The sequence below is a fragment of the Pituophis catenifer genome, unplaced genomic scaffold (assembly GCF_029215685.1).
Source record: "Pituophis catenifer annectens isolate HBS135680 unplaced genomic scaffold, rPitCat1.0.hap2 SCAF_12, whole genome shotgun sequence".
NCBI lineage: Eukaryota > Metazoa > Chordata > Lepidosauria > Squamata > Colubridae > Pituophis > Pituophis catenifer.
Window position 1 is genome coordinate 3,513,069 of NW_027256892.1, and position 72,089 is coordinate 3,585,157.

General features: G+C 40.1%; 2 protein-coding genes across 2 annotated transcripts; one reads left to right on the top strand and one right to left on the bottom strand.

Annotated features, from left to right (window-relative positions):
- Positions 1–5,664: 5,664 nt before the first annotated feature.
- KCTD9 (potassium channel tetramerization domain containing 9) lies at positions 5,665–39,868 on the bottom strand. The gene is made up of 12 exons (XM_070952471.1): positions 39,798–39,868; positions 26,185–26,306; positions 24,109–24,152; positions 23,928–24,024; positions 22,205–22,263; positions 20,006–20,134; positions 17,358–17,425; positions 15,600–15,695; positions 14,037–14,186; positions 12,104–12,209; positions 10,052–10,185; positions 5,665–9,896 (listed from the first exon to the last, which is right to left on the bottom strand). Exons 1-12 carry the CDS (start codon positions 39,843–39,845, stop codon positions 9,780–9,782), a joined length of 1,170 nt encoding a protein of 389 aa, XP_070808572.1. The 5' UTR covers positions 39,846–39,868; the 3' UTR covers positions 5,665–9,779.
- A 3,370-nt stretch (positions 39,869–43,238) lies between these two features.
- CDCA2 (cell division cycle associated 2) lies at positions 43,239–56,357 on the top strand. The gene is made up of 11 exons (XM_070952509.1): positions 43,239–43,521; positions 44,623–44,756; positions 46,242–46,359; positions 46,626–46,816; positions 47,574–47,664; positions 49,055–49,254; positions 49,387–49,450; positions 50,592–50,662; positions 51,347–51,454; positions 53,580–53,769; positions 55,433–56,357. The coding sequence occupies exons 1-11, from the start codon at positions 43,239–43,241 to the stop codon at positions 56,338–56,340; spliced, it is 2,358 nt and encodes a 785-aa protein (XP_070808610.1). The 3' UTR covers positions 56,341–56,357.
- Positions 56,358–72,089: the final 15,732 nt, after the last annotated feature.

The following is a 72,089-nucleotide window of genomic DNA, read 5'->3' on the forward strand; positions in this document are numbered from 1 at the left end:
TTCCATTCTGCTTTATTTTTCATTTGGATTTGGGTAGTTTTAGATCTTCCTTGGCCCGTTTTCTCCTTCAGTTAGACTTGCCTGAAATACACATTGATGATAATTTAAGAGAGATACATTTTAAAATCTTTTAAACTTTTAAAATCTTTTTTCCCAATGCCCATTCAACATTTCAACATTATTTTAATTGAAGGACGTCGTTTTGAACTTTTAATACTTGTGTGAAGTACCAACGGTTTTCTCAGTATTGTAAAGCTATTACAGCTCGGTGTTGACAGACTCAAAACAGAAACAGATGCAAAAAAAGGAAGGAGAAAAAGTAACAGGGAAATAAAAAGCAAATCAGGCAATAGCATTTCCTTCTCTGTCTGATATAATGTCCAGATTGGTCTGTCTTTTTTCAGAATCCTTAGGAGGCAGGATCAAAAAAAGTAGATTTTCTGAGCTTTGAAAGAATCACCATTTTTCACAATAGCCTGTAGTTGTCCCATTATGCTAAGTGGCAGTGGTGAAATCTAAAATTTGTTACTATCGGTTCGGTGGGCGTGGCTTGGTGGTGAGGTAATGTGACGGGGTGGGCATGGCCAATTTTTTTTTTTTTTACTTTTAAAACCATTTTTTCCGCAAAGAGGTTGTAAAAAAAATGCTTTCAAAAGGCTCTGACGATCCCAGCTGAGTTGCCTGATTGGCAGAAGCTTTTTTCCTTTTAAATGCCTCTGACGATCAGGCAACTCAGCTTTGCTGGCTGAGGAATTCTGGGAGTTGAAATCCACAAGTCTTAAAAGTTGCCAAAGTTGGAGACCCCTGCTGTAGATCGCAAGGAAGGTAACCTTGATGGAGAGAAACTAGCTCCATAAGCAAAACAACAAAAGGGAAAAAAACCTGACAGCTTCTCTACAAACAGAAAATATTCAGAAGAGATTCAGACATGCATCTCACTATTTCACAAGAGTATAAGAAGGGGAGGGGATACAACACAATCAGATTTTGCAAGGATTCAGTTTCTACCGTCTATCTCAATAAAGGCAGTTTTAGCCTTCCTGTGGTAGTGATTTCCTGACGAGGCTGACAATTAAATTCCGCCGTGGTTAAATCACCGGAACAGGGAAATAACGCAAAGTTGAAAATAGCATTTAAAAGAGAGCTCACCTGTTAAGAACACCTTTCAGTCCTCTGAGAGTGAAACGCTGGCGTGGCACGCTGCATTCAAAGGGCTGCAGTTCCCCCGTTTTGTCCATCTCGTTTTCAATCTGCGTTGGAGAAAAAAAAAAAAAAAGACTCATGTGATGGTTTGAAATGATGGAAAGTCAGTTTTGGGTTGGAAACTTCATAGGCTGTGCAGTGGAATTGTTTAGTGTCTTCGGCACATTTGGAGAATAATCAGTGGGACCAGAGGTGGGCTTCAGCAGGTTCTGACCAGTTCTGGAGAACCGGTAGCGGAAATTTTGAGTAATTCGGAGAACCGGTAGTAAAAATTCTGACTGGCCCCACCCCCATCTATTGTCTGCCTCCCGAGTCCCAGTTGATCGGAAGAAAATGGGGATTTTACAGTATCCTTCCCCTGCCACACCCATCAAGCCATGCCCACCAAGCCATGCCCACCAAGCCATGCCACGCCCACCAAGCCACACCCACAGAACCGGTAGTAAAAAATTTTGAAACCCACCACTGAGTGGGACATATACTCTGGTGCTCCAAGTACCTTCCAACAGTAGCATGTAAGCAACATCTCCTGTCCTGATCAGTGGTAGGATTGAAAAATTTTTACTACCAGTTCTGTGGGCGTAGCTTAGTGGGCGTGGCATGGCTTGGTGGGCGTTGCAGGGAAGGATACTGTAAAATCTCCATTCCCACTCCAGGGGAAGGTTACTGCAAAATCCCCATTTCCTCCCAATCAGCTGGGACTCGGGAGGCAAGAGAATAGATGGGGACGGGGCCAGCCAGAGGTGGTATTTACCGGTTCTCCAAACTACTCAAAATGTCTGCTACCAGTTCTCCAGAACTGGTAGAACCTGCTGAAACCCACCTCTGGTCCTGACAGAATTTCCAAAGGAAAAAACTCATAGAAGAAAGTCGGTGTTTAGTCGCCCTATTCCAGAAACTGACCACAGAGATATTCCTAGGTGGGGGAAACTGGCTCGCATTGTTAGTTGCCCCCTCCAGCGATAGTTCTGATCCTTATAAATTAGTACCTGAAGCTCCCCTGAGCTTCAGGGAACAGAAACAATCCAATTTTATCATGCGATGGGTCCAACGTATCGCATAACGTGGTTCAAATATTTTTATTAGTTTATCAAAATATAAAGTATGGAAATACAAAGAAAAAGAAAAATAATGGGAAAATAGGGGAGGAAAAGGGGAAGAGGAAAAAGTGTAGGGAAAAGGGGAAGTGTAGGGAAAAGTGTAGAGCCTTGGTAGTATAGTGGTCTAAGGCACCCTGTTATTAAGCTGGTTATTAAGACCAGCTGCCTGCAATTACTGCAGGTTCGAATCTCGCCAAGGCTCAAGGTTGACTCAGCCTTCCATCCTTTCTAAGGTAGGTAAATTGAGGACCCAGTTTGTGGGGGCAATAAGCTGACTTTGTATAAAATATACAAAAGAATGAAGGCTATTGCTTAGCACATTGTAAGCCGCCCTGAGTCTCCGGAGGAGGGCGGCATATAAATCAAATTTAAAAAAAAAAAAAAAAAGTAAAAAAAAAAAGCATTGACTTCTGACTCCTTTTGACATACTGTAGTAGAATAAGGTAATAACATACAACCTTGACTTTTTACTTTTACATAATAATATATACTAGTCATTTCTATAACAACAAATCTATCTAACCGGCAAAACCCAAAATCAACGTTTCATTTTTTTTCCCACCTCAATCACAAAGTCCAAAAGGGGTTTCCAATTGGAAACAAAATGAATTGCATTAATTTCCTTTAACCAAAGCAGTCAATTAAGCCATCTGTGCTAACTCCATCAACTTTTGCAGCCCATTCATCCATTGTGGGAATCAAAATATCCTTCCATTTTTGTGCACAAAGTATTCCTGCTGCTGTCTGTATATATAACATCAAAATGCCAGGATTTTTTTCCTCAAGTTCTTTATCCATTAAGCCTAAAAGAAATGTCTCTGGATTTATCTTTATATTCACTTTAAGAATCTTCTGTATTAAGATGCAAATCCTACTCCAACATTTCTTTGCTTTGTCACAAGACCACCATAAATGGCAAAACGTCACATCATAATGTGATTGAAATGACCAAAAGCCAACTTACCTCTTGGAAGGAGTCTCTTAGGTTTTCCACATTTCTCTTCCCACCAGGTTGGAAGCCATATGACCAATGTTGGGCAAAGCATGTTGATAAAGAGATGAGCAACAGAAAGAAGCTTATCTTCTGCATTTTGTCACAATCTGGAGACCAAGGAGGAACTCTGCTAATGGAGAAGAAATAAAGAAAAATCTTAACATGTTTCTCTGAACAGTTATTGTGGAAGATGCCAACATGCATTGTGCAGATCCTATAGATACGTTACCTGCTTGATGGTCAATGATGGAAGTGGCTCCTCTGAGACCTTCTTAGGTGTGGGATAATGTGCTTCCTTGCCTTATAAATATACCGCTTCCTCATCCTTGACGCATTTGCCTCAGGAAGCCCCATTCATAACTTGTCTCACGCTGACTGTAATTGTGGCCTTATTTAAGTCATAACGAGAAGAAAGGATTTGGATGTCCTTCCTGGCTAGCTGGTAAAACGACGTTGATCTTTTCTCTTTAAAAGCCTAACAACTTTTCTTGAGTCTGGAAAATGAGTCATGGCAACTGGACTTCTTTTCTCTTTCGGTTTGAAGCGTTTCACTGCTTATCCAAGTAACTTCTTCAGACTGGTTCAACTTCCAGACAACTCTACCTAGATGATGGAGAATCTTCACGGATAAGGTTTCCTGAGGGATGGCAGGCAAACTGAAAACGGGCTAAATCCAGGCGATTTTAGTAGTTTAATGGGGAAGCCATTTTAAGGAGCAACTGGTTGGTTTCAAAAGTCTTGGTCTTCTCCTCTATCTGTTAAGAAGATTGGGAAGGAACGATAGCTGCAGTGGTGCTTTCACTGTTGGGTATCAAAAATAGAACCTTTGAGTCCAGGGATGCAAGAGAAAAACTTTCTCAGAAGCATTCTCAAAGATCCTACCATCATCTTCTGTTCCTATCTTATAAATGTGTTGTATTTTTATATCTGTTGCATGATTTATACTCTACCTTTTCTCATTCCTATATTCAGAGGTGGGGTTTAGCTGGTTTGGATTGGTTCAGGCAAATCAGTAGTAGAAATAGCGGGTGGGCCAGCATATTTATTTATATGACTTCCCCAGACCTTACTTTGAGAATCACTGTGATAGCTGTGGTGGAATTCAAATTTTTTTACTACTGGTTCTGTGGGCATGGCTTGGTGGGCATGGCAGGAGAAGGATATTGCAAAATCTCTATTCCCACCCCACTCTGGGGCCAGCCAGAGGTGGTATTTGCTGGTTCGCCGAACTACTCAAAATTTCCGCTACCGGTTCTCCAGAACCTGTCAGAATCTGCTGAATAGCACCCCTGTGTGATAGGCAAAACCATACTGTAAATGAGAATGCATTTGTCATCAAAAGAGCAAAGTGCCATATTGAGGTTAAACTGCTTTGAAGTCAGGATAGTCTCAACCCTGACCACCTTCTAGAAGAAGCTAAAGATTTAAGTCTTCCAAAAGATATTTGGTCCGTCATGCCAGGTGTGAAATAACAAATAAATGAAAAAGTAATGGAGCTATAATCAACTACGGTAGAGTGTTCAAGAGAATTAGCTTTTAAAATATTGTCATCTGCGTCTTAGATGTGAACAAGGCTATTACACTCCACGCCTCCGAGATTTTATAAGGGTTTACTGTAATTTACTTCAGCGTTTCCCTCCTGTTTCCTCGGGGTGTTAACGGATAAGGGTAATTTGCAGAAAATATTTCATGAGGATTTGTTAAAGGTTAATGTATTTTTTCCTTCAATTTCACTGCGTTGGCAAGGACTCCTGTAGAACTCTTACAGGGACAGCGAAAATTCAAGCTGTGAAAGACGTTTATTTGCAATTAAAAGAGAAGTGGGGCTGTCATAAGCAAGTTGGATATTTGTTGCATAATGCTCTGTGTATTTTGGCTGAATGGGTTGGATGGCCAGGTGAATTATCCAATGATAACTCTGGCTACATTTGTTTGCTTCATTCCATTGCTGAAGGGGTCCTCGAGATGAGATCTCAATCATACAGATTTATAAGTTGTTTGCTTATATCCTGCCTTTATTTATTTATTTTTAACAAATAACTCAAGGCGGTGAACACATCCAACACACTTGGATAAACTTGAACAAAATATATTTAAAAATAACTAAAATTTGAATGAGATACTGGAAATGTTTGAGAAACTGGAGTAAAAAGAATACATGCATTTTGAATTTTTATATTGGAAGATTGGACTTATTTGCAAAATCAGAGGAAACTGTTGCCAGGTTTTGTAATTCCAGGACCCCCCCCCCCCAACACCCTTAATTGCAAAATATCCAATTACTTTTATATCCAAGGACTAATGGATTAAACTTCCCAACCTCAGCCTAAATAGCGTTACTTTCCAAATTCATAGACAAACACTTGCAAGTTTCTGATGTTCTTTATTTATACTGAGTGTATTCCATGGTTTGATCAAGGAAGTCGTGAAGGTCTCTTATGCATAGGTGAACATATTGTGATTATTTAAGACAAACAAGCTTCAACAAAACGGCTAGAACTTACACACAGAGAATTAAGAAAATAGAATTCTGCAATAGAAGATCTTATTCCTTTCTGAGATATATGTGTTTAATAGAAAGGCAGGGGAGGAGAAATATAGCTAAATCGGTTTCATCAATTTAGCATTGATCAATATCAAATCACCATAAATCTGCTTTCTTCAAACTTGAAAATCCTCATTATATATTCTTGCATAAATTAGTTCGGTATCCTTCAATGTCATTCTTTCTCTCCCCACGCTCCTTTTTTAAAACTTTGGTGAAATTATAAGCACCAGGGTTTTGTTGCTGTTGTTACAATATCCTATATCCAAGCAGCCAGACCAACCCAGTTCAAAAAAACCACTCATAATTGACTAAAACGAAGTTTCCACCATATGGAAGACTGAGAATTCGCAATAGACTCTTTGCTATTAGCTTTTCATTCAAGGGTCACAAAAGTACAGTTCGTCTAAATCAAGGGTGTCAAACTCGCGGCCCGTGGGCCAGATGCATCACTCTGGCCACGCCCACCCATTTTAGCGAAGGGGGAAAAAGTTGTGATACATCAAGTGACGACGCGAGTTTGACATCTCTGCTCTAAGCCCTACCAATTTAATCATCCCCCCTTTTTGGGGGGAAAATTGGATGAGAGGCATCATTCAGCATGGACCATCCAGTCAGCTTCCATTTGTGGCTTAGGATGAAAAAGAAAGGACTAAGAGCTTATTCACACTCCCATCGTCCGATAACACAAGCTTTTCCCATAATTTTTTAATGCATGCCTAAATAAGGCAAACACTCCCCTGCCCCCCCCCCCATGTAATGAAAAGTCCGTGTCTATTTCAACCTCTTGATTCTGTTTACCTAGAGTACTCCCATGCTCCCCAACACGGTTCCTTTTCCCATCCACAAGCTGAATGAAAAACTGTGTTAAGTACAATGGATTCTTCCTGCAGGCATGTATCAAATGAAGTCCAGACCAGATGACTACAGTGTCCATGAGCCTCACCCAGCCAGGAACTGATAGGTCAATCCCTCCAAATGCAACTACAGTGGAGAAGTATGTCAACTTGCAAAGCTTCCAAGTTGCCATGAGCAGGAGGGAGGGAGAACTGAAGTGAATTCCATACATTCTTCCTGACCACAATCAGGAGGAGGGTGTTAGGTTTCCAGCCAGCCAAAGTGGTTAATTGGAGAATGTGATTTATGACATGGCCAGAGAGGAGGGGAGAGACAGGGTCATAGGGGAATGTAAATCTACGTGGGATCAGTCCTAACTGCATCCGAGTATTGCCGGAATGTTGCTCCTAATAAATGACTGTATTTCCTTTGAAGTTTGGATCATGGCTCATGAATTAATTAGGGCATCTTTCGGAAACTTGACAAAGTATAGATTTTAGCCCCTTAGGATGTAATTCTGGAGCCCTTATCTCATTCATCGGAAATTCCCTTCAATCTCTACATTTTGATGTTGATTGTAGCTCTGAGTCTAAAGTAAGTGCTCACCCAGTTTCATTTATATCTGGGTGTGCATAATCTGGCTATAGGCCCACAGGCACAGTGTGTTGAAATGTGCTGCACTGACAAAATTTGTAAGCCACGATCTGGTGTGCGTTATACAAATTCTCCAATTCGAGCTGAATTACAAGCCCACAGCTTAACATGATTTGTGGCCCCAATCGCATTTTCTAAGCCCATTTAAATCATGTTTGCTCTGGTTACTTTTAAACAGGAAGATCCACTACTTCTGTTTCTGTAACTCAGCTAGAAATGTGCACAGGTTAAGGGTTTGCATACAGCCACATGCTGCTGTGGAGCTGATGAGAGTTACAGTCCAAGGTATCCAGAGAGATCAGATTCCCTAATTATATTCTAGCAGGAAAAAATATAGCTGGAATCTTATTTCTGTTGCAGCTGAAACTTGTTTATCTATGAGGCCAGATTTATATAGGTGGTATTAAATTACCTTTCCCAACAGACCCCCTGAATTGGCTAATGACAATGAATGATGAGAACGACAACCCGAGCATGTAACACCAGTTCCAGATTTATAGGCTGATGAAACATCAGCTTCCATTTGCAATTTTAAACAAGCCTTACTCCTCGATTTCCCCCCCACCCCTATAAAACTATGAAGGTGGTTCATATTTTTATTTGCCAAGGCACATAAAAAGGATTGGGAGTGAGGTAGGGAAGTACCTTTAAGATCAAATCTTAACATGGCGATATCTGGATTGGATTAAATAAAGCTAACCCCATTTTGTTTCTTGGCATGGAGGGCTGCTGAGGTGTTCCTTGTTTCGTATTGGCATAACTGGAATGACAAGAGCTGAAAGTTTCGACCGTTTTTGGAGACTTTGTAGAATTATTTTTCCATTAAAAAAGAAATGCAAGTGTGGTGTGCAACAATACAGTATGTGAATTATAGGGACTTTCCTTTTTTTCCATACCATTTCAAGGTTTTCTGGGCATCTTTTGGCTGTGTATGTTCCTAGCGCTTTATTTCCTAGCACTGACAGAAGAGAACACTAACTGTGTGGTCCTTTGGTGCTCTCTGAGCTTGGTTGTAATCTTACTGAGGTTTCATTGCCAAACTAGGTTTAAATCACTATGTAAAGTAACTTGAACTATTTCTGATTGCTCTCTATTTTTATCCAGGATCCCCAGGGTATATCGCTCAACTTTTGACCAAGAGAATTGGGGCAGTATTCATTGTCATGGAAGCCTGTAATACTACTATTAAAATGTTCAGGACGTACTTCCCCAAGAGCAATTGGCTCACTTCTAATGTTTCTAGTCCACAAGGCTTGTAGGTCCAGTGACAATAATAAAAAAAAAAGTACAATTTAGCAATTCAGGGCTCACAGGAGCCTCTGTATTACATTTGCACCTTCAATTCCTGATTATTAGTAAAATGGACCACTGAGTGTTCCCCTTTTGCAATTAATACTTACGACATTGTCCTAAGTCAAGGAACCCATGCATAGTATTCCCAGCCCAGCTATTTTAAATTAGTAGTACACAACAGGCTTAAAATAAGACCCCAAATTATCCTTGATGACTCTTTTTAAGAAATATAGCTACCGTATTTTTTGGAGTATAAGATGCACCTTTTCCCCCCCTAAAAGAGGGTGAAAATTTAGGTGCGTCTTATACACCAAATGTAGCCCTGCCTACCCACTGGCCCCCACCCTTTGGCCTCTGCCTCCCAGCAATTTACCTCCTTGCAGCAAGCAGCAAGAAGAAACAGCTCCTTTCAGCTTCAGCACAGCCTAATTAGCACAAGTTCATTGGATTGGACGCCTGACTCTCAGCTGTTTTGCTCTCAGCTGTTTTGCACAGGCCTCTGCTGCTTGCTGCAAGGAGGTAAATTGCTGGAGCAATTTTTTTTCCCCTTGTGCTAATCAAGCTATGCTGAAAACGAAACTGAAAGTAAAGCAGGCTGTTTGCTGTTTGCTACAACGAGGCAGAGGCAGATTTCTTTTTCTTGTTTTCCTCACCAAAAAAGATAGGTATGTCTTATAGTCTGGTGCGTCTTATACTCTGAAAAATACGGTATTTCTGTTTTGCCAAGGAGAGTCAAATCTGGATCCCTTCCGACTTTTCAATTCCTCCCCCTCCCACATTTCATAAGCCACTGCAAATAAAAGTTCACCAATCCGGGCTGAAGGCCTGAGAGTTTGCTACTGTGTATGAACTGGTCATGTTTTAAAAACCCTCATTGGAAGTTGAATAAATATAAATTGCATATATTGTGCTTTCATAAATATTTTTTCTAGAGGAGCGTTCTAAAGCAAGGTAGAGCCAAGATAGCAATGTCTTTGGGAGTGATGAGCAAGCTTCTTGTCCCAACTGGATTCAATAGCTATTCCTATACCTAAGACAAGAGAAGGTCCTTCTCTCCATCCAGCAGCAGCTTCTCAGATACCACTGAGAAAAATGTGCTGTGGAAGGAACGTCATTCCCTCATTGGAGCACCAAGAGTCTTCAGCAGGGCAACCTATCTGACGCTCTGAGACATGTGCAGTGGTGTCAGCATCTCTTCGAAGATGGCTCCTTTCACATTCGACCCCCTCAGGTTGGCCTCTTGTAGATCACAGCCTGACAGGTCACAGTTCTGAAACAACAGAGGAAGTTATTAGCAGAGGTCTAGATATTGGATGACTCGCCCTACAAAGCAGCGTGGCTTTTAAAGTTGAAGGAAACTCCCAATGGAACCCTTGCTTTTAACTCTCTGGGGTCCATCGAAAATCGGAAGATGGGAGATCTCACCTCCAAATCGGTTCCTGCCAAGGTTGCTCCTCTCAAATTGCAGTTTTTCAATTTTGCGTTCTTTAGAGTTGCAACTCGGAGATTGATGCCAGTCATCTGACTTCCTTCCATATCAACACCTTTCAAGTTAGCACCTGCAGCCACAAAGTCCAAGCCCATCAAAAAAAGAGGTAGAACTTCCATTCTCTCTCACTAGTCCCTTTAACATCCTATTACAAGATATAGCAAAAGATGCTGACTTTGATGTGGATTGAACCATTGGAAATATTATACACAAGCTAAATTCTGTCATGCTCTTCTTCCTTTTCCAGTAAACAACAATCATAAAAACCTTAGGACACCATTATTCATTAACAAAGGCCTCCAACTATAAAAGTTTGCCATATTTTATGTTTCTGTTTTATTTATTTTATTGTAATTTCTTTACTTAATGTTGTGAGCCATCCAGTCATTGAGAGCCAGATGGCATACAAATTTAGTCAATTATTATAGTTGGTCGGATAGTCAGCCAGATGTTTGGATTGGATTTGGCATTTTTATTCACCTATCAAGTCCTTCCCAAGAGCTGGGATAGGCTGATATTGTTAGTATTATTATTGTTCATTGCTTAGTCAGATCGATGCTCAAACTGGATTTACCGTATTTTTCGGAGTATAAGACGCACCGGATCATAAGACGCAGCTTAGTTTTTGGGGAGAAAAAAAAAATCTGCCTACCAGGGATTCATCTGGCTAGCATCCTTAGTCAGGTCAGCTTCAGCATATTAGTTTGCTGGTTTTTTATCCCTTGCTTGGGGATAAAAAACAGCTTCTAAGGTACAGCTGAGAGGAAGCAGCAATGAGAAAAACAGCAAAGCACGGGGAGATCACTGCACTCGGCTAGCGCCTAGTTAGGGCTGAAAAAAAGCTTCTAAAGAAGAGCTGAGAGTCAGAGCAAAGCATGGAGATCGTTCACTCACCAGCGCGTTAAAGCACAGCGGAGAGTTGCTTGCTAGTGCCTCGTGAAAAAAAGCTTCGAAAAAGCTACATTCGGAGTATATGACGCACCCAAATTTTCAGCCTCTTTTAGGGGGGAAAAAGGTGCATCTTATACTCCGAAAAATACGGTAGCATTTTTGCCTACCTATCAAGTCCTTCCCAAGGACCTGGGATGGCCTGTGTGGATGTTTGATGGCGTTACAGATATCGCCGCAGGATGTAAGCTGTTTTGAGTATAGCTGCCTTTTGCAATTGATTGATGGTGAATTTGTCAATGCCGATAGTGTTCAGGTTGTGCTCCAGTTGGTTTAGGATTGTACCCAAGGTGCCTATGACTATTAGTACTATCTTTGCTTTGCTTTTGCCATAGTCGTTCTATTTCTATTTGGAAGTCTTTATGTTTTATTATCTGCTCCAGTTCCTTCCCTTCTCTTCTGCAGTCTCCAGGTCCTGCCTTACTATTAATCAAAGTGCAAGTATATAAGTAATGGAAGCCATAGCCATTCAGAAATGGTTGAAGAGGCTGTGAATTGCAACAATACGTGTTATGCTGGCTGGATGTTTAATCAATATTTGTGAATTGGATTTTATCATATTTATTTTTATTTTTTTCAAATCTACTTATCCCTGGGGTCAGAAGTGGGGCAGAGCCACGAAAGCCGAGCAATTGTGGTAACCAAACCGTATACCATGCAACATGCTCAGTCATCATTTAATTGTTAAAGGTATGTAAGCTGTTTTGGATTTCAACTAGCATTGTTTTCCTTCTCTGCTTCCTGCTGATTTAAACCGGACCTTTTGTCTACCTAGGCAGATGCTGGGAGTTATTTCTCCTGAAAGCAACTTTTCTTCATCATGTTATCTGTTGATCTGATTAATATTTCCTTTCAATTTTAACCATCAACTTTGAATGATCAAAAAGACACATTCAGTCATTTCCTGAACGATACTGACTGCATTACATAAAAAGTGCTTAACGCACTGTAAGCTGCCCTGAGTCTCCGGAGAAGGGCGGCATATAAATCAAATTAAAAAAAAGAAAAGAAAAAGAAAAGGCTCGATGGGTGGAGTTTACCTTCCAAATTAGCTTTAAGGCCAGAAGGATCTTCAAAATTGCAGCTTTTCAGGGACGCTCCCTCTGCATTTGAGCATAACATCTTTACACCTTGGAGGTTGGCATACTGTCAAAGAAGGAGGGAGACAAAAATCTCAGATGAAAAAGAGGCCACGTTTCTTCTGATCTAGAAATCTGCAGGCTACGTTTGACAGATGCTGGGCTGATTATATTGGCTTAAAATGCTCCCATGCAGAAAATTCCACAGCCTTTCGTTAGTGGAATCTGCAGGTGTAAAACCACAGTGCTTTACCTAAAGGGCTTTGCCTTTATCTAAATTCTTCAGGTAAAGAACTTTAAAGAGCTTTATCTTTCCTTAAACCTAAAGGACTTCACCTTTACCTAAACCTGATTTGCATGACCTGATGTGTAAGATGTTATTGTGGCTTGCATGTGCCTATGGTTGTGTTGCATCAGTGGATTTAGATGAGGCTTGAACCACTTAGGTCAGGGGTCTACAACCTTAAACACTCCAAGAGCCATTTGGACCCATTTCCCACAGAAAACACCGGGAGCCACAAAATCCTTCCCGTGCCTGACTATTTCTTGAGCGGCCACAAAACTAGCATATGTAGTTGAATGAAATGTTTTATTTTCTTCTGAAACTTTTCTTTTCATGGATTTATCCATGATTGGCCTACTGGGGGTTGAAAAGCTGAATAAATCACGTGCCGGCGGGTGTCGCACACTGGCAGTTGCGACGCATATTTTGAGTGACGGGGAGCTGCAGCAGAGGGGTAAAAGAGCCACATGCGGCTTCAGAGCTGCAGGTTGCAGACCCTTGATCTAAACTCTGAAAACTCTGCCTCTTGCTTCATTTCATGGCTAATAATCTCTTTCATTTTTTCCAAGTCCATTGTACCAAGTCCTAATCAAATACAGCAGGGTGTCAAACTCGATTTCATTGAGGGCTGCATCAGGCTTGGGAGGGCCAGGGGAGCATGGCCAGGGTGGAGCCCTCTGCAGCCTCCTGCAGCTCTCTGCCAACAAAAACAGAGCAGCCCCCCACCCCCACCCTGGGCCCCATTTTTGGCCGGGACAGTCTCCTGCAGCCCTCTGTCAGCAAAAATGGAGCACGGCCTCCCTGAGCCCCGTTTTTACTGGCAGAGGGCTGCAGGCCATCCTGGCTGAAAACAGAGCCTGGAAGAGCTGTGTGCGGCCCTTCCCTAGCTCCATTTTCGCTGGCAGAGGCACCACGGGCCAGTCCTTCGCTGTTTCCAGGGTAGCCCCATGGGCCTTGAGTATGACACCCCCGAAGTACAGTATGTTCCATCTCTTTTGTTTCTTGGTACTTCTTTGCAAATAAATCCAAATTAGTAGAGACATGGAGCTAGAAGCTGTCACCAGGTAGATAACTAGAGCAGGGGTCTGCAGCCTTAAACACTCAAAGAGCCATTTGGACCCGTTTCCCACAGAAAAGAAAACACCGGGAGCCACAAAACCCTTCCCGTGCCTGACTATTTCTTGAGCGGCCACAAAACTAGCCTATGTAGTTGAATTCAACGTTCTGTTTTCTTCTGAAACTTTTCTTTTCTTGGATTTATCCATGCTTGGCCTATCAGGGGTTGAAAAGCTCAAGAAATCGCGTGTCGGTGGGTGTCACACATTGACGGTTGTGACACATATTTTGAGCGACAGCAGAGGGGTGAAAGAGCCACATGCGGCTCCAGAGCCGCCGGTTGCTGACCCCTGAACTAGACGTTGTTCTAGTTATGCGAGACATAGCATTGTTCACACGGATAGATAGGGCATTTGCTGTGATTGACAAGTGTCATTACTAGTCATATCTTAGTCTTTTTCAAAGAAGGTGCTAACTACTTTAGGCACACCGCTACGGGACAAAGCTAACCAGCCATCAGATGGAGTGGTTAATCCGTATCCAAATAACACCCACATCTAGAACAGATCCGGAAAGATCAGCCCGTTCAAGATTTGCGCAGCAGAGGTTCGCGTGGGCCAGGTTACACCGGCTCAAGTTGGCCATCTTGAAGTTGATATACCGGAGATCTAAACGAGAGAGGTCTGCTCCGCTAAAATTTAACCCCTGGAGAAGAAGAGAGCAGCGGTCAGGTTACCTAATCCACAAATAATCTTGAGTTCAAAACAACTGTTGCAATTCTGGCATGGTTAGATCAAGCTCAAAACAAGCCTTCTGAAAGGGAAACTTTGGGGTCACCCTTGTTATCTACATTTTGTAGCAACGATGGCAAAATCCAGCTCAGAAACCCAAATGCAATTGCTTAGGAGTCAAAGTGTTTAACCTAGCTCAAAGGAGGAGTGCATTCAACATTTATTTATTTGTTCAATTCCTAATGTCTCCCATCTCAGTGAATGACTCTGGGTGGTTTATACTTCGAAACGTTTCTAGCAATTAAAAATATGATTATAGATTAACAGAGTTGGAAGGGACCTTGTAGGTCATCTAGTCCAACCCCCCGCCCAAGCAGGATACCCTGCCTACATCATTTCTGACAGATGGCAGTCCAGTCTCTTCTTGAAAGCCTCCAGGGATGAAGCTCCCACAACTTCCAAAGACAACTTCTGTTCCATTGGCTGATTGCTCTCCCTGTCAGAAAATTTCTCCTTATTTCTAGGTTGAATCTCTCTTGGATCAGTTTCCATCCATTATTCCTTGTCTGGTCTTCAGGTGCTTTGGAAAATAGCTTGACCCCCTCCTCTCTGTGGCAGCCCCTCAAATATTGGAAGACTGCTATCATGTCTCCCCTGGTCCTTCCCTTCCCTTCACTAGACTAGCCATGCCCAGTTCCTGCAACTGTTTATCCTGCAATGTTTTAGCCTCCAGTCCCCTAATCATCCTGGTTGCTCTTCTCTGCATTCTTTCTAGTGTCTCAACATCTTATAAAAACATTTTAAAACAATAAAAACATCCCATTCAAGATACACAAGAACATGTGATCCAGGTTCCTCTAAAGCAGGGGACCATGGACCAACTCCGGTCCTTGGGATGCCATCAATCAGTTCACACAAACAAGGGAAGCCCCATCATTTTGCCCATCTAAGCAAGGCAAAATCGCATTGTAAGCTGCCCTGAGTCTCCGGAGAAGGGCGGCATATAATTTAAAGCAAAAAAAAAAAAATCATGCCTCCCTCCGGACCTCGGAAAAACCTCTCTCCACGGAAGTGGTCCCTGTTCCCCAAAAGGTTGGGGGCCGCTGCTCTAAAGCAGGTTGTCTAACTTTTTGTTCCCCTTGGTTGCATCGAATGAAGTGGAATGGGCTGCGTATAAAACATAAAGCGTAGTTAATGTATATAAGCAAACTGCCTTACTTTTTCAACATTTTTATTATCTTGTGGGGCCGCATTACTAGCTATCCAGGGCTGCAATGAGCCTGTGATGATTTTTAATAAATCGGAGGGACCTTTTCCCTTTACAAGTTGTGCAAAACGGCTCCAAAAAGACACCCTGATTTCTTATTTCAGTGACAAATCATGGTACCTGACAGCGTAGCTCAGACTTGGTTGAGGTTGCAAGGAGGAATCTGACAAATTCCTTTCGGGAAATCGGGGAGTGGTCCTCTGCAGGTTGGGAATTCTGTCAAGGAAGGGAAGAAGCGCTTAGGCCCAAACAATACAAGATGGAATACCTCACGTCGGGCGATATACAGCAGTGTGGGGGATTTTTGAGGCATTTTCAAGAAGGATATTTACTATCCACAGAAAAGCTGTTGGGAATGTTGACTTAGAGGCTTGTTACATCTAATTCTGTCTCTTTGCTCTAAACCTCACCTAGAAATCATTGGTTTTTGCTAATTTACGTCTTCTGGCTACACTGTATGGTTGAGCCCATTAGTGTCTAGGTCTGAAGAACAAAGCAATATAAATTGCCAAGTTAGGGTGGTGCAGCAATTTGAGAGTGCTCTTTATGATATACAAGAAAATTAAGTTGAAATTAAGTTAAGCCATATACGGTATAACCAACTTGAGTGGGATCCACTCAGAACATTGTCAATTAAATGTTACTGGCTGTCTTATCCTTCATTTCAAATGTTATGTTGTCCATTTCCGCACAGTTAGATTTTTTTGGATTATCAATTGATCTGTTGGCAGTTGATCAGTTTTCCAATATTGGGCGAGCGCCAATCTGGCTGCAGTGACTGTATGTAATATTAAATACTTTATTTCTTTCCTATAGTTTCCTTTAATCATCCCTAGTAGAAAAATCTCTGGTTTGAGTTCTATTTTTTCCGATGTTATTTCTATTAGCCAAATTCTTATTTTCTTATTTTTTCCCAATATTTCCTAATTTTTGGGCAAAGCCAAAAAGGTAGACTCAAAATGTTATATAGTGTGGAATAGGTGGTATGATTGGATAACTCGTAGAAATGAGAGTAAATGTAAAATTCTATACGATAATAATTAACAAATATGCACTGTTAATAAGATAATGGATGTGTGACCAAAGTCACTTTTTCTTTTTATGTATTGTCGTCTGTATTAATATATATATGTATCTTGTAGATACATGGTATAATATTTTACTTTTTATATGTTTAATAAAGTTTTGTTTTTAAAATAAAAAAAATGTTACTGGCTGAAATAAAAGGAAAAGATGAAACGGAATATTACTTAATATGGGGAAAATGGTACAAATGGTTAGAGGACAGGAATAACAAACAAGAAAATATATAATAGAGATGATCTAGAAATCAGGAAGCATTAATAAAATATTAAATATATAATATGTGTAAAGTAGCATATAGATATAATAGTTTGTATAATAACTAAGGAATAGTATTTATAGTATATAAGAAATAAGGGAACCACAAAAATAAGTATGTGAATATGTGGGGGGGCAGGGAAACATAAACTGTGGATATATACCGATACGGAACTGTTGTAAAATGGAAGTTTTTCTTTTGTTTTTGTTTTTAAAGAAAAATAATAATATTTTTTTTAAAAAAACTGTTACTGGCTTTTGTTCCCTTTTCATAGTTTTTTTAAATTAGGGATTCTAACAATGCTAAAAGATAATATACTATGTAATATCATAAAGAAAGGCAAAAAATACAAAGTGCAAAAAAAGGAAATATTTCTTTTTCTGAAAAAAAATGTCTTCAAATTGTTTTTTTTGTTTTGTTTTTAAGAAAAAGAAACATTTCCACGGCACAAGGTAACGCAAAAACCAAAATGTAACAGAAAAACCAAAACAAAGGCAAATGCTCAGAAAGGAAGGAGATATAAAAATTAGCATTACCTTAATCGCCATTTCAAGGTGTTCGATTAGTGAGTCAATTCCAAAGAACCTCGCTTCCTCTAAGATACCTAGCATAAGGGGAGCGATACAATAAAAGCTAGGAATGATTAGGAATGATGATAAGATTCACCACTCAACCTTCCTGCTCTCTAATGCAGGTTATAGGACAGTGTTTCTCAACCTTGGTAGCTTGAAGATGGGCGGACTTCAACTCCCAGATTCTGGGAGTTGAAGTCCGCCCATCTTCAAGCTTCCAAGGTTGAGAAACACTGTTATAGGAAGTTTTATTGAGCCAAGATCCTTTGTCAGTACTGGTTTCAATCACAATTAATATTAAATATCAACCAGTGGTGAAATGTAAAATTTGTTACTCCCGGTTCTGTGGGTGTGGCTTGGTGGTGGTGGGATAATGTGACTGGGTGGGTGTGGCCAACTTTTTTTTAAAAAAAACTTTTAAAAGCATTTTTTCTACAACCTCTTCGGCTGAAGAGGTTGTAAAAAAAAATGCTTTTAAAAGGCTCTGACGATCCCAGCTGAGTTGCCTGATCATCAGAGGCTTTTGTTTTCTTTTAAAAGCATTTTTTTTTTGCTTTTAAAAGAAAAAAAAAAGACTCTAACGATCAGGCAACTCAGCTGGGATCCTCAGAGCCTTTTAAAAGCATTTTTTAAATAATCTTGTTGTGGCTCCGTCCTCTGAGCCTATCTTATCGGAGGAGGAAGGCTCCGAACATGAAGGAGAGGAGACGGCCAGGCCTCCCTCTCCAGGACCCTCCTCTCTGGCAATGCCTCAGGTGTCTCCCGAAGGAGAAGAGATTGGCCAGGAGCCAGGTGTTTCCGAGCCGTCGGATAGTGACGAAGAAACATTGTGGTTGGACCCACGCCAGCGTTGGAGAGACAAGCGTGCGCAGCAGAAAAGGAGGCGTGCCAGAGATTAAGCTGAGTCACTGGACCACACCCCACAGGCTATAAAAGGGAGTGTGGTGGCCATTCGGACTCTGTGACAGACAAAGCTAATCTCCGGCGAGTCACTTTGCACCTTTGGACACAACGTCTATTTGCTGTGAATTTAATTATAAACTGGACTATTCAAACTGTGTGTATTTTTGTCTGTGTTATCGGAGTAAAAAGTTCTTGGCAGGCAGCCACAGAGTTGCTGCCAAGTTCCTTATCACTGAAGTTGAGTGTTTGAAGAGTTTATTTAACCCTCGGCTGGCTGGTTGGGTGCGGGGACAGAACAAACCTCTTCAGCCGAAGAAGTTGTAGAAAAAATGCTTTTAAAAGCCTCTGACAATCCCAGCTGAGCCGCGCGATCATCAGAGGCTTTTTTTTTAACTTTTAAAAGCATTTTTTCGGCCGAAGAAAAAATGCTTTTAAAAGTAAAAAAAAAGCCTCTGATGATCGCGTGGCTCAGCTGGGCATGGGGGGGGGCAGGGATTTTTCCTACCGGATCTCCGAACCTGCCGCCATTGCTACCGGATTGGGCGATCCGGTCCGAACCGGGAGCATTTCACCCCTGATATCAACCATGATTTAGTACTTAAGAGAAACAATAGTTTGAAGATGAATTGTAAGCCACAATTCCCCAGCTTCATGCAATCATCATCATCCTCATTTAACAACCCCTTGAGGGGTGGAGTCTGGGCACCTGAATGGAGCTGAGTGTTTACTGGCCGGATGCCCTTCCTGTCACCAATGTGGAGTTTTTTTCGGCAGATATATTCCCAGTGTGCCCAGAGAGAGAAATATCTGCCTCTACCTAGGATCGAACTCACAGCCTTCTTGATTGTGAAGCAAGAGCTCCACCTCTAGGCCACTGCACCACTCCCCCAGCTTCATGCAGTATGATGTTTTGTTGCAAATCAGGTCAGCATCAACATGTTAACAACAAAAGCTATCTAGTCATCTTAATCTTAAATCCCTTTTCCAGATCTGTTTGATTAAAAATCCCACCACCTCCGTTTACCGAATTGTTGACTGTTGGATTAATCCTACCTTTCCTCTGAAGAGCTCAAAAGGCTATTTACTTAATACTTGTTCTTCCAATTTTGCCCCACAACAGCAATCCTATCAGTTTGGGCAGAGAAAGAATGACTAGCCCAAATCATTCAGTGACTTGAACGAGTGTAGTATAGTGTACTGGTTACGGCGTGGGACTAGGACTGGAGAAATCCAAGATTGTAAAGGTAAAGGTTCCCCTCGCACTAGTCGTTCCCAATTCTAGGGGGCGGTGCTCATCTCCGTTTCTAAGAAACAGAGCCAGCGCTGTACGAAGACGTCTCCGTGGTCATGTGGCCGGCATGATTCAACGCCAAAGGCGCATGGAACGCTGTTACCTTCCCACCAAAGGTGGTCCCTATTTTTCTACTTGCATTTTTAGGTGCTTTCGAACTGCAGAAGCTGGGACATGTAATGGGAGCTCATCCCCTTACTAGGGATTCGAACTGCTGAACTGCCGACCTTTCGATTGATAAGCTCAGCGTCTTAGCCACTGAGCCGCTGCATCCCTCTAAGATTGTACCAAATGCCAAAAGTTTGCGTGAGATTTTCACAAGCTTGGTTCTATTCAGGAAGCTTGGCTTTAGAACTGTCCGAGAACAAGCATGGTTATAACAAAGGCAACAAAATGTTTTATACGTCCTAATACATACCTAACAAATTAATGCCATCGTTCACAATTAGTTGTCCATGCCGCAAATAGTTTAAGATCGGTTCAAAGTACTCCGGACTTCGGTCAATCAGAAAAGCTCCGCTGTGATCTCTCTTGTTTCCCCAAGCATCTGTTGCAGATGGACACATTAAAAACAAACAAACAAACTTTCCTTCACCTGTCCTGAGATAAGTCCATCTCTCACCCTCCTCATCTCCATCTGTCCCCAGCAGCTAAAATGGATCATCCATAGCCAAGATTAGAAATTAGACTTAAGTGCCACTGATTGCCACCACAAATTTAGAATGGGGACATAGTAAATAAGCAGGAAAGGACATCGTCTAAACTGGAAATGCATGTTCTGTTGGCTTGCTGGGGGTTCTACTACATTTACCTTCTAAAAGCAGGCAGGACCAGGGTAACGAGATGATAGTCATGGTTTTAAGAAGTGAACTTAATACTCCTCCAATTCCATGCAATGGAATAACATTTTTGACCCCAGTCCGAACAGGTGCTCTGGAGGCTGCAGAAAAGGTTCTAACACACTACTTATAATCTGACCAAAACTTTCTTTTCTGCTTTGAGTATCTCCATATGGGTGGACTTCAATTTCTAGAACTCTCCACTAAGCGTGGAGATGGCTAAGAATTCGGGGAATTGAAGCCCACTAATGTGGAGGGCCACCTGTTGGGAAAGACTAATCTAAAATATAGTTGAATTATATTTCCAGAACTTGGCACAGCTTTCAACAAGAATGTTGGAAGATGTAGTCTGGCATCATCCAGAGAGCTTCAGGTTGCTCCACCCTGCATGATCCAGGAAAGAGCCCCAAACCTGTTTATATATGTAAAGATATTAGTAACTATGTTCTTCTTTTGTGGCACTTCTGTAGCCCATGGCCAACAAAGTAGCCTGAAAATCATTCCTCACTCCTGACTTAAATGAACTGCTAAACTGCTCCTTTCTTCTTCGTGCACCTTTGGACATGCTTCTCAAGAGGAGCTAGCTAGACAATGCTGCAAGCCCAAACTCTCATCCTTGTTTATAGACACAAATCTAAAGTGTGCCACTGGGGTCTGTGTAGTTTCCTCAGAATTATCTATATCAAGCCTTACTTTGCAACAAAGAACATCTCAAAAGATGCCTCTGTTAAAATATTGAAGTTTGCAGATGATACAACAGTGATTGGTCTCATTCAAGACAACGATGAATCTGCATACAGATGGGAGGTTGAACAACTAGCCTTGTGGTGCAACCAGAACAATCTTGAACTAAATACACTCAAAACCGTAGAAATAGTGGATTTTAGAAGAAAACCTCCTATGCTACCACCTCTTACAATACTAGACAACACAGTATCAACAGTAGAGTCCTTCAAGTTTCTAGGTTCTATCATATCTCAAGACTTAAAATGGACACCTAACATCAAAAACGTCATCAAAAAAGCACAACAAAGAATGTTCTTTCTGCGCCAACTCAAAAAGCTCAAACTGTCCAAAGAGCTGCTGATTCAGTTCTACAGAGGAATTATTGAGTTTTGCCATCTGCACCTCCATAACTGTCTGGTTTGGCTCTGCAACCCAACAAAACAAACACAGACTACAACGGATAATTAAAACTGCAGAAAAAACAATTGCTACCAACCAGCCATCCATTGAGGACCTGTATACTGCAGGAGTCAAAAAGAGGGCTGTGAAAATATCTACAGACCCCTCACATCCTGAACATATATTGTTTCAACTTCTACCCTCAAAACAACGCTATAGAGCACTGCACACCAGAACAACTAGACACAAGGACAGTTTTTCCCCAAATGCCATCACTCTGCTTAACAACTAATTCTCACAACACTGTCAAATAATTCAGACTGTATTACTATTATTCTTCTCTTCCTTACTAGTATCTATCTCTTCCCACTTATTACTATAACCATGTGCTTGAATCTTTCAATTTATATTGTTTTTACTTGTTTCCTAGTATGATTTGATAGCTTATTAGTAACCTTGACTATCACTAAGTGTTGTATCTTGAATGTATTTTATTCTCCTTATGTATACTGAGAGCATATACACCTAAAACAAATTCCTTGTGTGTCCAATCACACTTGGCCAATAAAGAATTCTATTCTATTCTATTTACATGACATGGATTTGCAAACTGAGTACTGGATAGAACTTTCACATATGTATCTCATACCAACCTTTATCTTTAAACATGTGAGCCAGCATGCTATCGGGTTCTTTACTAACCAAAGTGCTCCTAAGAAAGAAATATAGACAAATTAATGAATAAATTGGCCACTTTGGCATGTGGAGTAGCATTCAGGTGGGGATTTAAAAAACACATATGGCTTATTCATTATTCATTTCTATTTTATGTTTATTTTCTTTTTATGTCCGCAGAAAGAAGTGACAATAAAGGTTATCTTATCTTTACAAGCAAGTTGGGTCCCAATGTTGACTTAAGTAATGGGAAATGTGGTTCTACACCAGATTGAGAAATGTTGGTGGAACCTTTAATTTATGGAATTGCTTAATTTAAAAAAATAAATAGAGAAAGCCAAGACAATATCATATTAAACCAGCATTTTAAAATCATGAATGGTTGAAAAATCATTTGGTCTGGGTTGTACATCATCATCATCATCATCATCATCATCATCATCATCATGTAGGAAGTTAGCACCCACCCCTTTCCTAGAAGAATGAAATATTTTGGGAAATATTAAAAAGGCAGAATATTATGTTTCCCTGGATGAGAAATGGAGAAGCATGTTTTAAAGACAACAGGCCTGGTGGCTCAGCAGACTAAGCATTGTGATTAACACCATCTGTCTGCAATTACTGCAAGTTCAAATCTCACCAGGCTCAAGGTTGACTCAGCCTTCCATCCTTTCAAAGGTAGGTAAAATGAGGACCCAGATTGTGGGGCAATAAGCTGATTTTGTATAAATATACAAAAGTATGAAGGCTATTGCTTAACGCATTGTAAACTGCCCTGAGTCTCCGGAGAAGGGCGGCATATAAATCAAATTAAAAAAAAAAAGGCAGCTCCCACCTTCCTGCCCCCACCCTTTTGTTAATGGGCCAGAGGCAGAAACTCAATCTTTGTCAATGGACCTCATCTGCAAGACAATGGGACCCATCTAGGACAGAAACTCACCACCTGGGCACCTGGGAAGATTACATCAGCCAGCAGGGCTAGCTAAGACCCCCACCCCCTGGAAGTCTGACAACCAATCAGGATACTCTTTCTGGGCCCCAGGAAGTTCAAAGCCAAAGACAGCATAAAACCCGAAGACTCACTGTATCTGCCCTTTTCTGTTCAGGAACTCAAGCCATGTGATCCTGTCCACCATTAAACCATCTTTCCAAGCAGTCTCCATGTTTCCAGTGTCTTTTTCCCCACTTGGAGCAGAACCCAGAAGGATATTTCTTCCAACAATAACTACTAACAACTGCCTTCACATATCATGCTACAAGAACAGCCCTACAGTTTAGCATGAAGCCTGAATCAGACCACTGTACCCAAAAGTTGTCAACAGCTTTATTAATAAACAAAGCATTTAACCTTTAGTTTAGTTTAGCTTAGCTTAGTTTATATGGCCCTTGGGCCATATCAAAGTGCAGAGTTCCAGACCACAAATTATTACTAAAATCTGATAAAAATAGTTTAAAATGTAATTGGATAAAATACAATTTAAAATGAAATTGGAATAAAACACAGTTTAAAATGAAATTGGAATAAAATACAATAATTTAATATATAAATAAAATACGATAAAATTATATTTCGGTATCACCCCTACAATCTACCCCAATCAGTCCCACATATGCCGATCTCAACCAAACATTTAACCCTTAGCAATATTATCTTTCCAATGTTTCCATTGGAAACTTTCCAATAAGGAAACAGACTCATACCGGGTAGTTGTGAAGTACCGTCCTCCTACATTGAGTGTTATCCAATCTGAATGAGATCCTGTTAATGTTTCTAGAGAGCTGATGTCATTCTGGGGATCTATGAACATGGAAAGCATATCAACATACAGTAACAACTTTAGACTTCCTGTTCTTCAGGAGGAAAACAACTTGGTGTACTTACCAATGAATGGCTCATCTTCACATACAAAAAGAACATCATCATCTCTATAGATTGAAGGAAATGAGAAAGAAAACCAGGGATTCAGAATAAGCCGGACAAATGTTTTGGAAAACAGTAGTTGTTAATTCCAGATTCCAAGCTTTAGAGATGCTAAAATCAATCCTATTACATTATGGTAATGGTTTAAGTGCTGAAGATCTAGATAACAATTCAACCGTGTTAAGTGGCTTCATATGAAGGAGTTTGAGCTAGTCCTTTTATGCAATAGTCATTTGTGGGTCGTCTGTATATCAGACTTGCTTTGAAATGCAGTGTTTGAGCAAGAAAACATGTGAAATCACCAAGACTGTTTTTTTTTTTAAAGAGGAAATGAGCACCACTATCTAAAACCATCCCTTTTCAGAGTTTGATTTTTGTTTTCCTGCACTCCACTGCTTTAGTGTCAGGAAAAAAAATACATTGATAAATTAACAATCTCTCCATGCTCTAAATCCAATTGTTTTTGCAGATGGTTTTGATCCAAATTCCTTAAATGCAATGACATTCATCTTTGGGAAAGTTGGAAAGTTAACAAGTCAAGCTGGAGAGTCAGATTCATATTTATGCAAAGATACTCTGGTAATGAGGCTCTGTTTACAGCATACTTCCCAACAAACCCAATAAGCATAGAACAAGCAAACCCTTTTAGTAGAAATAATTTGTTAGAAGGCAAACTATAGGATGGGATATTAATTCTCTGGCCATGAGAGATGGAATGCAAACCTATTTGTAACCCTTACACAATGGAATCCACATACAATCCTGTCCCAGATGAGAAGCTATATAAATCATATAATTTGACTGAAGCTCAGGCTTTTCCTTCCTCTGTTTTTTACATTTATTGTAATCAGAGTGTGCAACAAGGATAAATGCTTGATGCCCTCCAGATGCTTTGGACTACAGCTCTCACCATGTCCAACCAGCATGAAAATTATACTTCTGGAACATCTGGAAGACATCAGGTTGCTTACTCTTAGTTCACAATAATTTTGAATTCTTCACTGACTTTTTTTTTTTAAGTTTTTATTGATAATAAAAAGAAAACAACAAAACCAACATAAATACATTGAAGCAACATACAAAACAAACACACATCAATTCAGTCCAATGACTGACTCTTAGAAGATATTTACAACGGTGGGTTATTTTTCATATTTCTATTTGTATCAATATTTACAGTCACCTATTTACTTAGTTGTATATATACATATATAATTGACTCCTTATTTACTTCTATGCATTTCTACTGAATACCCGAAAATCATCTTTATATTCCTATTTTTGCCTCCAGCCATCTTCACTGACTTTTTAAAGCTAATCTTGGGTCATTTCCAAATCAGAATCAAATCATGGCTTGAATGGGGCTGGGGGTTATGATTTGCAGAGTGGGCTTTTCAGATGTTAGAATAGACCCATGCTTTATGGCTAAGCCACCATCGTGGATTATTTAGATTTGGCCTTGGGTATGGCATTCAATTAAGCCAGGATAGCTTGGCAACCACATTATATTGCTGAATATTGTGTGTGAAATGGGACACCTTGACATGCCCAACAAACTGTTTTTTAAACCGGGTGGGCAACGTTTTGGTTGCTAAAGGCAATACTTAATGTTTTTCAGGATGGAGGTCTGCAAAGTGGCCATATGACATAAGCAAGAAGGGATTGCACAAGTCTCTTCTTGAAAACCTCCAGTTATGGAGCACAACTTCTGAAGGCAAGTTATTCCATTGGTTAATTCTGATTGTCAGAACATTTCTCCTTAGGTTCTAGGTTGGAACTCTCTTTGGTAGTCTTCCATCTGTTACAGAAGAAGATGGAGCTGTAATATATTCTCTATAAAAGAATCCCTGTTGATGGCTTTGTAGGAAAGGGGTTCATGGCCATTTCAATATCAATACATTGTACTCTACTGTAGTACAACAAATATGGCATTCCTGAATCAGCTTTTATTCCAACTTCCAAGCACTTCTCGCGCCTATTAGGCTTATTCAAAAGGGCTCTAAGGAACACATTTCCAATATAAGGTAATAATCTTACCTAATTAAGGCAATGTCATCAATAAGTCCACCTCTTCCATTGTAGACACTGGTTGCTTTTATTCCGAGCTTATTGCTTGCGACAGAAAGCAAATCAGACAATGTTCCATAAACAGCCACAACCTATACGAGAAAGTTAGTTTTTTCATTCGATACACACAGTTAGCTGCTTTAGATTTTTCATCCATTTATATTTTATACTAGCATGCACATCCATGTGCTGTGCAATGCTCTTGATCTGCTTCGAAGTCAGCCTGAGATAAGTTGCACCATTTTTTCCCCCCTGAAGAAGTGGATCAGCCTTAGAAAATCTGTGCTTCTTTCTCATTCTCAGTTTCCACAATGTAGATTGCAATAAGGAAATAATTTTACCTACACTTGAAATTTTATATATATATATATATATATATATATATATATATATATATATATATATATATATATATATATATATATATTTGATTTATATGCCGCCCTTCTCCGGAGACTCAGGGCGGCTTACAATGTGCTCAAGCAATAGCCTTCATCCTTTTGTATATTTATACAAAGTCAGCTTATTGCCCCCACAACTGGGTCCTCAATTTACCTACCTTAGAAAGGATGGAAGGCTGAGTCAACCTTGAGCCTTGGCGAGATTCGAACCTGCAGTAATTGCAGGCAGCTGGTCTTAATAACCACCTTAATAACAAGGTGCCTTAGACCACTGTACTACCAAGGCTCTTATCATTTAAGGCATTTTAGAGAACAGTCATTGTACCAATACCTTTTCCATTAAATGAAGTCAATTTCTAGATTCGTATTGGATCCAAACAGTGTCACGGTATTATCCTGCAGAATTAAGGGGCCGAGCTTGTGCCACCACAATGTAATTTATTTGTTTCAGTTTTCAGTAATAACCCACAATTGGCTGGGTTTGTGTAAACCATACTAGTCCTTGTTTAGTGTCTGCAATTGGAACTGGCAACTTGGTTATTTAAGCAAAGCAATAACAAAGTGAAATGCAACTCTGCTTATTTATTTATTTATTTTATTTTATTTTATTTTATTATTTTATTTTATTTTATTTTATTTTATTTTATTTTATTTTATTTTATTTTATTATTTTATTTTATTTTATTTTATTTTATTTTATTTATTTTATTTTATTTTATTTTATTTTATTTTATTTTATTTTATTTTATTTTATTTTATTTTATTTTATTATTTTATTTTATTTTATTTTATTTTATTTTATTTTATTTTATTTTATTTTATTTTATTTTATTTTATTATTTTATTTTATTTTATTTTATTTTATTGAATTTCTATACCGCCCTACTCCCGAAGGACTCAGGGCGGTGTACAGCCATGAAATAAAACACATAGATATACAAAATTTAAAATCAAATAAAATGAATTAAATAAATTTGGCCGAATTAATACCCATAATTTAAAATACCCATAATTTTAAAATACATTAAAAATTTAAAATTTACACTTAAAAGGGAGAAGATTTAGGCGAGGCCCGCTTGATGAAATAAAAGCGTCTTCAACTCGCGGCGGAAGGTGCGCAGATCCGGAATCCTCCGTATCTCTGGGGGGAGCTCATTCCAGATCGTCGGTGCCCCCACAGAGAAGGCTCTCCCCCTAGGGGCCGACAGCCGACATTGTTTGGCCGACACCTGGAGGAGCCCCTCTCTGTGGGAGCGTACTGGTCGGTGGGAGGCTGTTGGTGGTAGTAGGCAGTCCCGTAAATAACCAGGTCCTAAGCCATGGAGCGCTTTAAAGGTGGTAACCAGAACCTTGAAGCGCACCCGGAAGACCACCGGGAGCCAGTGCAGCTCGCGCAGGAGAGGTGTTACATGGGAGCTCCATGTTGCTCCCATAACCACCCGTGCGGCCGCACTCTGCGCCAGTTGGAGCTCCGGGTGCACCTCAAGGGGAGCCCCATGTAGAGAGCATTACAATAGTCCAGACGAGAGGTGACGAGGGCATGAGTGACTGTGCGTATGATCTTATTTCAGCTTTTCCAGATCTGCCCAGGTGGTAAATGCGAGGATTGTTCATAAAGTTACTTTTTCATCACTGTCATAACTTCAAACGGTCACTAAATGAGGCAGTTACTAAATGAGGCAGTCACTAAACAAGGACTACCTGTATTTCAAGGTGGTTTGTTTGGTTTTGACACAGCATCATCTGCAAACTGAGTGATTTATCTTTTTTTGTGTAAACGTGTATAGAACTATACCTTAAAAACAGAATATATATATATATGCTCAAGGTTGATTCAGCCCGAGAAACCGGAAGCATCACGGCAAGATTGGCTGGAGAAATAGCAGGCTTCGACGAGTCCCACAAAAATCCAGCCGGACAAACTGCTGTTGGGGTGTGTGTGTGTGTTTGGACTGGAACCGTCCTGTACGGACAGTGAAGAAGGAGAGGTGCCTTGGACAACCAAGAGGAACAGGCAAGTTCCTCGAAAGGTCGGACGCTGTTCTTCGAACTGGCGGTGGCAGTGGCCATTGAAAAATGACCGCTCTGAAGCTGGGGCAACCGGACTAAGTTGTTTGTGCAGGTGTGGTGTCTGAAAGAAGTGCTGGTATTGGGTGAGTGATTGACCAACTCACAGGTAAAAAAGAAAATTTTTAAAAACTTTAAAAGGTGTCCCAGAGTGGAAATGAGCGGCTAATTGGCACTTGGGAAAGTTAATGGAGGGAGAAGAACAAAGAGGAGGTTAAAATACTAAAGCCTAAGAAAGAAAATTTTACAACTGGATTTAAAATTGGATTTGGAGAAATTAAAAATAATAAAAGAAAAAGAAACCTGAGGGAAGGTACTTTTTAGGTGGATTAAAATATTTTTGACAGCTTGGATACTTAGTTGCTCTGAGAATATTGTGGATTTGAAAGAGACATCTGCTGGTGGAAAGTGAGTACTGCAATATTGGTGGGAAGACAAGAAAAAAACCCAGCTGTGCCTGTGATTTAATCTGGAAACTGTGAGAATTTTTAAGGAGTATCTATTTTTCTGAACTGCTTGGTTTCGACTCCCAACAATTGTGGAAAATAACAAAGCTTTAATTTGGAGTGGATTGGATAAATATTTGAATTGAATACCATTTGGAATTAAAAAGAGACTATATGGACTTTAGAATTTCAATTAAATATAAAGTAAAACTGTTAATTTTTTTAATTGACAATATGGAGTCAATATTGTCAATTCACACATCCAATTGACATCTTGGATGTGTGAAGAATTAATTGAGATGTTTAAAAATATGTGTGAATCACTAAAGGGTAATAAAAAGTTAGAAATTTTGCTGGAACTTACAGAGCAGGAAAAAGAGAGTATAAGTGAGGAGCAAGAAAATAATACTGAAAGAAAAGGAATTGAAAGCAAAAAGCAATTAAATGATTTCACTGGGATTAACAGTGGCAAAAAAAGAGTGGATAGGGGGGAATATTCCCCCAAAAAGAATCAAACAAAGGGAAAAGAAGGAAAAAGTAGAAAGAGTAGGAGAAAACTTGGGGAGAATTACTCGAGTAATATATTTAAAAGTGAGAAAAAGGATTCAGGAAAAAAGACATAATAAATATAAAAATAAAAAAAAGAAGAAGGAGAAGTTAAAAGAATGGGATAAAAGGAGGAAATTACTAAGAAGTGGAATTTTGGAGAGACCAAGAGAAAATTGTTAAAGAGGGGAAGAATAGTGGAAAGGAGAAAGATTTAAGGGAATTGTATTAATATTATTAATTGTGGAAGTCAATTAAGTTAAACAATTTTAATGTAAGAAGTCAATATGATGATGTATATTGCTTATAGTAAAACAGACTAGCAGATGAAATATGAAGTGGTAATTGGGTTTAATTATGAAGACAAGATAAATTAAAATTGAAATGTTAAAAAGTGGGATGGGGATTTTCAAAAATATATGCTGTAAATGAAGAAATAAGATAATTAATTGATGTTATTGTAAGAAATTAGGAATCAAGGGAGATAATGATACTGTTTATGTATTATGTATTAAGAAGAGAGTAAGATAAGATGTGGATAGCTAATTATGTTAAATTTTAATGTTTTAATGTAAGAATTGAACATGATGACATATATTGTGTATAGTTGAAAAATGGGGAATTTTGAGAAATATATTTAGCAAATGGAGAAACAAGACAATTAATTGATGTTATTGTAAGAAATTAGCAGTTAAAGGGTGGATAGTGATACAGTTGATGTATTATGTATTAAGAAGAGATTAAGATAAGATAAAGAAATATGGAAAGAATATTATGGCCAAAATTGGAAATATGTAAAAAAAAAAAATTTCGGGGGGAGGGGGGAGGAGAGATGAAATAACAAGACATGGTGAAAAATGATAGATTTGTGATAAAGACTTATATAAAAGAGATGAATATGGAAAAAGCGATGTATAAGATGTGACCTGGTCAACATTCTGTTCATAAAATATGTATAATGTAAGAAAAATTTTAACAAAACTTGTTTACAAAAACAAAAACAAAAAGGTCGACTCAGCCTTCCATCCTTCCGAGGTCAGTAAAATGAGGATCCAGATTGTTGGGGGCAAGAGGCTGACTCTGTAAAACCGCTTAGAGAGGGCTGGAAAGCAGTGTGAAGCGGTATATAAGTCTAAGTGCTATGGCTATAAAAAGTAGAGTATTGTACATATTAAATACATTGTGCAGCTGATAAAAGCAACCAGTGGAAGTATTTCCAAATTGGGAAGATTCTTCTTGTTGGATGCTTATCCTACGGTCGGGTAGGAAATATATAGAAAACTATGTTCTGTAACTTTAACTGCTACAAGATGACTAATTGGCTGTGCTAAGCAGACATAAAAGAAGGCAGGAAGTTCATTCACTTCTGCTCCTGCTATTAGAAGGTTGAACTGCTGAAAGGAACTGTGTCTGTGTTACTGAAGAGAACTGGAATTGTAAGCAAACTATGTTTTTCTGTTGAACCGTGATTATTTGAAGAAGTGTTATCTTTGTTTTGAGAAGCCAAGTTTGTTTTTTTTTACTACAAGTAAAGACTGTTTATTTTTCTTTAAACGTTCAGAGTCTGTGAGTATCTGTGTGTTTTGCTAAGCAACGTTATCTATTCGCTGTCTGGTCCGTTGCACCACTTTGCAGAGGGCAGTTTTACCCTCAACACTTCTGAGTTACAAATGATTTCAGAACAGTCCCATTATTAATTGAAGGAAGCTGGGCCACTAAGCAATCAGAAGACAAAATGATTTCAAAACTGTTAAGAGGCCATATCAATATTAGATGAAGGGATGGTGGAGATTGAATCACCTCCTATAGAATTCTCCAGCTTTATCGCTGGAGATAATTTTCTCTTTTTTTCTTCTTAAACTTTTATGTCCTCCAATATTGATGTTTATAACTTCGGTGTATGCTAGAAGGCAACGAAGTCTACCGCGGCAGATGGAGGATTGCTCCTGTTTTATTTTGTGCGTCTCTCAACCACAGATGGGAAATCACATCCTGTGCCTGTCATTTGTTTTCCATTCCCAACAAGGTAAAGCACAGATTCGTATGTCAAAGACCATCATTTTAAAACGCCAGTCACTTCATAAACCCAAAGCAACAGGGTTCCACAGGTGCTGGCTGATCTGATGCACGAAATTAAAAAAAACAAAAAACAAAATCCCCAGTCATCCGCTGTTTATAATCCAGAGTTTCCATACCTGTTCCCAATCACAGCCCTGCCACCTGTTGTTAAGAGTGAGCAGAAACAGCAGTCAGAAAAACTTTTGATCGGTCCAAACGTCATCCCACCATTTCCTAGCCAGCCCTCCAGGGTCCACACTCCATCAAAATGAGCAAACGTCAACCGGGAGGAATATCTGGGAAATTTCAAGTGGCAAAGTTCTCCAGAAGTTCCTCGCCTGTCCTAAAAATCGATCAGGGCTCGAGCTGTGCATTATGTCAATGACAAACAGGATGCTGTTTCTCTTTAGCTGGTGTAAAGCATATCTGAATTGAAATATTTCTTGAGGGAAAAAAAAGAGCTACAAATAACCTAACCCCCTCCAAGCTTTTTTAAAAATATATATTTTATGGAATGAAACTTACTGCTAAACTTTTTGTAAAAAATGATGGAAGTCTTCTATTTTAAGACATTGCAATTTAATACATTTTCACACAATTACCTAATTCACGTGAGGCACTAAACATGTGATTGGTCGCCACACTATAAAAAAGATGTTGAGACTCTAGAAAGAGTGCAGAGAAGAGCAACCAGGATGATTAGGGGACTGGAGGATAAAACATACGATGAACAGTTACAGGAACACGGCATGGCTAGTCTAGTGAAGAGAAGGACCAGGGGAGACATGATGGCAGTCTTCCAATATTTGAGGGGCTGCCACACAGAGGAGGGAGTCAAGCTATTTTCCAAAGCACCTGAAGGCCAGACAAGGAATAATGGATGGAAACTGAACAAGGAGATATTCAACCTAGAAATAAGGAGACATTTTCTGACAGTGAGAACAATCAACCCATGGAACAAAAGTTGCCTTCAAAAGTTGTGGGAGCTTCATCACTGGAGGCTTTCAAGAAGAGGCTGGACTGCCATCTCTCAGAAATGGCGTAGGGTCTCCTGCTTGGGCAGGGGGTTGGACTAGATGACCTACAAGGTCCCTTCCAACTCTGTTAATCTGTTGCTATCAGCATCCTTCACCGGCTGATTTATTGAATTTAAGCTCAACTTCCAAAACCAGGAAAATCAACTTCTGTGCTACAAGATACCGGAAGTTCTCGATTTACGGCCAGAATTAGGGCCAGAATTTCCAAAGGCCATTGTTAAATGAGTAAGTGCTTCAAGGTGTTGGTTATCACCTTTAAAGTGCTCCATGGCATAGGACCTAGTTATCTTCGAGATCGCCTGCTGCTATCAATGGCCTCCCATCGACCTGTGCGCTCCCACAGAGAGGGCCTCCTCGGGGTGCCATCAGCCAAACAATGTAGGCTGGTGACCCCCCCGGGGAGGGCCTTTTCTGTGGGGGCACCCACTCTCTGGAACCAACTGCCCCCAGAGATAAGGAGAATCCAAGACCTCGGTGCCTTCCGCCGTGCCCTTAAAACTTTCTTTTTTCAGCAAGCCGGGCTGGCTTAACACTTTTAAATGTTTTTAATCGGTTTGTCATTGTTTTTTAATTACGGGGCCAAATTTATATATCTTTTTAATAGTATTTTAATGTTTATAGTCTATGTTTTTATCTGGTTGTACACTGCCCTGAGTCCTCAGGGAGAAGGGCGGTATATAAATTTGATATAAAATAAAAAATAAAATAAAACAATTTAAAAACACTTTTTTTTGCTATGATTGATAAGCAAATCACTGCAATTCTTAAGTGAATCATGTCATGAGGCGAATCCCACTTCCCTCACTGACTTTGCCTGTCAGAAACCAGCTGAGATGGTCACAAATGGTGATCGCGTGACCCTGAGATGCTTCAACTGTGGTAAATACATGTCACCTGCCAGGCGCCCAAATTTTGAATATGTCTCCATGCAGATGACATGGCGGTCATAAATAGAATCATAAATAGAATCTATCACTTTTTTCATTCAGTGCTATCATAATTTCGAACGGTCAATAAAAATGGTTGTAAATCAAGGACTACCTGTATGATGGTGATTACAATCCAGGATATTTCAAAAAAAAAAAAACAAACCTAGGAAAGATTTTCTTAAATCTTTATTTTAGCTTTCGCAGGCTCTCTTTATAAACTTTTGCCACAGCCATAAGCAGGGCAAAAGCTTGTTGTGACTGTCACAGCTTAGAAGAGTCACATTCAAATCTTAAACTCTGCTTCATTTATTACACTCTGAATCATAAGAGAGTGAGTGGAAGGCAGTGGTGGATTTCAAATGTTTTTACTATCGGTTCCGTGGGTGTGGCTTGGTGGGTGTGGCAGGGGAAGGATACTGTAAAATCTCCATTCCCTCCCCAATCCAGGGGAAGGTTACTGCAAAATCCCCATTTCCTCCCGATCAGCTGGGACTTGGGAGGCAGAGAATAGATGGGGGTGGGGCCAGACAGAATTTTTACTACCGGTCCTCCGAACTACTCAAAATTTCCGCTACCGGTTCTCCAGAACTGGTCAGAACCTGCTGAGTACCACCTCTGATGGAAGGAATGAAATTTAGACAACGGACAGCTGTTTCCAAATAATTAGTCCTTGATGCACATCATCAGAAAAAGAATTTGTGGGAAAAAACACTGTACAAACAAAACACTGGAAATAGTAAAGACAAACTCTGTTTTGCATTCAGATCTTAACCCTCCATACCAGGGGTCTCCAACCTTGGCGTCTTTAAAACTTGTGGACTTCAATTCCCAGAGTTCCTCAGCCAGCTTTGCTTAAAGTTGCCATGGTTGGAAACAGGGTGGATTTGATTTAAATCAAGTTGATTTAAATCACGATTTAAATCATGATTTAAATCACTAGTAAAAAGGCTTGATTTAAATCAACTCGATTTAAATCATAATTTTTAAAGAGCAACTGTCATCTCTGCTACTCCTTTGACCCGCTGTTGACTCACCGATAGTCCCAGCGTTGCAGAATATACAGCCTCATGCTACAGAACTAAGCTCCATTTCATGCTGAATAAACTAAATGATTTATGTATCTTAAATAGAAAACTATCTTATGATAGATTTTTACCCCCAAAGTTTTTTATTAAAATAAATTCGATAAAAATCAAAAAAATCTGATTTTTTTGATTTTTTTTAAAAAAATCATTGATTTTTATCCACTCTTGTTGGAAACCCCTGCTCCATACAATATTGCTTTTCTCATTCCTGCTTGTTGACTTATTATTAGATTATGACAGCAAAGAAGTAAATCTTACGGATTACTTACACTCCAGTGACAACTCAAGAGTTCCTAGGACAGAGTCTTGTATACTCTGCTGACCTGTAATAGGGTTTGGTTGGTTGATTGGATGGATGTTTACATGTGATCTCAATCATTATGGCTTGTTAATCAGGGAGTTATGATTTAGCATCTTGGGGAAATTTGACCATGTACTTACCCAACCAACTGAAGCCAAAAGAATACCAGTATTTGGCACAGGAAGAATGAAAAGGCTAGGGATCAAGATGACAACAATTTGTTGGGACTGAAGGCAAATGGACGTGTCCCAGGATTAATGTTGTAGGATCCAGTCTGGTTCGGTCACCAGGACCAGAGGATTAGTATCCTGAGCTTTCAGACTCATGTTGAAGCCCATCTTCAGGGAGATTCTCTCTAGCAGAGTGTGTGATGTTCTGTGTGTGATATTTATATGGTGCCTGGTTGTGTGTGGCTTTTTAGTTGATGGGGTATTGATGGCTGGCTTTTAAGCTGTTGGCTGTTATTTCCTTGTGCACAAGGCAACAACAGCCAACAAACAGCAGCCCAATCAACAACTAAAAAACCACACACAAGCAGGCATTATATAAATACCACACAAAGAATAGCCCAAAACACACACTTTGCTAGAGAGAAATTTCCTGAAGATGGGCTCCAGCATCGAAAGCTTGGAAGATTAAACCTCTGGTCCCAGTGACCGTCCTAGATCAGATCCTACAATTTGTGGCGATTATAATTTACTGAAACAGCCACAGCATTAATACATTACATTAACCATAGAATTGTAAAAGAAAGATACCGAATAATTCCCTCAACACGGTCAAACTATTCACTAAGTCTGCACTACTATTAATCTTCTCATCGTTCCCATCACCCTTTTCCTCCCACTTATGACTGTATGACTGTAACTTTTTTGCTTGTATCTTTACGATTTATAGACTGTTTCCTAATATGATTTGATTGCTTATTTGTACCCTATGACTATCATTAAGTGTTGTACCTTAGGATTCTTGATGAGTGTATCTTTTCTTTTATGTACACTGAGAACACATGCAACAAGACAAATTCCTTGTGTGTCCAATCACACCTGGCCAATAAAATTCTATTCTATTCTATTCTATTCTATTCTATTCTATTCTATTCTATTCTATTCTATTCTATTCTATTCTATTCTATTCTATTCTATTCTACTCTACTCTACTCTACTCTACTCTACTCTATATTCTATTCTATTCTATTCTATTCTATTCTATTCTATTCTATTCTATTCTATTCTATTCTATTCTACTCTACTCTACTCTACTCTACTCTATATTCTATTCTATTCTATTCTATTCTATTCTATTCTATTCTATTCTATTCTACCGCAGGCAAGCAAACAGTTGATTTAATAAGTTGCTGGACAAGTACGACTAAAGATAATAACTGAATTCACACATCGTGCTAAGCCAAAATCTAACCACAACATCCTGTGATGTGAGAACCCAACCATACTCTCAAGGAATCTGATAAGAGAGATTGCTGCTAGAATAAAGCTACAACATATTCCATGGATGCCCAAACTATACATCGGTAAATGAATACAAATATTGCACAATGATGTAGCTATTTTGGAAAAGAAAAAAAATCTATTTTGGTACGAGCTAGACTTTTGGAATTTTTCACTGCACTGGGAAGATGGAGGAAAGCAACACAATATTGTTTGAATATGAAACTGCATTCTTCTCCTTAAAAACAGTGTGCGGAAGAAGAAAAAATATTTTGGGAGGAAGCCTAGCTCCATTTTATCAAAATAAATATACACAGGTTATTTGTACAGCTGGGTGCTGACGCAGATCTTTTAAAGACTAAGTCCTGAGCAAACAGCATGTCTCCAAACAGATTTATAAGTGCACGACATTCATTAATTTATGCCTGTTCCTTGGTCCAGGAAAAAGTGATGCAAAGCTTGCATTTTCATTAATGTGAAAGGGAATTTTACTGGCACACAACCAGCCAAGTCACTGGCTAATTTCATACACAGTTCTAAAACATACCGTAATAGGCTAATCTGGAATTTGCTGTTAGGAAATTGTCCTAAATAAATGAACCTTAGGCCAATTTGTCCGTCGTCTGACTGCAATTCCTCCTGTTCCCTTCTCCTAAATCACGATCCTCTATTAATTAAACCTATGATAATTCAGTGCAATCTTTATAATCCTGTACATTTAATCCAGCAGCACTTAGGGAATGAGGGTAGGCAAACAAGGGAAGGAACTAAGCCTGCTGTATTGACAACTCAACTCCGAGTATAGCTCAACTCTGGCTAAGGGTACAAAATATTCCTAACTAGGAGAATTAGAAGATGTAGTGGCTGTATCTGCACAAAACATTATGCTTAAGCTAGGATTTCTGTGGCGCTGTGATTTGCATGCACCAGTCCATTTAATTTATGCATTGTGAAAAATGCAGAAAAATTCATTAACAGGTTAAGAGCGTTGTGTGAATGCAAACTTTCTTCCTTTTGCAATAACTGGTTTTAAATTACTGACTACCCACTAGGTAGAAGAGCAAAATTTAAATTAAATTGTTAACGATCAGCATCAGTTAATAGCACCTTTGGGGGAAGAAAGTGGTTTCAATCAAAAAGTAGATACTATTGTACATCACAGTTCTGATGGTTTGCATTTTTTTATCAAAGCAACCATTTATTTTGTGGATTCCGTGTAACGTGATGTTCTACAGCACTGTGCATCAAAAATGCTTTGAATACTTATTTCTAATTTGAAGGTCATCGCTGAGTGAAATATAATGCAATCACCAGAAAAGGAATAGGATAAGTATTAATTACTTTATTGTGGGCTAAACATCAAATTGCAATGAAACATACTAAGAACACTATACACAGCTGGTCTGAAAAAGGTGAGGACAGGAATTTGATGGCTTGCAAAGAGTTTTCTTTCCTTATGGTGTTCTTTCAGATTTTTGCAGGTCAGATATGCTAGCCCAGGAGTCTGCAACCTTAAACACTCAAAGAGCCATTTGGGCCCATTTGCCACAGAAAAGAAAACACCAGGAGCCACAGAACCTGGGTGGGCGTGGCCAACTCGATGTCACTCACTTCCACCGGTCACATGACACCCGCCTAGCCACGGCTATCCAGCCGGTCATTAGGGCAGAGAACCAGTTGTTAAAAAACACGGAGTCACCAAATCCTTTTGACATCTCTCCCCTTCCTCCCTCTCCTCCCCCCCTCTCCCTGTCTCTGCCCTGGCCGCTTCTCCATCTCCCACCGTTGCCCTTACCTTCTCAGACCAGGCGAGGAGTGACTGGGAGGGGAAGGCGAGGGGCGGGGCCAGCCAGTGTTGGGATCACCTGACAGGGAGCCACAGCAGAGGGCCAAAAGAGCCACATGCGGCTCCGGGGCCGTAGGTTGCTGACCCCAGCACTAGCCAATATACAGCCACTGCCTCTATTTTCATATTCTCATGTCTTCCAGATCTGTCGAACAACACATTTCGTCACTCTTCATAGGAGTGAAACCAGGAATGGGAGTGCCAAATCAGGTGGCTGCCCTCATCTGATTAATCCCAATTTCCAAACAGGATGAGAGCTGGTTAAACCAAGCCTGGTGGCTCAGCAGACTAAAAGCATTGTGATTAACACCAGATGCCTGCAATTACTGCAGGTTCGAATCTCGCCAAGGCTCAAGGTTGACTCAGCCTTCCATCCTTTCTAAGGTAGGTAAATTGAGGACCCAGTTGTGGGGGCAATAAGCTGACTTTGTATAAATATACAAAAGAATGAAGGCTATTGCTTAGCGCATTGTAAGCCGCCCTGAGTCTCCGGAGAAGGGTGGCATATAAATCAAATTTTTTTAAAAAAAAATCCTTGGGGGGGATAGGAGACCACCAGGAAATCCTAGGGCTGTAGCCAAGATCATAAAGTTTAAAACAAAAAACGAAAAAAAGCGAAGCCAGTCACCTCCACCTCCCCCCCCACCCCTCAAAAAACCACCACCTAGGTTTCTCTTCTTGCAAAGAGAGACTTCCTCATCCCCTTTCTGGGAAGGTGGCCAGCTCAGAGAAGGGTGGGGTGGAATTCCAGGCAACCCTGGAGGAAGTAGCTCCAAAATTTCTGGGGGAGAAGAATTCCAAAGGAAGCTAAAAGTAGACCTTAGTTGGTTGCAAGCCTGTCTGAGCCTTTTCCAGCTCAGTGCTACTACTCCAAAGAGTGTCCGCCTTTGGCAACTTTTAAGACTTGTGGACTTCAACTCCCAGAATTCCCCACTACTCCAAAGAGTGTCCGCCTTTGGCAACTTTTAAGACTTGGGGAATTCTGGGAGTTGAAGTCCACAAGTCTTAAAAGTGGCCAAGCTTGGACCTCTCTTCCATCCATCTGAGCATTTTTCACTCTCATCAAATCCAATGGGAATTGCTGCCTAGGATTCCCAGGAGAGAGAAAAAAAACCCCCAAAACTTCCATCTGCAGCTCCAGCAGCTTTCCTACCCGGCTTTTTTCCCTATTGGAGGCTATAATAGAGACTCTATTGCACTAGAGACCTCCTGATGTCTCCCCCGATGATAGCCTGGGTAGGTGGCTCAGTGGGCTAAGACACTGAGCTTGTCGATCAGAAAGGTCGGCAGTTCGCCGGTTCGAATCCCTAGTGAGTGAGCAGAGGGGGGGTTGGACTAGATGACCTCTAAGGTTCCCTTCTAATTCTGTTACTGTAATGCACCCAGAATCAAAAAGAGGGGCTTCTTTCCCCGGCTTACCTTCCCATTTCTGGGGCTGCCATTAACAAACAGTGTGACTCTCTTCATGTCCTCCCTCTGTTACCAGCCTGGCTACAAACCCGGAAGAGTGGCGCCCTTAACCAACAGGCCCACCCACCAATCCGCCACCCTGCTTGTTTTTTTTCCCTCTGCCCAATCGGATTCAAAGGAAAATGAGGTTGGGGGCGGGACTTTTAGGCTGGGGAGGCGGGTCCGTCCGTGCGATTGGCTTTTTCCAGGAGGCAGAAAGGGCGGGGCTTACGGAGAAGGGCGGGGCAGGCAGACTCCTCGTCTTTTTCCTCCTCCTCCTCTTCTCCGAAAGGCGAGCCTCGCTCCTCATTGGCCAGACTAGTATCACGTGACGCTCCAACCAACCGTTCTTTCATCGTTGCTGAACGAACAAAACCCATCCGCCGGGCCGGGATTTCTTCCAAGGGGAGGAGAAAAAATAGTCCGCGACTGGCCTGCTTGATTTGTCTCCTTCAGCGGCGGAGGAGAGGGCAGGCATCCCCAGTGGTTTCCCTATCTGAGGCCGGTGGACCGTCTCTCGGGCTCCGTTTGGGTGGAGAGAGAAGGAGCCTCCTCCTCCTCGCGGCGGAGGGATACACGGCTCTGGCAAGCGGTGAGAAAACGCTTTTGAATGAAGGGCGCGAGAGGAGGCCCGCCGGCGGCAGTTGGTTAGCGCCGAAGTCGTCGGATCGTGTTGTTTGAGCGCACCGAGGGCGCATCCTTTTGTATACTTACGGTAAGCCCAATAGCAGCCCTAAAAGCTTCGACGGATTAAATTTATGATAGAGAAGCTCTAAATTTACTGGTTTCCAAGCTTGGCCGCTTTAAGATGGGTGGACTTCAATTCCCAGAATTCCCCAGCCAGCTTTGCTGGCTGGGGAATTCTGGGAGTTGAAGTCCACCCATCTTAAAGGGGCCAAGCTTAAAAAACAAGTCAGTCTAAGGGCATTCCTTGTATATGCCAAGCTAAGAAGGAGAAAGCAAAGCACCTTCCCTTCTTTGGGAATGCACGTTTCATGTTGGTGTGCAGATGTGCAAGAGGGAGCGTGTGGCCAGATACAGAGGTTTTAGACACCTTCTTGGTCCAGAGTTTGCAATGCTTCTGAGATAGGGTGGGCCATTCATTTTCTCAAGGGACGGGACATGAGAAACTGGGACTTGTTGCCCCATCCAACAGGGCTGTGAAGGTGCGTAGGCATGCACGCGCATACATAAATTGGAAAAAAAAATAAAATAAAAGTCATCAGCAAAATAAAATGCAATGCAAGTTGTACTGCGGGGCATGACAGTTGCACTTATTTTGCGCTTGGTTTCTGATTTCCAAATGACCTCGTGTGGGCCAGACGGAGACAGATGTTGTCGTCATCAATTCGGATCTGAGCCTGGTGTCGAGGCCAATGAAGGACGACAGACACATTCTGTCACATGTGGTGGCAATGCCCCAAAGCAAAGACATATTGGGAACAGATAAGGAGATGGTTACAGGGGATAACAGGAGAACAAATTGAATCTAAACCTGAATTATTTTTATTAGGAGTAATTAATCAAAATTAATTAATTAATTAATTAATTAATTAAAATTAATCCAAGGTTGACTCAGCCTTCCATCCTTTCTAAGGTAGGTTAAATGAGGACCCAGTTTGTGGGGGCAATAAATATACAAAAGTATGAAGGCTATTGCTTAACGCATTGTAAGCCGCCCTGAGTCTCCAGAGAAGGGCGGCATATAAATCAAATTAAAAAATTAAAAAAAAATTAAAAAAAAAAGATAAAGAAGCAACTCCAACATCTCATTTTACATAGAGTAACAGCAGCACGAATTGTTTATGCCCAATGTTGGAAACTTGAAAATATACCAGCCAACGAGAGGGTTATCCATAAGATATTAGAATGTGCCGAGATGTATAAGCTCACATTAGAAATAAAAGGCAAGGAAGAAACAGAATTTTACGAGGTTTGGGATAAGTGGTTTGAACAGAGAAACAAAAATGTATAGAAATAAATGTAGATAACTGTAAGAGACACATGACACAGTAATGTTAAAAAATGCTTATTGTTATGTAAATTGGAAAAATGGAAAATTAAAATATTATATATATTAAAAAAAAGAAGGCCGCCAGACCCGAGGTGCAGGTTTTGATTGCTTTTTATTGGGATACCCCCAAGGAAAAGGGCTCCTGGCCAAAATGCCAAGAGAGCCAAGAACAAAGGATTACGAAAGCTTTATACATTTTCACTAAAGAAGGCGGGATAACATAGTGGAGGGATTCAAATAATTTAACAACCGGTTCTCTGCCCTAATGGCCAGCTGGGTAGGCATGGCTCGGTCATGTGACCATGTAGGCATGGCCAACTCAACGTCACGTCGATGGGCGCTTCGCGTTAGCTGTTACAATGTAATAAGGATTAACCAGAGAGGCAGTTTCTGTAAGCAAGGCAATAAAGATTAGGCTAGAAATAACACCAGAATGTTTCCTTCCTGCCTTCCTTACAGGATTAGCCCTGTGAAGTGGGAAAAAAACAAAATAAGATTTCTTCCAACAACTGGTTCTCCAAACTGCTTAGGTTCTCCCAAATAAGTGCGAACTGGCTGAATCCCATCACTGGGATAATAAGAAATATCTAATAAACATTCTAGTAATAATTCTACAATTTGTTCTGTGGGTCTCTAGCTGTCCCTATTCCTAAACCTTGGCTAATGAATGCTCCAGGAGTTATCTAACAATACACCTTTTATTTGCTGCAGGCCATCTCTATTCCTAATTTAGCTGAGGTCTGCAAGTTGCCTAACTTGTTACTTTTATCAGCTTTCTAACTACCCAGAATTGTTACAAGCTTTACACATGCATATTTCCTGTGGATAAGCCAGACAGACTCCACAATTAATGTCTTCCTGACTTACTTTCAAGTGTGTGTCATGACCTGGCTTTATTTTAGCAGATAGCCCATCAATGTGATTTGGGAGACAGAAACAGCGGACAAGACAATTGTCATGCAAAAGGGATCTCGGCCCATAGAAGGAAGGGGAGTATTGTAAACTTTGACCCTCCCTGGGGAGGTTTTCTGGAGAGTAAAAGGAAAGGAGGGGAATTGTGCTTGTTCTATGCCTTGTTGAACTTTGACTTCTGAAGCCTGAGAAGCCTGAAGACTATTAATCATGGAGCAGATCATGTGCTATATAGGTAACCAGGCAAATGACTAACATTATCCCTTTCTTTCAAAAGAAAGATATCCAGACTTCTGTAGTACAATACTGCTTAAAAGTCCCAGTCGGAAGACCAAACTATTTGTCAAGAAAGCAGCAATATCACCTATGAGTTGGCAACAGCAAAGACATTCCCAATGGAGAATCAGAATACTAAAAAGGTACTTTTCGAGTGTTCCAATACTCAACGTAACTTGTATTTGGGGCATGGAAACCCAATCAATAGCATGAAGAAGATGGACTCTCTCTTCACAAGTGGCTCATCAGACGCCCCAGCAGCAACCTTGTGTACAAGCACTGCCGTGCCCGAGAGTTTGGGAAGCACCCTGATAAACAATCACCCTATCGTCATGAATGATACAGATCATTTAACAACTCCCAGGAGAAAATCAGAAGAGAATACAAATGTTGAAATTGCAAGTAACCAAGTTACACCGTATAGAGGCTTGTCTGACAGTACGGCAGTTGCTTATAAAATTAACCCAGAGTTTTCTACAAGCCAGAATAAAGGTAAGGATTATGAACATCGGGGATGGTTGGGAAAATACCATCAAGCAGCTAGCATTCTGAAGAATAGTATACTCATAACTTAACTCTGCTACGCAGCAGAATTAGGATTCCAATAGAAAAGAATCTCTACTTCAGGGATGAACTGTGGGGTCCTTTGTGCTCTCTGAGCTTGCTTGCTTGCTTGCAGATGTTTTACTACCCAACTGGGTTATGTCAACAGGGCGAGTGAGTGTGGGATTTGCTGCTTTTTTATATTCAATAGTTTGCCCTGCCAGTGAGGATGCAGTTTCTTTCTTCGTAGCTCCTTGATAAGAGGATGGTTTTCCGCTTGATTATCTGGTGCTGATCCCTAATCAGATTCTGGGGGAGTGGGGATGTTGTCTAATTTTTTTGTTTCCTTTCTAGGAGTTTTAACTGTCCCTTTTGAATGGCGTGTGAATGTGGTTTATCTCTATGTGTCTACTGTTTTGATCTGTCTGTATACCCTGTTTCCCTGAAAATAAGACATCCCCTGATACTAAGCCCAATCAGGCTTTTGAGCGCATGTGCTAAAATAAACCTTCCCTCCCAAAAAATAAGCCCTCCCTGAAAATATTTAAACACAGAGCTAGAAATCAGGTAAGACGGCAAGAGGAACTCCATCTTGCTCCACAATAAGACCTCCCCGAAAATAAGCCCAAGCGCTTATTTCAGGGTTTAAAAAAATATAAGACAGGGTCTTATTTTCGGGGAAACACGGTACCAAGCTTCCACTAACTGTCTAGATTCTAGCGGTTTGGCTTAATTTAAGATTTGCCTTGATCTAAAATGCTAATAGTTGCCCAGTTGAAATTCTACCTTAGTCTGTCCAGAGTTAATCTTAATCTCACTGGCAGGGCAAGCTATTGAAATGCCTGCAAACAAACACCTAAATTCAGAGAGAACCACAGCATAAGATTGACTGAATTTGGAAAGTTAGTAAGATTATGTTGTGGGTATTTTAACTGTTATCCCGAAATGAAGAAGAATAGTAAAGGTTTTCCCTCAGTGAAAGTGGGCTTTCGAATGGCTTTTTCTGTGTTATCGTCATTGGGTGCTTCTTATAGCCTGCCTTTGTTTTAGAGGAATTCAAGCATGTATTGAAAAAATTAAGACGACGGTCTACAATTGGAGCACGAGGTTCTCCAGAAAATGATTCTCTCATCCAATATATTGCTCGGCAAAGGAGAATGAAGGTGCAGGAAACTTTGTCACAAGTAAGTGTGATGCGCAAAAATGTTTTAGGTCGAAATGAGCAAAGATTAATATCTGGGATGCCAAACTCCAGATAACTGCTGGATAGGAAAGGAAAAAAAAAAGATTTTTGTAGCCCAGATCAGGTAACTGTATCCACATTGGACATGGATGATAGAATCAGGTCCCGTTGGGGGAAAAATTAGTTTGGCTATTTTGACAAAATGTTTTGGAAGCTTGTGTTTTCAGAGAAGTATTGATTCATTCCTGAAATCTAGCATAGGCTAAGAAGGTCATGTTTTGAAGATTCAATTGCTGACTTTAACAAGGATCTATTTTGGAGTTTTGATTTAAGAGGCAAGTTCAAATATTGGTGGATTATTAAACTTTCAGTTTGCCACTGGGTGGCGATGGTGTATTTGCTTCCATGCAGGAGGTCTTTCCCTTATTCCCTTTTCCAAGTAGGTGCTGACAGGACTATTGCTCTGGAACTGAAAGGCATTTCAAAAGTCCTGGAGCATCTAACTGCATTTTATGTTTTACTGGCTGGATTTGGGTTTTGCATTAAGCCATAACTTGGTTTGTTCAATTTTCCTTTAGGATAGCATATGAATCTAATTCTAGAGATCCATATACCATGGCTTACAATTTAATGTTGTAGATGAAGCCAGCGAAATTTATTTATCTATTTATTTGTTTCCATTTCTATACCGCCCTTCTCCAAATAGGACTCAGGGCGGTGAACAGCCAAAGTAAAAAACAGAACATACAAAATTTAAAAAACAGTTTAAAATAATTAAATATTTTGGCCGTAAATTAAAACAACCCAATTTAAAATCAATTTAAAATTTAACTCAAGCCAGCCCAGCTAGTTGAAATAAATAGATTTTCAGGGCCCGACGAAAAATCCGGAGGTCTGTTATTGTACATATCTCTGGGGGGAGCTTATGTAGCTTATTAACCAACAATTGTTTAAAATCTATCTCCCGTAAATAAATAAATAAATACATAAATACATGCTGGCATACATACATGCATACATACATGTGTGTATGTGTTTATCTGTATGTATATCGAGATAAGGGTCTGTATATTATGCCTTCTAATTTAATGTTGCAGATCAGAGGTCTCCAACCTTTTCTGCTTCTGCGGCCTGGTTCTGAATGGCTGCAGCTCAGCACTAGGTCATGGACCTGAGCACCCCTGTTGTACATGAAGCCAGCAAAATGTAGCTTATTCAATCAACAGTTGTTTAAAATCTATCATAAATAATACATACATAGACGTATATGTATATAAAGCAGACTTTGAGTAAGTAATAATGTGACACTTTACTGAAATAAAACTTAAATATTTGGATTAGTTGTGTATAATGCAAGCCCTCTATATGATTCAATATAAGTAAATTTGTTTAGGGACTTCTCAAGTTTGCCATAACATGGGGAAGTAGGGGAAAAGAAAAACTATTCTGTAATAATACCTATTTGGATATTTCCTTGTATTTTGAGCAGTCCAGCCCTTGTCAACATCGGAACACATTGCTGAAAGACAAAATAGCTGCCTTCCAATCCTCATTTAAAGCCCTTGAAGAAATTGAAGAAAAGGCAGTCCATATTCCTTCTACTTGTAAGTAACCCACATCTAATCTCAGTTATAAGAAGCATTTTATTATTGAACAAAGAAGATTTGTTAAAGAAGTACAGAATATTTTAACCAAAATGTTTTTTTTTTCCTGGCTTAAATTACGATTTATTTATTTTTTTGGAGGTGAAGGATATTGCACTGAGAGAAACTGAATGATGAGTTGCATTGTAGAAACTTGTATAGCTGAAAAAACTCAGTCCTTTACAATGGGCATTATTTAGTAATGTTTACATCTGTGTTGAATGCAGCAAACACAAGACTGCATGAGCAATCAACGTTGAGCCAGACATGGTCCCAGGAGGATACGAATAATGCTTTTGAAGAAAACTTAAATAATAAATCTATGAACGGAGATGGTATATCAGTAGATATCCAGATGCACAGTCCCAGATTTCCATCATGGAAACCCCTTCTGTCTGGCACAAATATTATGTCTAAGGTACGAATTATAGATATCTCTATAGAGTTAGGTAGCATTGTATGACTTTGCCAACTGTTTCTTTTCAATCTATCAAAGATATAGTCTCAGTTATTCCATGGAAGAGAAGAACAACTAGGATGATTAGGGGATTGGAGACTAAAACACAGTGAACGGTTGCAGGAACTGGGAAAGAGAAGGACCAGACATGATTGTAGCGTTCCAATATTTGAGGGGCTGCCACAGAGAGGAGGGGGGTCAATCTGTTTTCCAAAGCACCTGAAAGCCAGACAAGGAATAATGGATGTGAGCTGATCCAGGAGAGATTCAACCTAGAAATAAGGAGAAATTTTCTGACAGAGGAATCAACCAGTGGAACAGAAGTTGCCTTCGGAAGTTGTGGGAGCTTCATCACTGGAGGCTTTCAAGAAGAGATCGGATTGCCATTTGTCAGAAATGGTGTATGGTCTCCTGCTTGGGCGGGGGGTTGGACTAGATGATCTACAAGGTCCCTTCCAACTCTGTTAATCTAATCTAAGTGTAGGAAATGAAGCAGATTTTAATTTCCTTTTCTTAAATGTTCCTATGGCCTTAATCTTAGAAGCCAAACAACCAGCGAATGGATTGGTAGCACAGCAGCCTTTCTATTTCCCCACTCCCAATAATTTTTCTGCATTGTTTTGAATGGCTACATCCCCAAACTCCAAAGATGGCCTTTGATCACATATTAAAACTAAAATAATGCGTCAGAATAGAAACTTGACTTGTGTGTTCTCAGGCCGTTCTGGTCTCACCAGCGAACGCTGTGGAATCTACACGTGTATCTTTGGTAGCTACTCCAAGTACGGGCATATCAAAGAGTCAGAGTGGTAAGACTGAACTTGCATGTTAAGGCTTTATTTTAATACAAAAAGATGTGTAGGTTTTCTTTCTGGGTAAAAGCAAAGACAACAATACTGTAGTATCCGTTTTGATGATGATTGATTTTATAGCAAGTCTCATTCATTGTGTTTTTGTAATATTGGCCACAAATATGAAAATGGTACACAAATAGTTTTGAATGCTGACTTATCTTTGTAAGTTAACGCATCCCACCAATTCCTAGAAACAGTCCACTTTCCAAATATATTGAACAATATCTGCAGTTGTTCCTATCAATATCTTCAGCGATGCACGATTAGAAATGGCCGCTTAATAACAACAAATTAGTTAAGTTAAATGTTCATGTACAGGTAGTCCTTGACTTACAATCCAATTGAGGCCAAAATTTCTGTTGCTAAGTGAGACAGCTAAGTGAATTTTGCCCCATTTTATGACTTTTCTTGCCACATTTGTTAAGTGAGTCACTGCAGTTATTAAATTAGTAACACGGTGATTAAGTGAATCTGGCTTCCCCATGGACTTGGCTTATCAGAAGGTCGCAAAAGGGAATCACATGACCCCGGAACACTGCAACCGTCACAAATATGAGTCAGTTGCCAAGCCCCTGTTATTTTTGATCACAGGGATGTTGCAACGGTCATGTGAAAATGGTCATAAGTCCCTTTTTTCAGTGTTGTAACTTCAAAAGTGTCAGCGTTCCAAGTAATGCACCCATAAAAAACAAAACTCTGAGGCAGGCGAGCTCCTCAAAGAACAGTTTATTGGATACATCATATTGGTACAACTGGTGAAAGCCGACTCTGAAATTTCCCGCGGCTTTCACCTAATTAAAAAATAAAAGCTTCCCCTTTCCCCCAAGTCCCTGGTCCCGCTGTCCAATCAAGGTGCTGGCCAGTTGCTTGGTTACTTCACTCCTCCTCTGGCCAGCCACCTGTCAGAATGTCCTTGGTTCCCACAGGAAAACTTTATTGTTTTGGCTACAAAACCCCATCTAACTATTTCTCTCCCCCCCCCCCCCCAACCATCGTGTGGCAACCCTGAATCCTCCAAGATGGCTCCAGCCAGGTTCACTAAACCAGGTTGACAAAAAGTTCACTAAACAGATGGTTGTTAAGTCGAGGACTACTCTGTAGTCACTGAATCACTGATGGAAGCTGCCCACTAAGTTCTAGTCACCGGAGTCCAAAAGTTGTTGAATTTAAATGCAGCATGAAGGCTGATCACAAATGTTTAAGCACATTATTGCTTATAAGCTGCAAAGGAAAGGGAGAACCTTATTTTAGCAATGGACACATGTTCTGTGGAGTTATTTCTGGCTTATCATTGAGTGAGTGTTGTCATAATTGCTTGCAATGTGGTTTTTGTTGTATTGTGGAGGTGAAGACAAAGAACTGAGCAGAAGCGACACATCTCAACCCAGCGGTAAGAAGGTTCGGTTTTCAGAAAAGCAGAGCTTGGAAACCTTTGACGAAAGCAAACCCCCCGTTACACCTGTGGGAAAAGGCCATTCATTTCCCAATTCCCTTCGTTCAGTTCTGAAGAAAACACCAGTCAAAATCGTAGCGGAAGGCTTGAAGGTTGGTGTTGAATTATTAACTATACGTTTATTTTCTCTGGCAAATCTTCAACAAATACCTTGAAACCAATTAAAGAACCTTCTTCAGGTTTCTCAAGAACTTAATGCTTGAAATGTTGCTTGCTTGTTAAAGGATCTTCAAGGATCATCAGGGGAAATGGCCACACCGATATGTCCTGGATCTTTTGACCCTGAAGGTGAAGATGTGTTCCTATATTTTTTACAATTTGTATTTTAGTATTGGTCTGCTAGAGAACCAGACTCTAAATATTAGTGTTAATATTTAGGAGCCTGGGTGGCGCAGTGGACTAAGTGCTGTTAAAGTAGTACTTAGCTGCCAGCTGCCTGCAATTACTGCAAGTTCAAATCTCACCAGGCTCAAGGTTGACTCAGCCTTCCATCCGTAGGTAAAATGAGGACCCGGATTGTGGGGGCAATAAGCTGACTTTGTATATATATAAAAAAAACCACCGCTTGGGGGGGGCGAAAGCCCTACTAAGCAGATACATACAAAAGTATGAAGGCTACTGCTTAATGCATTGTAAGCTGCCCTGAGTCTCCGGAGAAGGGCGGCATATAAATCGAACCAATAAAATAAATATATATAAAACCCTAAACAGCATAGGCTCAGGTCCTCTCAGAGTGTTTTGATTTTATTTTTTATTATTGCATGCTACCTTGAATTCCTTTGGCAATTTAAATGGCTAATTGATTGATTAAATAGATAACTCTATTAGCCTACCGGGGAACTTGCCCTCTGCACAATAACTTAGAAACTGCTTTTTGGTGTTGATGTAGAAATAGTTTAGCAGCAATACTTGTCTCACAGAACAGCCTCTGCTTTGTGTTGTGCTGTACCATGTGCGTACAGTATGTGCCATGTGTGTTTGTGTGCATCTACGAGTCACTTTTGACTCCTGTCTGACAAAATTCTGCAGTTTTCTTGGCAAGATTTCAGAAGTGGTTTGCCATTGCCTTTTTCCTAGAGCTTAGAAAGTGTGTTGGCCTAAGGTCACCCAAATGGCTGCATGCCGAAAGTGGGAGTCGAACTCACAATTTCCTGGTTTCTAGCCTGGTGCTTTAACCATTACCCCATACTGCCTCTCATATGTGCCTTAGGCATCTGTTAAACCTTATCTTCTTATGCTGATCTTTCCCAGCCATTGCAACTATGTAATTTTTGCATTCTCTTTTTTCCTTATTTAAAAATACATTATTTTAAACTGCACTTGGGTTTTAAAAATAAGTTGTACATCCTTCTAATAAAGCAATTTCCATACATCTTGCTGAAATAAGAGCCAAAGATTTGTGTCTAACGTAATTTTTGTTCATCTTTAGAAAGAAAACCTAATTCTCCTGACCGTCAGGCTCCTTTGATTAGAACCACTCGAAACTCTGCTAAAAGGAAGGTATAAATAAAAAGGAATATCTCATAAGTTGATTGGCAGATATAAATGTTTTGCAGTTTTGCTGGAACTTTCCATTCTCTTTACAGATACCTGTTTGAAATACAGGTAGTCCTTGACTTACAAAGTTCATTTAGTGACCGTTCAGTTACAACAGCACTGAAAAAAGTGACTTATGACCATTTTTCACACTTACGACCTTTGCAACATCCCCATGGTCACGTGATCAAAATTCAGATGTTGGTTCATATTTATGACGCTTGCAGTGTCCCGGGGTCATGTGCTCCCCTTTTGTGACCTGACAAGCAAAGTCAGTGGGAAAGCCAGATCCGGTTAACAACTGGGTTACTAATTTAACAACTGCAGCGATTCACTTAACAACTGTGGCAAGAAATGTTATAAAATGGAGCAAAACTCACTTAAGAAATGTTTCACTTAACAACAGAATTTTTGGGCTCAATTGTTGTCCTAAGTCTAGGACTACCTCTATTTATTTTTCACTAAGGCTATTTGGCAAATGTTCAATAGATGAGAATGTGAAATCTGTTGCATATCTCTTCTGTTTTGAAAATTCCAAGTTGCGTGGTACTGTTTCTTTGCACATTCCTGTTTTTATAGCTCCGTATGTAAGATATAGTTTATGTACAGTAGCAGGCCCTGTGTTTTAATACATATATTTCCCAATAGTGTGTAGCACAAGCAGAAGAAAAAAAACTTGCAATCAAAACTGAAGCCCAGAATCAGCTCAGCAAATTGCAGAAAGCCAAAACTTCAACCAAATGCCCAAAAAACCCGGTAAGTAATTTACATTATAGATGTATGTAGTTTATAGTCGTTTGTTTGTTTGACTTACTCGCTGTCCATCTCGCCTCAAGGTGACTCTCATAGTGGTATTTGTGATGGTTGCCTTCACACATTGTCCTAGGTCGGAATTTTTTTTAAAAAATAAATTCGTTAAACACTTTATTGATGATTTATTTGTTTACATCCCACCTTTATCATTTTAATAAGTAATTCAAGGCAGCAAACATACCTCACATTCCTTCCTCTTCTTGTTTTCTCCACAACAACAAACCTGTGAGGTGAATTGGGCAGAGGGTCACCTGGCTAGCCTTAGATGGAACTAGAACTCTCAGTCTCCTGTTCCAAAGGTGTTTTTTTTTTTTTCTTCAAGAGGCAACTGGACTTTCTGTTTTTTTCTTTGAAGACGGTTTGCTTCTCATCCCAGAAGCTTCTTCAGCTCTGACTGGATGGTGGGGAATGGAAGGATTTATACTCCTTGCAGACAGCTGGTCATTTGCATCCTTTTAGAGGGTCGTTGAGACCACTTGGAGGTTTATCTGTGTCCTCAGGGTCACCTGAGTGGTGCAAATTGGTGTGGAGCCTTCTTGGACCTGTTGAAAGGATACAAACTTCTACAACAGATAACCACACGGATAAATCTCCAGGTGACCATAACGACCCGCTAAAAGAATGCAAATGACCAACTGTCTGCAAGGAGTATAAATCCTTCTATTCCCCCCATCCGGTCAGAGCTGAAGAAGCTTCTGGGATGAGAAGCGAACCGTCGTCAAAGAAAAAAACAGAAAGTCCAGTTCCCTCTTGAAAAAGCACCTTTGGGACAACCATGACCTGAATGACTGAGAATCTCCATAAGACTCTCAGTCTCCTGGTTTCTAGCCTTAACCACTAGACCAGAGGTCTTCAAACTTGGCAGCTTTAAGACTTGTGGACTTCAGCTCCCAGAATTCTCTAGCCAGCATAGCTGGCTGGAGAATTCTGGGAGTTGAAGTCCACAAGTCTTAAAGCTGCCAAGTTTGAAGACCTCTGCCCTAGACCAAACTGGCGCTCTACAAATATAGCTCTATCTATACACTCTTATCACTTAGTAACCATTCAAAGTCACAATGAGCTACTCCAAGCTACTTATGACCTAGTTTCAAAGACATTTGGGGAGGGTGGCCCATCTGGTCACTTGATTGCATTTTGGGGACCCTGTAACCAGTCCACATTTATGGCCATCTGCAGTGCCCTGCAATCACTTGACTGCCATTTATGATGTTTTTGTCAGAAATCGCCAGCTACTTCCGATTTAGCAAAAAATAGTAAGCATAACAAATAAGGGGTTTACTTTATGACTGCCATATCCATTTAACGACCACCATAAAAATGGTCCTCATAATTGCCAGACTCAATTATAGTTGTAAGTGGAGAACTACCTGTATTATCTACAGTATATTTATTATCTTCTGTTATTATCTATATCCTTTGCTACAATTCAAGTCAACTGAACTGTGTGTTATATTAATTCTTATTGTGATAAGATTAAGAAGAAAGCAAGATAAAAAGCCGAGCCACTTCATGACATGATTTCATATGTAAATTTGTTTTCTGAATCCATAAGTGCTCCATGGCTTAGGACCTGAGTACTTACGAGACCACCTTCTGCAACCGATAACCTCCCACCAACCAATACGCTCTCACAGAGTAGGCCTACTCATAGTACCATCATTAAAACAATGTCGTCTAGTAGTTCCAAGGGAGAGAGCCTTCTCTGTGGGGGCACCTACTCTTTGGAACAAAATACCCCCTGGAATACGAATAATCCCAGATCTTCGCACTTTCCGACGTGCCCTGAAGACCTTTCTGTTTCAACAAGCAGGGCTAGCATAAACATCTAAATTCTATGCCAAGGTCTTAGCAGATACACCAAGTTGACTCAATTTATTATTTACTGTTTATTTAAAAAAAGAAAAAAGAATATTATTATATGTATATGAAATCTTATTCTGTTCACCACCCTGAGTCCTTTGGGAGAAGGGCGGTATAGAAATTAATTAAATAAATAAATAAATAAATAAATAAATAAATAAATATCTTTAGCACTGGATTAATAGGGTGTCTTCCCATTTATTTTCAGGTTGTCCAACCCAAAGTGGCAGGGAAAAGGAGGAGGGGGAGAAAGAAGAAACAGGAGCAGAAAGTATTTTACGGGCCACGCGAGAGAGTATCGAAGAAACCTCTCTTAAGTCCTATCCTAGAAATATCAGAAAATGCATCCTTTTGTTTTTCTTATCCAAATACGCCAACATTAAACGTTTCCACCTCAGGTATGTAAAGTTACAGGCTGCCTTTCTTCATCTTTTCTTTAACTAGTAGATTAACAAGGCTCCTTCCGTTGCTATGTGAGAATAGATCACAGGCAAAGTTAAAAGAATGAAACGCCAGAGACAGGAACTAGAATTCTGTCCAATGTGGGTGGACGTTATAATTCATTGCAATTGCAATAGAACTACTACTGATGACAGTTTAGATATACGATAAACAGTAATATCTATGTTGTTTGTGTTGTCAGAGTATTTTTCAAGCTGGATCTTCTTTCTCCTAAGTATCATGGATTTATTTCATTTAGCAATGAAAAGAAAAACAAACAAACAAACATGAATTATATGCATAGGTAATGGAGATTTACATTTGTTTCCACCAACAAAATCTTAGGATGTGTTGACCAGTCTATTTAAAAATAGCCATATGCATTACGGGTAGACCTTGGTTTACCACCACAATTAGAATTAGAACTTCTGTATTGTTAAGTGATGCAGTTGTAAAAGAACTATCACGTGGCCAAGCCTGATTTTACTGCTCTTTTTTGATGTGGTTGATAAGCAGATCTGGCTTCCTCTATGGACATTGTTTATTGGAAGCTATCTGGGAAAGGTCTGACAATTTGCTGCGGCCAACTCACTGCAGGACAGGACTTACACTAATATAAAATAAATGGTGGAATAGAATCAAAAAGAAAGGATGCAAAAGGAGGGACAGAATGAAATGTGAATGGCAAAAATAAAAATATTTTTGTATTTATTTTAAATAAGTCAACAGAATTGTTAAATTGTCCCACAGCAAGCTGGCCCATGGCTTGTTGGCTGTGGCGAGTTGGCTGTGACAATTGTTCCATTCCAGTCTGGGAAGGTTGCAAATGGTGATTGTGTAACCCCCCCCTGCAACTATCATAAATACATGCCAGTTGCCAAGAGTCCCAATCAATCACATGACTGTAAGGACACAATCATAAGTGCCTTGATAGTACAGTGGTTTAGTGCACCCTGTCATTAACACAGCTGCCTGCAATTTCTGCTGGTTCGAATCTCTCCAAGGCTCAAGGTTGACTCAGCCTTCCATCCTTTCTAAGGTAGGTGAAATGAGGACCCAGTTTGTGGGGGCAATAAGCTGACTTTGTATAAAATATACAAAAGAATGAAGGCTATTGCTTAACGCATTGTAAGCCGCCCTGAGTCTCCGGAGAAGGGCAGCATATAAATCAAATAAAAAAAAAAAAAGTGTGAGAATTGGGTGTAAGCAGCTTTTTTCAGTGCCACTGTATCTTTGAATGGTTGCTAAACACATGGTTATAAGTCAAGGACTCCCTCTATATACTTTCCATTCACTAGTAAATGAACGTAAAGTACTGAATGACCCAGGACTGCTGCCTAGGATAATAAAATATTTCAAAAAGAGGCAAAGTAAACAAGGAAGGCATAAGTCAGGAAGCTGTTTCACAAAGGGCCAGATTGCAATGAACTGACTTTGCTAAAAGAACAGGAGAATATAGCATGCTAAACTCTCATAGCTAGTGGTGAAAATAGCTAGGAGGAGGATATTATAAGACAAAATGTCTTTAAAGCAATGGGGTTGAGTACCTTGTGTTAAATCTAGTTTAGTACAATTAGATGACAACACATTCTGATTTGTTCATTTGAAACTTTGTTTTAGACGATTCTTTAAGTGATCTGCATGCTAAGTTTATCGATGAAACGGCTGAAGACAAAAAGAGTCTACCTTATGCTGTAGGAGTGGACAGCCATGATCAACATTCTACCCCTCAGGAAGAAGGTGGCTTAGCTAATTCATTCGTGCAGCTTCAAGAACTTGCTCTGAAGAATAGAAAACAATGGCTTCCTGGATGCGTGCCCGAAAAAATCTCTCCTGAAAAACTGAAGAGTTCTTTAAATGGAAATGAACAGGTGGTAGGAAGGGACTGTCTGTCGAGTAGGACAGAAATGCAGCTGGTGGAGTTACTGAACATCTGTGGACCTAGTAAAAATATCAAGGCTAAAGAAAATTCATTTTTCACCGTAGATTTTGCAACGGAGGTAATGAGTGAAAGCAACGGGGTGAACTTTGAAAGGAACCCAAAAAACAGCAGAAGATTGACGGAAGACTTTCTGAGCATCGAGGGCGCTGAGCCAAAAAGCCCTGGAAACAGCACTGGTGTTCCTGGAGGAAACCTGGGCAGGTTGCCACCTTGTTCTTGGACAGCAGATGACATTGCACTCTTAAACCATTTTGAGGAAAACAGGAATGTAACAAAAAAAGTAAGACGCAGCATGAGGGGTCTGAAAGATGCAGAAGGTGAGGGCCTGGCCTGGGTTGAGATCCCTTGCAAAGTTCCCAAAAGGCTGTCATCTGCTGGTCCTCAAGAGTCAAAGCACGCAGTGAGTAGCCCGTATGGACCAAAAAGAAGAAGGAGCTTCTGCGCATTGGATGCTGAAAAAGATCAAGGTGTCACCGTCAACGTTCGAAGGAATAGAAGAGCCAGTCTGGGTTACAAAAGTGACCGTCACTATCGAAAAACCTTTGAAATGAGTACATTCTTAATGAATCCACCTGCTCTTGTTTAAATTAAGATGCTGTCCAAAATGGGAATGTGTGAAAGATTTTGCTTCAGCCATTCAAGTTACGCAAAGCTTTTAAATGTCGTCATTCAGATGTATTTTTTAAGAATGCGTAGACCTTTGACTTTTTCCCTTTCCATTGTTTTTCCCAAAAAGAAGTAAAGAGAAAAACTAAGGGAACTAAAAACAAACGGAGAAAGGAATGGCAATCAAATAGGTTCTACTCAGAAGAATTGGAAATTTAAGACTGCACCTAGCTGTCAAAACTGATCCGTTGTAGGAAGGGTGGTTCTTATTACCGACTGTTGAATGGAATTCTACCAGAAATGTGGATAAGAGTTAAAATCAAGCACATAACCCTGGAAACAGGTCTCCAAACATTTTGAAGTGGACATCATTAAAGTACTAAAAGAATATCTTGGGTGCTATGACTCTTGGATGGCAGGGCAGCCCCAAGTGTTCTGTCTTCTTCCTTTCTCAAGATGTATAGCTGTGCATGAGTTTTATGCATCTGTAGTGATGGGTGTTTCTAAACACTTTTAAAGTTATTGCATCTTTAATTTTGTGAAAAGCACTGTATATCATCACACCGGGAGTTTTGTTTTTGCTTTTTTTAAAAAAAAAAAAATAGTGAAGTGACAAAATTTAGGTGAATAGAGATGTATTTTAATCCTTTTCCAAGCAGGGCAGGTCTTTGGCAATCAAGGTGGTGATTGCTCTAATTGTCTTTAGCATCAATTAGAGAAATTAAACTCCCCGTTTAACACTACTGTTGGCTTAGTAGGCATCTAAGAAGAAAGACATCACTTGGGTTGAATGGCAACCAGACTGATATACAAGCTAAAGTGTGATGAAGTATTTTCTGGCTAAAATAGAGTGAAAAGCAGCAGGGGCATGTTTAGAGGAGACATTAACTTATACTTTCTAGCTGATCATTTGTTATAGATGAGTTTAGCTATGCTTGGCCCATTTCCCTCCACTATTTTGGTTTATTCTTGTTTCCTTTTTTTCATCACCTAGAAACCTCAAGGCTATTTCTTAGATGGAGAATGTTGATTCTCCATCTGTATAGACATGAAATGCATTAAGAAATAAAATAGCAGGGGCCAGATTGGCATTGGGCCTCAATTCAGCAAGATCTTCACGCAGTTCGCTATGGGTTTAAAGAGTAACAAGAAATCTTACTAGATCCCAGTTTCTTTTTGCCTGACTTGCTATATCAATGAGATTTTCTCTTTTGTCACCTACCATTGAATATGAAGAAATAAAAATAAAATCCACATAATCCTTATTTCTTTGCGGGACAGTGGCAAGAAGTAATTTTTAAGACTTTAGCGACTTTAAGATGTGTGGACTTCTAACTCCCAGAATTCTCCAACCAGCAGGCTTTGTATCCATGCTTCTCAACCTTAGCCATTTTAAGATGTGTAGACTTCAGTTCCCAGAATCCTTCAGTCAGCATGCTGGCTGAAGAATTCTGGGAGTTAAAGTCCACACGTCTTAAAGTCGCTAAAGTTGAAAAATACTGCTTTGATTATATTTCCCGTAAGCCTTAAATAGCATACCCACTGGGGTAGACCTAACAATTGCTGGAAATAACTGTAAAATACCCTATTGGACATGTTGCTTTGTATATAATATTAACAAAGATATGGCTTCACAATTGCCTATATAGAGTACGTCTTCTCCCTTGCTCTTCTAGAGGTGATATGAGGCCATTCTTGTAGCACTTATGATCAAAGTTCTTCCATCTGTTACCTTCTCATCACCACCCTGTGTCAGCGTTCCAGAAAACCCCCCAATTCCAAATAAAAACTCTGAAGCAAGCATTTTTCAAAGTTTGATTTACTATAATAGGTAAACTGGCACATCTGGGAAAACCCGAATCTGAGTGATCCGGGATTTCCCTCAGTAAATCAAAAACCCCAAAACCATCCCCTCATTCCTCAGTCGGTCACATGCTCCAATCACCATCCGTCCCATCTCGAGACAGCACTCCAACCACTCCTCCAGATGCAGGATCGGCCTGACCTTGACCGGCAGGAAGAATGCTATTATGTCTAAAGACAACCCCTCTACTAAATCCCCCCTCCTACTTTCCCACACATGAGAAGGTGGCAGTATGGAAGCTTTCGGCATAATATGGCTTCCAAAGCTGACAGGCATGTGTCCCCCTGCAGAAAAAAACACACCCTGAAAAACAAAACACAAAAGATGGGGTTAACACCTTATACATAACCTCTTAACCCCCTCTCCCCCTCCTCCAGGAGGACCCTTTGGTTTCTCAGGGAATTTATCATGAAATTGCTTTACTAGAGTATCAGCATTCACATCCCAACTTTTCACCCAAGTAGCTTCAGACAACGAGTACCCTTTCCAGTGTACCAAATATTGTAACCAACCCCTGTAAAGTCTAGTCAAGGATCTTCTTAACTTCATAATGTGTCTCCCCTTGTACTATCAAAGGAGGTGGGGGGGGGAGCAGCTGGTAAGGGCCTTAAGCTAGATCCTCTTGCTGGTTTCAATAAGCTACTGTAAAAAACTGGGTGCACTTTCCCTAATATGCGAGGGAGGCTAAGTTAAACAGTCACTGGGTTAATCACTTTCACTATAGGGAAGGGACCTATGTATTTGGGTCCAAACTTCTTGTTAGGTAACCTCAATCTTAGGTATTTATCTCCTATTTGGAAAGGTGGTTGGTGAGACCTGCGTTTGTCGGCCAGGGCCTTATATTTTTCCGCTGATTCAGCTAAAGCTTTCTTAATATTCTTCCAACCCTTTTTTAATGAGGTCATCCATTCTGTTAGGGACATGGAAGCAGGTGGCTCTCTAGGCAACTCGGGCATCGGCACAAAATCCATGCCCATAGTTATTTGAAAAGGAGTCATCCCAGTACTACTGTGTACTGCATTATTATAAGTCACTTATGCGAACCGTAATAACTCTGCCCAGTTTTCTTGTGTTGATAATTTACATAGCATCTAATATATTGTTCTACCATTGCGTTCAATTTTTCAGCGGATCCGTTAGTCGATGGGTGGAAAGCTGAGCTAAGCCCCTAGGACGACCCAATGGACCGCAGGAACTCCTTCCAGAACTTAGCAGTAAACTGGACCCCACGATCTGATATTATTCTTGGAACCCCATGTAGTCTGTAGATATGCTTCACGAAAAGTTTTGCCAGCTTTTGGCCGAGGGTAGTCCGTTGCAGACAGTGTCGCTAAATCCTTTGAGTATCCATCCGATGGTTTGCAGCATGGAAGCTTCCGGCCTAATATGGCTTCCAAAGCTGACACCCTGATTCACTGCAATTGTTCACAGAGCCGAATGGGCTACTGTTTTTATTTACCAGTCCAGGAAGTTGGCTATTGCTTGGATCGGAGCTGCCTTTAGAACAGTAAAACATAGTTCTGATTTGTAATTTCTAGTTTTGTGGGGGATCAAGTTTTGACGTTCCCAGTTCAGAAGACTTGGGAAGGATATTTGTCTTTAATAAAAAAATTTTAAAAAAAAAAAGTTTCTGCATATTTTAGTTTCGTAGGTTAAGCAGTCAATGACCCCAGAGCCTTTTATTGCTACCAGAAGGCAGAAAATAAATACATGTCATTTCAAAACGAGGTGTTCCTTTCCAGTTCTGATGGTCTGAAATGCGCGTTACCTTAAATCATTTCACCTTTTGCGTTTCAGTTTTATGGATGCTGTGAAGCGCTCTTGACTGTTTTTGAACTGAGGAGCAGTAGGTAAAACGTGGGTGGGTCGGTGGGGAACGGAGAGGTTCACACTGTGTATACATGATTGAATGATAGATTGGGATCCATCTATCAGTCTTGGTTTGTTTCTACTGTACACTTACCTTTGGCATCAAAAGACAAGTTTGCTAATATATAAAGAAAGGTTGAGTGCAAATAATAAAGTAATGAATCCAAGATGACTCCGGAGTTGTTAACAGCTATTGTTTAGCCTTTCAGTCCAAGTAATAATTGAAAGCTGGGCATTGTAACCTGAGCAAAATCAGGGCTAGAAGCGTAAATTAAAGAGTAAAGTAAATCTCACAGAAACACTTAGCAACTTGCTCCCTATATATTTGGAACCCTTTGATTCGAAAATTGGCAAGAGCTTGTTCACTTCTGAACTATGTAAGTAAAACACTTCATCCAGTAACTGTAAGCCTCTGCATCTTTGAGGAACGAAGAATTGTGTATTTTAGAGCAGGTTTTATCAAAATTAATTTTTAAGATGGGTGGACTTCAACTCCCAGAATTCCCCAGCCAGCATGCTGGCTGGGGAATTCTGGGAGTTGAAGTCTACTCTTAAAATTGCCAAGGTTGAGAAACGCTGCTTTACAGCTTCTGAAGGCTCTCAGCTCCCTGTTGTGGGTTTGGAGTCAAACACATCTGCCTCCCATTTGGAAAATCTGGACGAATGCCAGAAGGGCAACATGAATTTTGAACATTAACCGTTTCAAGTGTAGTTTCGTTTTTCCTCTACTGGGAGAGAGATTTAAACCCAGGGAAATTTGCATTGTACTGCTTAGCAAAAGTCGCTAGCCGCAGGGGCACAAAGGCTAAATTCAGCTAACAATGCACAATTGAAATATTCACATAACATGTTGACGTGCAAACAATATATATTGACTGCATGAACGAAGCACAATATACCAAATAGTTTTGTTCCCACATCAAACTGAATTATCCAGCCCTCATGTTAATCTAATCTTACACAGATGAATGTAAGAGCCTATCAGTGGCTTTACAAGTAAAGTTTTTAAAATCCTATTTTTGATCAGTGCTGTGATCTTGGGGAGAAGGATTGTTCATTTGTGGTTGGACATCCTTGCTTTATTCAAAATACTTCTCTATTTTTTAAAAATAAATAGAGCTGGGCGGAGGGCTATTTTTTTTTTTTCCTAATCTCAATTGTCTCTCGTGCACAGACCTGCAGTCAGTGATGAAATGTAAAATTTGTTACTACCGGTTCTGTGGGTGTGGCTTGGTGGGGGGCAATGTGACTGGGTGGGTGTGGCCAACTTTTTTAAAAAAAAACTTTTAAAACCATTTTTTCTACAACCTCTTCGGCTGAAGAGATTGTAAAAAATGCTTTTAAAAGCCTCTGACGATCCCAGCTGAGTTGCCTGATCGTCAGAGGCTTTTCTTTCTTTTAAAAACATTTTTCTACAACCTCTTCAGCCGAAGAGGTTGTAGAAAAAATGCTTTTAAAAATAATTTTAAAAAGCCTCTGATGATCGCGCAGCTCAGCTGGGCGTGGGGGGGGGCAGGGATTTTTGCTATGGGTTCTCTGAACCATCCACCGCCATCGCTACCGGATCGAGTGATCCGGTCTGAACCGGGAGCATTTCACCCCTGCCTGCAGTACTTCTCAAAACAGAGATAACTTTCTGATTTCTGTTTGCATTTCTAGAAAAATCTATGGTGCCAGAAGTATCTTGGTGTGTTCTTTCTGATGTTCAGCTGTATAAAAATGAAAAATTCTTCGTTGTGCTGCATTATTTCTTGAGACAATGCTTTGATCGATTACAGGTAGTCATTGACTTACAATCATTTAGTTAGTGATCGTTGAAAGTTACAGTGGTACTGAATAAAATGGCTTATGTCTGGTCCTGACATTTAAGACCTTTGCAACATCCTCAGCCACATGATCAAAATTTGGCCAAAATTTTACAGTGATTATCATACCCAAGGTCATATGATTGCCATTTGTGACCTTCCTTGACAAGCAAAGTCAATGGAAGAAGCTGCATTCCCTTAACGACCGCATATTTCATTTAACAAGTGCAGTGATTTGCTTAGCGACCATCACAAAAAAAAAATGAAATCTGACTTGACTCATTTAACCACCAAAATTCTGGTTACAATTGTGGTTGTAAGTTGAGGACTACCTGTATGTATATGCAAGTTTTCTTCCTTACAGTTGATCAAGAGTTTTTCCTGGAATGTACAGTAGGTCTCTGGTTTTATTACTAGCATCTCCAATTAAAGATTTTGATAAGAGATGAGACTATCTGCTATGGAATAGTTGGACTGGAAATAATTCATTAGAGCAGTGTTTCTCAACCTTTTAATTGTTCATTAATTTTAGTTGGGGTGTTTTAAATTTATTGGGCCAAAATTTGTTTAATTCTTTTTTTTAAAAAAATTAAATTTTGTGTACGATGTTTTTAGTCTTGGCTGTTCACCGCCCTGAGTCCAGTGGGAGAAGGGCGGTATAAAAATCTAATAAAATAAATAATAAAAATAAATAAAAACCTTGGCCGCTGGACGATGTATGGACTTCAACTCTGGCTGGGGAATTCTGGGAGTTGAAGTCCACACATCGTCCAGTGGCCAAGGTTGAGAAACACTGCATTAGAGCATTAAGACAGAATTTTCCCTTCTGTTCTGTCCTTTGCCTTTTCTCTTATCCTTTTAGGTGCCAGCATTTGAACCCGAGACTTTGATAAATGAAACATTTCACTATGAAACTCTGGTCCCCCAAGATTATCTCTCTCATATAAACACTTGAACTCTCTGTGCTTGTGTGTGACTAAATAGGACATCTTGGTAACTCCAACCAGCGAATTGAACAGAATATGATATTTATATGTTGGGTTTAGTATAAAATCCATAGCCAGCCAATCCAGGTGCTCTTACAAATTATACTAGCTAGATTTTTTTATTTATTTTTTTAATTTGATTTATATGTCGCCCTTCTCCGGAGACTCAGGGCGGCTTACAATGTGCTAAGCAATAGCCTTCATCCTTTTGTATATTTTTACAAAGTCAGCTTATTGCCCCCACAAACTGGGTCCTCATTTCACCTACCTTAGAAAGGATGGAAGGCTGAGTCAACCTTGAGCCTGGCAAGATTTGAACCTGCAGTAATTGCAGGCAGCTGTCTTAATAACAGGGTGCTTTAAGCCACTGTACTACCAAGGCTCTGTAGTTTAAATTATTTATTTGTCTAAATAATTCTAAATGTGTTCAGATTAACTTCTTATAAAAATGTGTAGACTATACATTCCATTGTATGGACTTTTAATGATATAAGGACAATATAACCTTTAATGAATCTGCCGGTTTGTTTTTATCAGCTTGGAAATAGTTGCCATTCTGATTAGTGGGCTGAGGGGCTGCCAAGACAAATACCAAGGAGGTGATTTCAAAAGAAGAATGGGCAGAATCTATTGCTGCTTTTGCAATTCTGAGATACACTCATTTAAACCAACTACTACTGTTTCCCCCCGAAAATAAGACCCAACTGGAAAATTAGCCCTAGCATGATTTTTTCAGGTTGCTTGTAATATAAGCCCTATCCCAAAAATAAGTCCCAGGTCAATCAGACGGATGCATTTAGTACCGTATTTCCCTGAAAATAAGACCTAAGGGGAAAGTAATCCCTCATGCATCTTTTGGAGTAAAAATTAAGATAAGACCTGATCTTATTTCCGGGGAAACACGGTGTAGTTCAAAGTCTGTGCAAAGAAAAACACTGGCCAAGTGGAAAACGAAGCTAGCAGGTTTTTCAACATACACATTTTCTGTATATGTTGTTATTTAGCAAGCCAATTTGGCATAACCAGAGCCCAACTTTTAGGGATTTGCTACTTCAAGTCTCTCTTAATTTATACCTGCAGTCGTTAAACCAATCTCCACTCAGCTCCTAAACGCATGTGACTTTAGTTCTGTCCCTTTCTCTCAAGCCAACCTACCCAACAGGACTCTTGGTTCTAAAATGAGTTGGAAACCTTTGTGTATCTACTCGATACCCGCAAGAGAATGCAGGAAAGAAATGTCATAATGATTAAATAATTCCAACGTTCTTTCTCTCCCTCCGCGTTCTGTACAGACCCCTGTCTTTCCCAATGTCAGAATTCGCACTCACGCTGATGTCTGAAGACGGCTATAACTGCCCCACAGGGCTTAAGGGAAGGCATAACTTTGCTTTTGACACTTAGACCAGAAGGTTAATGTATTAGTTTTGTAATTAAACCTTGTAAATTGTGCATAACAGAGCAATTAACTACTTGAGCTAGTCTTTGGAGAACTCAAGGGAAATCTAGTATGTGATGGAAATAAAAATATGAAGCGTATTCCCTAACCGAGACCCAGAAAGGGGAAAAAAATTCTCAGTGTTGGTCTATTTCCAATGACCTCTCGCCTCCTCACTTCCTGCCCCCTGCACAGATTTGAAACTGGTCAGCCTTTTTCTGTTTTGTTTTCTTTTTTTTTCAGAAAGCCAAGAAGACAGTTATAATGAATGACTTTTATTGTGCCATATTTCAATAGCGTTTGACTGCTTTCGGATGGAATGGAAACCGTTTCTACCCTACGAGGCTGCCAAAACAAACAAAACTGTGTTCCCCAACCCTCAATGTGTCCTTCACTCAAACTGGCAGGAGTTACAGTTCTACACTCAGTCTAGATTTGGTGTTGGACATTTTCAGCCCCAGACATTAAAGCCAAAGAAAATATAAGGCGGGGGGAGAGATTATATTTATCCTCTGCAGGTGAAACTCAGATAAGATCAGGACTCATAAAGTGCTTTTTGGAATACTTTCAATTTGTAGGCTTTACTGAAACAAACCCGGCTCAGAAGGTGCTTCTTTCCTAAAACGCAGTTTGAGCGTCGCTATAATACCAAGCAGAGAATCAAAGTTTTAAATTTTAGGGAGTGCTTATGCAAGCCAAAATTTCCATAAATGTTTAAGTTGGGCAGATTTTACAGTTAAACACTCTGACGGCAATCAAATCCCCTGATAGATGCTTTCTCTGGACTAGTTTCCAAGTTCTGCTTTGTTTTAAATGCCCTCCTTATGAATAGTCGTTAAGGCTCTTTCTGCCAGCATAAATCACTTTGGTGATGAACGTCTATGGTTCAATAATCATAAAAAGGTATCACGCAATGCAACATCGGGTTTTATGGCATAACAACTGTATTTATTAATAAAAACTTATAACTTTTTGGCAGGGAGCCTACAAGGGCATTTAGGCACTGCAAAAAAGAGGTGAGCCAAAAATTCTCCACGTTTTAGGTAAATGTGGTGTTTCTAAGACTAATACCTTCCTGATAAAATCCCGATAAAATCACCTTCCCGATAAAATCTCCTTGGACAAATAAAAAGTTAAGCAATCTAAACAATACTAACCAAGAAAAAGCAACTTAATTTCACTTAATAATTTAATCTCCAAATTTGTTGGTTTTGTTCAACTGTATGATGGAAGGTAATGTAGGAGATGATTAAAAGAGCCTTGATAGTACAGTGGTCTAAGCACCCTGTTATTAACACAGCTGCCTGCAATTACTGCTGGTTCGAATCTCTCCAAGGCTCAAGGTTGACTCAGCCTTCCATCCTTTCTAAGGTAGGTGAAATGAGGACCCAGTTTGTGGGGGCAATAAGCTGACTTTGTATAAATATACAAAAGTATGAAGGCTATTGCTTAACACATTGTAAGCCGCCCTGAGTCTCCGGAGAAGGGCGGCATATAAATCAAATTAAAAAAAAAATTATCACTCATAAATCCTTTGCACCCACAAGAGATCAAAGTCCAGACCACCTTGAATTCCTTTCTATTCTTAAATTCTAATTTCCCTTGACCGTTAGTAGTTCAGATTCTTGTAGAGGGCTTAATCAATCTTTATACTCATTTGAAATGCCTGGATCTCCTGATTTCCCTGGTGCTTGACAGGCAGCGCAAACAAGATTGGCATGTGCTCAGAACCTAGCCTGATCTGAATGTTTGGGAATTCCCCTTCAAGTCGGGGTAAGTTTAATTTCCATGGCCAATTTAGAAAGGAGGAATTATTATTGCAAGGTAATAAGAGTGTATTTCTCTAAATGCTCATGGGTACCTATATTTATAAATTAGACGAATTCAATCTATGTGTAGACACAAACGCACGGACATGTGGAGAGCTTATGCAAGCATGTCCAATCTTTGTTTAGCAACTGCCTTTAGCAACCATTTGCAGGTAGGATGGAGATGGAAAAGTAACTTTGTGATCAGTTTTTGCATTTATGACCTTGACAGGTGTTTAAAACTATGGAAAGTTAAAGCAAGACCGTAAGCACAGTCACAATTTCACGTAACAACTATTTTGCGTAATGACAAAATTTTCAGTCCCAACTGTCGTTGTTAAACAAGGACTACCTGCATGAGCACATACACGTCATCTAAGTTACAAATTCTCTCATTACAGAGGAACCCTGGCGTTTGTATAATTGCACGTGGATAACTTGCCCAAACAATTACCTGCAAAATTAGATTCTGCCACTAAAACCCAACCAAGATTCTTGATTGCAATTAACAATTACTACAGTATCAAGAACATTGGTTGTTTCGATCACAGGATATAATTTTGTTTGTTTAGTAGGCGTGAGTTATACTCACTGTTCTTCAGGATAAGTATTTCCAGCAGCGTCAAAACACAGACCCCTGTGCTGAAATTTTCATTTCTGCCTCCATTGATATTCTCACACATTTTGATAGTGAAAGAAAGTGCCTTCATCCCCTTCACGCTGCCCTCCAAAAGAAAAGATTTGCAGTGAAATTTTCATGGTTGGCATGTTGTATTTTTGTGCTTATTTCCTCACAAGTACGGGAGGACAGGAGGGTCAAATATCCCGTTATTCAATGTTTAATCTTCTCTCTCAGTAAAGGAGAATATTTGTAGCTCAGGGTTGAAATGCAGGGTCCTTGGTGCTCTCTGAGCCAGCTTGTTTTGTTGCAGATGTTTCTTTGCCCAAACTAGGTAACATCATCAGGCTTAATAATGTTACCTAGTTTGAGTAATGACACATCTGCAAGAAAACAGATGTAGTACAGTGGCCTGATGCACTGTTATTAACATCTGCTGCCTGCAATTACTGCAAGTTCAAATCTCACCAGGTTCAAGGTTGACTCAGCCTTCCATCCTTTCAAAGGTAGGTGAAATGAGGACCCAGATTGTGGGGGCAATAAGCTGACTTTGTAAATATACAAAAGCATGAAGGCTATTGCTTAACGCATTGTAAGCCGCCCTGAGTCTCCAGAGAAGGGCGGCATATAAATTAAAGCAAAAAAAAAAAAAAAAACAAGCAAGCTCAGAGAGCACCAAGGACCCCTCAATCTTCTCTCTGATGTGCAACCCCCCCACTGACCTCTCGTGGTTTCAGTGGAAGAATTGGAAGGAAACCCATTTCCCCTCCCCCTAGTTTCCATCCTTACCCTCTCCCATCTTCTCATCTTCCCCACCATGGAATCAAGAGGTAGAAGAAGTCAAGGAAGCCGTAGAGTGCTACAATGATGGGCAATTGGACAACACTTTCTGTTGCCACACAACAAGTCAGCCAGAACAACACCATCAGAAAAAAAAGGAAGTACTTTTTTTTTTTTTGACTACTTCAGCTTCAACCACCACAATACACGAGCACACAATAGATACAAACTGAAAGTGAACCACTCCAAACTCGATTGCAGAAAATATGACTTCAGTAACAGAGTGGTCAATGCCTGGAATGCACTACCAGACTCTGTGGTTTCATCCCCAAACCCCCAAAACTTTAACCTTAGACTGTCTACTGTTGACCTCACCCAATGGTGGGATTCAAGTAATTTAACAACTGGTTCTCTGCCCTAATGATTTCTTCCAACAACCAGTTTGCCAAACCGCTCAGAAAGTTAACAACTGGTTTTGTTTTGTTTTGTTTTAATTTGATTTATATGCCGCCCTTCTCCGGAGACTCAGGGCGGCTTACAGGCGTTAAGCAATAGCCTTCATACTTTTGTATATTTTATACAAAGTCAGCTTATTGCCCCCACAAACTGGGTCCTCATTTCACCTACCTTAGAAAGGATGGAAGGCTGAGTCAACCTTGAGCCTTGGAGAGATTCGAACCAGCAGTAATTGCAGGCAGCTGTGTTAATAACAGGGTGCTTAGACCACTGTACCAACAAGGTTCTCCCGAAATGGTGTGAACTGGCTGAATCCCACCACTGACCTCACCCCATTCCTAAGAAGTCTGTAAGGGGCGTGCTTAAGCACACCAGCGTGCCTACCATCCCTGTCCTAATGTTCCCTTTAATTGTATTCATTTTATGTATTCAATTCATGATTATACTTATATATATTGTCTAATATGTACTTGACAAAATACATAAATTAAATAAATAAATAAAATAAAGTCTATAGCCCCTAGAGGATGAGTAAGAAAAACAAGATCAGTCTGGTACACTGCCTTAAACTGAAACAATGCCTTCATTCAACTAGTAACTTCAAAATTTGTATCTCTGCTGGATATGGCTGGACATCTTGCATACTCCCAGAAAGTCTCTCTCTCTCTCTCTCTCTCCCTCTCTCTCTCTCTCTCTCTCTCTTTTCCCCCTCCCTCCCCCTTTTTCCCTTTTACTAATAACGTAATGTTGGTGCTCTGTCAGCAGATGTGTTCAAATTCTGTCGAGGGCTTATTTTCGGGGGAGGCTTATTTTAACACATGTGCTCAAAAACCCGATTGGGCTTATTATCAGGGGATGTCTTATTTTCGGGGAAACAGATTATAGAGTTTTAGAATTCAAACAGGCAGACAAGCACCTGCCATTTAACATCCCAGACTTAATATTCAAAATAAATATAAAATTAAAAAAAATCAAAATTAAAAAAAATATTCACTGATATAAAAGACAAAAAGTGGATAGTGGACATAGCTGTACCTGGAGACCACAGAAAAGAAAAGAAAGAATTGGAGGAGACAATGAAATATAAAGACCTGCAAGTAGAAGTAGAATGACTATAGCAAAAAAAAGCAAAGATAGTACCAATTGTAATAGCAATAGGTGCCTTGTATGTAATCCTAAAACAACTGGAGCATCACTTGAACACCATCGGCATTGACAAAATCAGTCAATTGCAAAAGGCAGCTTTACTTGGGATAGCTTATTATTTAGTACCATCAAACAACATCTGCCTGTCCTGATCCTTGGGAAGGACTCAATAGGTGGATACAAATGCCAAATCTATTCTAAACATCTGTCTGACTCTGCAACCAGCCATAATAATGATAATAATAATGCACATTCAAATGCATTGTCTCATGTACTTCTGACATATTCTTCTGTATTGCTTCTCCACGCACACATTTTACACACAGGTTTTTAATTGGCAAATAAATTGTCCTTATGTTAGTTCTCCCCACCCCTTGCAAATCTTTATTATTTTTCTCATATCAACCCAGCTGGCAACTGGTAATAAAAAAGGCAGCTGAGATTCCAAGAACATTGTTTAAAACTTTCAAGTACCTAAGTAAAGTCAAGAATAAGAATTTTTTTTTTTAAAATTGATTTATATGCCGGCCTTCTCCGGAGACTCAGGGCGGCTTACAATGTGCTAAGCAATAGCCTTCATCCTTTTGTATATTTATACAAAGTCAGCTTATTGCCCCCACAACTGGGTCCTCAATTTACCTACCTTAGAAAGGATGGAAGGCTGAGTCAACCTTGAGCCTGGCAAGATTCGAACCTGCAGTAATTGCAGGCAGCTGGTCTTAATAACAGGGTGCTTTAGACCACTGTACTACCAAGGCTCAATTTTAAATAGGCTTCTTGCCTATGATATACAATATAATTGATACAGCCAACAAAGGTAAAGAAGATGATTTCACAACAGAGCAGTGGCAACTCTACTAGTTAAACAAAATATAAAACACAGAGTACAATATGTCATAAAGCTAAATATAATACACAATTAAAACCAAATTATTCCTCACCGCAAAACTGCAATTAGTCAGGTTTCATAAGCCAAAAGCTAACTGGGCCAGTTTACTTAATTATGTATCATATATAATAATATATATGCAAATAAAATTAACAGCTATCATAATACAGATTAAAAGAACTTCATTTTTCATTAGCTTCTTCAGTATTGTTAAAAATGACTCAATGTTATTATTAAATCATATTAAATCACTACAAATAGTGAGTGTCCTTCCACTACAGTGGGGCATCGAACAATAGTTTTTAACCTCTTTTTATATGTGATTCTGCCAGATTTTAGCTGAAGGTCAAAAGACAGACAATTTCACAAAACCAGCACCTATCCACCAGGGCTGGGCTGCTGGGGGTTCGCAGGGGTTCGAGAAAACCTCTAGCTAAGATTCTGTGCAGTTTGGAGAACCCCCAAATCCTACTCCTGGCTGGCCCCACCCACCCCTCCGCTCCCAGGAGCCTCCACATGGACCATTTTGGACAAAGGGCACCTGCAGAGGCTCGGGGAGGAGGAAAATTGGCCTACTGGAAGTTCGGGAAGGCTGGAAACGGGCCCGCTTCCAGCCTCCAGAGGGCCTTTGGAACCTGGGGAGGCCATTTTCGCCCTCCTGGAGGCTTGAGAAAAGCCTCTGGAGCCCGGGAAGGGCAAAAACACTTCCCCCACACCATGGTGCAGGAGGCTGACTAGGCCACACCCACCATGGCCACGCCCACTGGGCAGAGAACCCCTTGCTAAAATTTGTGAAGCCCACCCCTGATTTCCAGCCCTCTCCACTAAAAAATCACGCCTATAGTTTTCCTGCTCACTGACTGGACAAGTTGTTCAGTCACATAAGAAATTAATAAAAGGGAGAGATTGTGGAGAGAGTGGGATGGGAGACTGGATTGGGAGCTAAGGAAGAAACTGCATCTGAAGAGCAATTTTTAAAAAATGGATAGGTTTCAACAGCCTAATAATAGTCTTTGAGCCTGAAAAAGTAAGTGAAGTGTAGAGGATGGAGCCTCAAAAACAGGTTACAAGGTACTTTGGATATCCCATACAAAGTGAAGATTTTGGTCCCCAAAATAGGTTTGACCATGACAGAAACAAATTTGACTTAATTCATTTGCATTTTAAAAATATTTGAAGACATCTTTGTTAGGATCCAATCATTCCCATTCTGTTGCATCTGGCTGAAAATCACACTTTTAATGACAGCATTTAGAAAGATTGCAGGGGCCACACCCTAGGTAGGTTCTTGGGATCCACAAATAATCTAGAAGTCTTGGATTGCGCAACGTGCTTGTCCTGAACATTCAAGTACGCTCTCATAGAGAGGGGCTCCTCCGGGTGCCGTCGGCCAAACAATGTCGACTGGCGGCCCCTAGGGGGAGAGCCTTCTCTGTGGAGCCACCTACTATCTGGAACGAGCTCCCCCCAGAGATACGGAGGATCCCGGATCTGCGCACCTTCCGCCGCGCTCTAAAGACCTTTTTATTTCACCAGGCGGGCCTGGCCTAATCCTTTCCCTCTTTTTAATTATGCAAATTTTAATTGGTTTTTAAATGATTGGGGTGTTTTAATCTATCTGGGCCAAATTGTTTAATTCGATTTTACTTTGTTTGTTTTTAAATTTAAATTTAAATTTTGTATCTATGTATTTTTACTGTTTGGCTGTTCACTGCCCTGAATCCTTTGGGAGTAGGGCGGTATATAAATCAAATAAAGTAAGTAAGTAAGTAAGTAAGTAAGTAAGTAAGTAAGTAAGTAAGTAAGAGCTCCTTTTCAGGTTTTTTTCAGGTTTCCCAATTCAAAGACACCAGCTAGCAAACACCCAGACTGATTTAAGCAATATTAAGATGTTTACTCCAATCCTAGAAAGGCACACTTTTCAGAGGAATGTCTTCCCCTGAGCATTACATCACGAACTGGTTCAGTTCTCAGAGTAAGAAATTGGACCAAATGGTGGAGAAGGGTCTCCTGGGGAAAGCATACTTCTGCCGTTAAGTATTCCCATCAGAAAACTTTAGAAACTGCTTACA

What these genes read in the sequence shown, in the direction of transcription:
- KCTD9 (XM_070952471.1), bottom strand. Translation starts at nt 39,845, where the DNA reads ATGAAGAGAGTCACACTGTTTGTTAATGGCAGCCCCAGAAATGGGAAG. An exon ending in GCAGCCCCAGAAATGGGAAG is followed by an intron (nt 26,307 to 39,797) that starts GTAAGCCGGGGA and finishes TTTCTCGTATAG; the next exon opens with GTTGTGGCTGTTTATGGAAC. An exon ending in TGGCAGGAACCGATTTGGAG is followed by an intron (nt 9,897 to 10,051) that starts GTGAGATCTCCC and finishes CTGTTGTTTCAG; the next exon opens with AACTGTGACCTGTCAGGCTG.
- CDCA2 (XM_070952509.1), top strand. Translation starts at nt 43,239, where the DNA reads ATGAAGAAGATGGACTCTCTCTTCACAAGTGGCTCATCAGACGCCCCA. An exon ending in AGTCCATATTCCTTCTACTT is followed by an intron (nt 46,360 to 46,625) that starts GTAAGTAACCCA and finishes TGTTGAATGCAG; the next exon opens with CAAACACAAGACTGCATGAG. An exon ending in CCAAATGCCCAAAAAACCCG is followed by an intron (nt 51,455 to 53,579) that starts GTAAGTAATTTA and finishes ATTTATTTTCAG; the next exon opens with GTTGTCCAACCCAAAGTGGC.